This window comes from Malus domestica, chromosome 15, assembly GCF_042453785.1.
Source record: "Malus domestica chromosome 15, GDT2T_hap1".
In the NCBI taxonomy this organism is placed as follows: Eukaryota; Viridiplantae; Streptophyta; class Magnoliopsida; order Rosales; family Rosaceae; genus Malus; species Malus domestica.
The window spans coordinates 27,509,861-27,570,808 of NC_091675.1; the positions used below are offsets into that span (position 1 = coordinate 27,509,861).

General features: G+C 37.4%; 3 protein-coding genes, 1 long non-coding RNA gene and 1 pseudogene across 4 annotated transcripts; 4 read left to right on the top strand and 1 right to left on the bottom strand.

Annotated features, from left to right (window-relative positions):
• The first annotated feature begins 2,415 nt into the window (after positions 1-2,415).
• On the top strand, positions 2,416-5,955 carry LOC103401503 (mitochondrial outer membrane protein porin 2). Its single transcript, XM_008340215.4, has 6 exons — positions 2,416-2,670; positions 2,797-2,864; positions 4,613-4,723; positions 4,804-4,890; positions 4,984-5,192; positions 5,306-5,955. Exons 1-6 carry the CDS (start codon positions 2,622-2,624, stop codon positions 5,610-5,612), a joined length of 831 nt encoding a protein of 276 aa, XP_008338437.3. The 5' UTR covers positions 2,416-2,621; the 3' UTR covers positions 5,613-5,955.
• Positions 5,956-35,857: 29,902 nt separating this feature from the next.
• LOC139192432 (serine/threonine-protein kinase BLUS1-like) lies at positions 35,858-37,209 on the top strand (annotated as a pseudogene).
• Positions 37,210-43,881: 6,672 nt separating this feature from the next.
• On the top strand, positions 43,882-45,673 carry LOC108169583 (uncharacterized). The gene is made up of 3 exons (XR_001785849.3): positions 43,882-44,340; positions 44,442-44,515; positions 44,801-45,673. It is a non-coding gene; the product is annotated as an uncharacterized lncRNA (long non-coding RNA).
• Positions 45,674-48,773: 3,100 nt separating this feature from the next.
• Positions 48,774-51,937, top strand: LOC103401506 (adenylyl-sulfate kinase, chloroplastic-like). Its single transcript, XM_070812919.1, has 6 exons — positions 48,774-48,996; positions 49,654-49,808; positions 49,899-50,012; positions 50,146-50,230; positions 50,363-50,409; positions 51,732-51,937. The coding sequence occupies exons 1-6, from the start codon at positions 48,873-48,875 to the stop codon at positions 51,828-51,830; spliced, it is 624 nt and encodes a 207-aa protein (XP_070669020.1). The 5' UTR covers positions 48,774-48,872; the 3' UTR covers positions 51,831-51,937.
• A 6,869-nt stretch (positions 51,938-58,806) lies between these two features.
• On the bottom strand, positions 58,807-60,430 carry LOC103401505 (uncharacterized). The gene is made up of 4 exons (XM_008340216.4): positions 60,177-60,430; positions 59,843-60,002; positions 59,246-59,313; positions 58,807-59,147 (listed from the first exon to the last, which is right to left on the bottom strand). Exons 1-4 carry the CDS (start codon positions 60,396-60,398, stop codon positions 58,926-58,928), a joined length of 672 nt encoding a protein of 223 aa, XP_008338438.2. The 5' UTR covers positions 60,399-60,430; the 3' UTR covers positions 58,807-58,925.
• Between the last annotated feature and the right edge of the window lie 518 nt (positions 60,431-60,948).

Consider the following 60,948-nt stretch of genomic DNA (forward strand, 5'->3'; position numbering starts at 1 on the left):
GTTCGCTGCAAAAATGTAAAGCAAGTAAAGGCAGAAGAGTAGGTTTGTTTACAAGATTTTTATGGGCTTTTTGAAACTGCAATTAGCAGTTGCAATTGGTTTTATTCCTTTCCCACAAAAACTAAATCATCTTCACTCTCAAGTATGTTACTTTGATAGTTTAATGTTTGATTTATTTTTAATTTCCCTTTTATCATTAACTCCAGATTTGATCAAATATATAGGCTGATTGGTGAATCTCCAGTGATCGATGTGTTTTCAATATATGAGTTGGTGGTTTCATTCTTTTGGGTAACTTTGTTTAATTCTTTTTTCTCCTGTCCATGAATTCATTTTAATTAATTTAGTACAAATATTCATTTTTGGTTTCTGGGAAATTAAAAGTTTGAACCTTTTTTATTTGTGTAATCAGTTTTGAAGTTTGTTTCACTGGGAAAATATGGAAGAAGGAAGAGAAATAATTAACCATACAATGCAAGCCACTCAAACTAAAATCTAAAGACAGAGTCAATCGACAGACTATTTTGTGTTGTTAAAAGAGATTAGCCATCTACAAAGCTAGGGAAAACCCCCATATCCAGTTTGATTTTTCACTCTTCAATTTCTTTGTTCTTTGTAAATTTGTGAATAAGGATTGGGACTACAAAGTATAAGCTCTGAAAATTTCCATTTTGAAATTGGAGATGTTTCGCCAGTGATTCAAGTGGGTATTGATGTCGTCATTTTCCATTTTATCCATCACCAATTCAATTCAAAACCTATGTCATGCTTAACTATTAATTGAAAAATTGCAGGAGATTATAAAGCTAGAATTGAATCAGTGTGTTGTGAAGCAAAAACATTTCCCACAAATAGCTGCTGTCAGCATGAATCATGCCCACTTCCACCTCCTGCATCATCAAATTTTAAATAAGAAAGAAACCCTCTTTCTCTTCGTAAAGTAGTTTACAATTCCATTTTTTTCTCACTCCAAAATCTTTTAACTCTCATACTGGCATCCTAAATCTTTCATTCTAACTCCAGTTCATTCAGCAATACCCATTTTCTTTGTTCTTTGCAGATTTGTAAATAAGGATTAGGACTACAAAGTCGAAGTTCTGAAAAATCCCTTAGTCGAAAACGATGACAGATTATTGAAGATGTTATCCTTTGTGAATCGCAACTGTCATCAGTGATTGAACATGTATTAATGTCTTCATATTTTAGAGTTATATACATGTCTATATTGTGTTACCTGTTCAATAGAGTTTTTGCAAAAAACAAAAAGAAATGAATTTTATTTTATTTTTGAAAAAGAAGAAAAAATACATCATCTCTAGAGAAGAGGAATAATGTAGATAAGGTAACAACCTCTTACATATTACTTTTATCAATTCCTTCCATACTTGATATGTTGAAGTCCTCTGGAAATCTTAAAATTGAAATTTCAATTTGATGATTCTTAATAAAGGTAAAATTGAAGAAAAATATGAAAAACATAACATTGAAATTCAACAATTGAAAATGATTCTTGCATAAATTAGATCACAGTTAAAAGATTCATGAAATTATACACTATCGAATTGACAAAGCACGTAACATTGAGAATTTCAAAAAAGAAAAAAAACAGACTAACACAAACGCATAAAAAAGTGATGCCTTTGACGACATTCAAAGTAAATATTAAACATACTGTGCGATTGTCTACCATCTAACAAAATTAAGAATGGCTAAGGAAATACCTTAGTAATGAAATGAGGGAAATACCTTTGTAATGCAGTAATTCTGTTTGTAATTTCTGTTTGAATGCTCCACTAATTTACTGCACCAAAGCATATTTAACCAAAAAGAAGTGAGGAGAATATAGACAGGGAATTGATATTAATAATGCAAACCACTAAATGAAACACATATATACGCACTACCGATTAATAGTCCAAGTATGTAATCCCTATTTAAGCTTGCCAAAATGAAACTCAAAATGAATTATGGTAAGTATATATATGTGCACGTCTAAGTTGGATGATTGAAGATAATAAGAAATTGTTGTGATGTACACACACCCATAATTTATAAAATATTCACTTAAGAAATATAAAAATATCTAAAACAAAACATCTTTGGGGCACGTAGCGCCCATAATGCAAAAAAACCTCTCGCACGTACGTTAGTGCGTACAGAGAAGCTAGTTTAATATAATTTTTCTATGGAATGACCAAAATGATTGATGGTGGACAATTTCAATAATCACTTTTATTGATTTCAAATCTCATGGATCAAAATGATGAGTTATACAAATCTCATAGACTATTTTGGCTAAAAAAAAACTTATGATTCAAAACGAATTCTCAAATAATTTGACAGTGAATCATCAAATCAAATCATTAATTCTACTTCCTTAACCATAAATAACTATTAATTCCACAAATCAAAAGAAGAGAAATAAGAAAAAGAGAATTTGAGTATTGAAATTGACGGTTGGCAAGCGACGATTCAGCATAAGACCGTGACAGCCGTCGATCACAAACCACAAACTTGCCACCACGAAAATAAACAATCCTCTTCCTCGTTCATTTCGCTTCCTCCGTCTCTCTCTCTCCCTCCCCCAAAATTTTCCCAGACTCTCTCTCTCCGCCGTGAAGATGAGCAAGGGACCTGGACTTTTTACCGACATCGGCAAGAAAGCCAAAGGTAACGAACCGTTGTCTCTCACTTTCTCTCTATCTCGCTCTTCGTCTCTGTGATATTTCTATTGTTTGTCGCTCTCTCGATCGCGTAACTTGCACCTGAAACGGTGCGTTTTGGCTTCTGTTGCAGATCTTCTGACCAAGGACTACAGCTCCGATCAAAAATTCACCATCTCCACCTACAGCGATGCCGGCGTGGTACGCACTCGAAGCTCTTATTTAAAGAAAATATAATTGATTAGTCGAGAAAATATTTTTTCGGATCGGTGTTGTTTTGCTAGTGTGGGTTCTTTGAGCTCGATTATAGTGCCAATTTCATGCTATTTTCCGTGTTGGGTTCGAAATTGATGCTGTTGCATTTGAGAATTGAGTCATTTTTGTAGTTTGTAGCTTTCCTGTGCCCGAAATCAGTTTATACGTTTTTTTTTTTTATAAACTAGATCATATTTTTCGTTTTCGTTTGATAACCATTTCGTTTTTAGTTTTTAGTTTTCAGTTTTTGCGCTAGAGATAGAGTGAAAGCGTCTGTGTTTTATAAACTAGATTATGTATTTCGCGTTTTCGTTTGCTATGTAGTCTTTTATTCAGGACTTGTGTTGATAACCGTTTTTCCATTCCTCCTTGGTTTAGAGATAGAGTGAAAGCGTCTGTGTTTTATAAAAGTTGTTTTAGGTTTTGGTTTTTAGTTTCCATTTTGTGTCACATTTTTTTCATCATCCTTCCGTCGCCTTTTTCCATTCCTCCTTTCTCCCACATACTTTCTTCTCTGTAGCAGAAAAAAAAAATGAAAACCAAAGACAAAATGGTTATCAAACGGGACCCTTAGTTGTTTTGGTGTTCGAATACTAAATTTTTGTTAGAATTCGGTCTCTTAGGCAATAGAAGAGTTAAGTGTTTCCTTGTCTTTGTTTTTCTTGGAAACTGGGAGATTGTGGGGTTGTCTAATTTTCATTATTTTCGTGATTGAAGTGCTTATCTGTTGGGATTTTTGTGGAAAAAAAATATAATTTACTCTCATGACTGTTTCATTTGTTGTTTACCCCATTTCTCAACCTTCCTCCTATTCGTGTGTTCATTTGCAACGTGTTACTTTGCAGATTGTTCATTTTGAAGTTGTTACTCTGTATCTTATTGCTTCCTGTGCAGCTCTTTTCTTTGTGTTATGTTATTATAGATTTGGACATATATGTGCATGCATCTTATAATGACTTAGGAAAATTCGCTTAGTAACACCTTAAATACATATTTTCATAAATAATAAAAGTGAACTCTAACATACATGAAGGGAATGTCTTGACTTATTAAAGGACATTGCTTCTGAAATTCCATCTCTTATGTTTCTTCTTTACTAAGCTGGAGTGAATATTGTATTTTTCTCCTTTGAATTGTGTGTCAATTCCAATCATTATGGTTACAGTTAATATTTGAAATAATATTTAAGTTTACTAAGATTCATCGTGATTCAATTTCAAGTAATATTGTATTGAAGCTTCAAAACTTGAGCTGAGAATGTTGGTGTAGAATTGGAACAGTTGGCTGTGTAGTATTATCAGGTTGATTAATGGATGAAAGTAAAACAATTTTAAGAGTAAGCTTGAGATTTTGCATACTTTTGTTCAAGGAATGGTGTCTTGATATTTTAATTTTTTTTTTTTTGAAAAGCAAAAAGATTGGGGGGGGGGGGGGGCACCTGAAATGTCATCTAGTACCCATCGTTTATAATTATCAGTACTGCAGTTGTTATTTGAATTGATGTTTATAGCTCAGAAGTTCCATTTCCTACTATACTTAAGATCCATGCCATCATAAATTTTGAATTCTTACGATCAACCTTAGGCTATGGTAGTGTTGGTTTATTTGTGAGAAATTGTACGAGTTATTGAGTTTATTCCTTGTCTGATAGATTTTTGTTTTTTTTCCAATAATTCCTTTTTTGGATCCTTTAGGCCCTCACCTCAACAGCAGTGAAGAAAGGAGGACTTTCCATTGGGGACATCTTGACACAATACAAGTACAAGAACACGGTGGTTGATGTCAAAGTTGACACAGAATCAAATGTGGGTTGCGTTGTTTGTTGAATATTACAAACAATTCTCTTGTTCTTCTAAGCATGCCACTTTTCTCTTTGATTTGGCAGATCTTGACGACCTTCACGATCAATGAGATTGTCCCATCCACAAAAACTATAGCTTCATTCAAAGCGCCAGATTTCAACTCTGGCAAGGTATAAAATCTGCGATCTTTAAGCTAGGCGATATTTACATTTGTTTTTGTGATTTAACTATATGATAAGTCATTTTTTCAATTTATTGTGCAGTTGGAGGTTCAGTACTTCCATGACCATGCAGCCATCACTACAGCCGTTGCCTTGAATCAATCCCCAGCTATTGATTTTTCAGCCACCATTGGAACCCCAACCATTGCATTTGGTGCAGAAGGGGGTTATGACACTACGTCTGGAAACTTTACGAAGTATACTGCTGGAATTAGCATCACAAAGCCAGATCAGTCTGCTTCAATAATTCTGTAAGCATTTGTACCATAACCTTTTATCATGTACAATAGTTTAAATTCGGTTGTTCTAGTATTAACGGTTATATATTCTGATATCAGCTCTCTCTCTCTCTCTAATCTCTCAGGGGTGACAAGGGAGACAGTATAAGAGCATCATATGTGCATTATATGGATCTGTTGAAGAGTAGTGCTGCTGTGGGAGAGATCACTAGAAAGTTCTCCACGAACGAGAACACTTTCACAGTGGGGGGGCAATATGCTGTTGATATCTACACTGTAGTGAAAGCTAAGCTCAACAATCACGGAAAGCTAGGAGCCCTCCTGCAGCATGAAATCATACCGAAGTCAGTGCTGACAATATCTGGTGAGGTAGACACCAAGGCCTTGGACAAAAATCCCAGGTTTGGCGTGGCCATTGCCCTCAAGCCTTGATTCTTTGGTGTTAATGAATTCAATACCTGGCTCAATTTTTTGATTGGCTCTTGAGAGGAGCGCTTAATAATTAGTTCCACAGAAACATTTGTCCTAGCCCGTGATGACTGGATGGATCGTTTGGCGCTTGGGCCTCTACTGCGTGGTCGGGGTCTCTTCTTTTCCTCTATATTCTTTTGGTTTATAACCGTAGGTTGATGAGGGGTTGCACGTTCAGGTCTCCTTGTTTGGAGAACCCTAGAATTTTGATTGATAGAAGATTTGCTTGCATATATTGTTGTGGCAAGTGGTATGCGATTGTTAACTCCGATCGAGTTTATAACTGCAACGTTGATATTGCTGACCGATGTGTTGCCGCAGTTATTAGACCTGGCATTCGTGTCGTGTTTTTCGTGTTTGTGTCATTTTCGTGTCATACCCGATATCTTAACGGGTCATGTCGTGTAACAGCTGTTAAAATAAACGGGCAAAATGATCCAACCTGAAATCGACTCAATAATATTGATAGGTAATATGACTCGACCTGTTACCCGTTAAGGAAAATATATTTTAAACCAATAAATAATCAAATGAAAAACATAATACTAAATAAGTATATACAATTTATATTGTCACATCCAAAATATAAAAACGCATTATTTTCACCTACTTAAAGTCTTTAATAGTTTTTAAATTAATGTAGAAGTGTAAAAAAATATAGAAAAAATATATAAATGCTCGTAATGATAAGTTTTACAACTTTCATGAAGAGTTTAACTTCGAAATTCGCCACTATAATTATATAAATCATAAATCAAAATTTAACCGTTGATTGTTGTTTACATTTACGATTCATTGTTCTCATCAAATTTTGTTTTTTTTAGATTTTCTTTTTTGAAAACTTGATCTATTAGAGGATGCATGAAGATAAATGGCTTGGATCGTTGATATTATATTCAGAGTTTTACGGTTAGTAAAAACATTGCTTGATGTTTATAAAGTTTTTACAAACTATATGACATCGACTCATATTTTAGTTAATCGTAAATATCGAAATGTGATATCAAAGATTTGAACCACTCATCTTCTTACATCCACAAGATGATCATGTTTTAAAAAAAGAAAATTTTAAAAATGAAATTAAGTAAGAAGAATAAAGCATAAATGGCAATCGACGGTTAAATATAAATTTAAGGTTTATGAATTATAGTGTTGGATTTCGAAGCTGACCCCTTCATGAAAGTTGCAAAGTTTGTCACTATGAGTGATTGTATATATATATATATATATATATATATATATATATATATATTTTTTTTTTTTGTTTATACATTTTTTACACTTCTACAATAATTATTATTAATTTTATTAATTTTTCCCTCAAACAAAAACATTATTCATGAAGGTTTGGAGGATTTTAAAAATCTAAACGATAATGTAAGTGTAACCATTATCTACTCGTGGAGGAATAATGATGAATCACAAGTGTTTATATATTCTTTCACATTTTTCATACTTGTATGTATGTCTTCTTAGTTCTTGCCTATACAAATACTATATTAGTTTATTTTAATTTTGGACAACAACATGTTAAGTAAAATTTATCCTCGTAATGATAATAAGAAACTCTCATAATAAAAATAAATAATGACTAAAACTTTTTTTTTAACTTATATAGAATAATAATGCAAAACTATATATTTAATATAAAATATATTGTATATATTAATATGACTATTGTATTTTATAATAAATCTTTTAGTAATTAAATTTTAAAATTATCAAAATAATTTTTTTCTTAACGGGTCGAAACGGATTACTCACGTGTTACCCGTGTGTATACCCATTAAGAAACCGTTATTAACGAGTTCTTAACGGGTCACCCCATAATGACCTAATAAGTTATCGTGTTGATCCGAAACCCGTTATTTTCGTGTCGTTTTCGTGTCGTGTCAGAAACTGCCGGGTCTAGTAGTTATGGTCAATTTTTCTCCTTTTAGCATGTCTAAAAAATGACTTTTGTTAATGCACAAAATCAGTAAGGACTTTGGTACAACAGAAAATGTCAAGTTTGTAACCTTCGCTAGATTGTTCCAGTTACTAGTGTGGATAAGTATGTAAATGGATAGAGACAGGGAAGCAAACACAAGATGTACGTGGTTCACCCAGATTGGCTACATCTACGGAGTAAAGGAGTTCTCATTAATTGTGAAGGGTTTACACAAGTACATAGGTTCATGCTCTCCTTTAGTGAGTACTAGTGAATGATTTAGTACAAATGACATTAGGAAATATTTTGAGAGAATGATCTCTATTTATAGAAGAGAGTTTCTAGTTTCATTCTGACATTGACACGTGTCGTGTTGTGATTAGCTTATGATGTTGACACATGTCGCGCTATGATTGGCTTCTTATGTCGACACGTGTCGCGCTGTGATTGGCCTCCTTATTGGAGGGAAACTCTTCTGGGTCCTGGACGGTATAACGTTGACCGGTGCTCAGTAGTTTCGGGATTGGTCAAGTATGGTACAAATAGTGCTCCCCTAAGTTCGCGAGTGAGGTAAGCTCTTCGGTTGGGGACTTGCAAGATCCAAGCTATTGAGTAATCACGAAACTTCTAAGTATCAAAGTGTGGTATTATTTTCACTTGCCTTATATGTCTCATATGTAGATGTGGCATCTTCTTTGGAAGTACTTTTCCTTCATCCAAGGATGGTATCTTTAACCGATGAAGATGCACAAAGTAATGTATCAATTTCACTTGAAGCTTACTTGTAGTTTCAGGCTTGGTCAAGTGCGATACAAACCCTATAGTAGGAGTCTCCCAAATCGCCGAGCTAGGAGATTTGCCAAAGGAGGTAACAGACAAGGTAAACAGTCAGACTTCCAAGTAAGCAACCTGGATCGGAGGTTCGACTTCGGCTTCCGGTTGATTGTTCTCCTTCTCATTGTGTCGTAAACAGCAACAAGGATAATGAGAAGCAAATGGAGAAAAGATGATATGAGATACTTTTGATTTTGAAGAAGTAACTTTCCACAGGCTTATTCTTGAATTGGGCTGGAGGGTTTTCTGGTTTCCTCCAGAGTATAAGGCCGACTCAAGAATTTAAGGATCAAAACAAGTCCATCAAATCTAGAGTACGTTCGTCCTTGATGATATGGGATACTTTTGCTGTTGACAAAGTAGTGGATGTATCAACACGTGTTCTGTTACGCTTATCTCCACATGCTTCCTTGTATCATTCTCACTTGCCCTATCTGTTTCTCAGGCAGATGTGATATCTTCTCTGGAAGTATAAAATGTTGAAGATGAGTACTCGAGAGCAATGCCAAGTAAGTAATCAGGCAAAGGGTTATAGGCAGTCAGTTCCTGACTGGAAACTTGATTCCAAGTGCTGACTGATTACTCTCTTTCTCCTTGCCTTACAGGTAAGAACAAAGCCAAAGGAAAAGACAGGGAAAAAGGATGATATGGGATAATCTTGCTTTTAACCCTGATAATATGAGATACTCTTGCTCTGGTGTGGCTTGTTTGCAGAGGTATTATCGGGAGCAAAAGAAACTGAGTATTTCGAGAGACTCTGCTGAGAGTGCCCTCTAGGATGTGAAGAAAAGTTGAGCATTTTTTTTATTTGCAGGTCTGCCTGGCTGTGGAGGATGGAAGTCGACATATATAGGAGTCTCCCTAACAACAAGTAGTAGTGCTATTCCTTTACCTTTCTTGGTTATAACGATGTAGTGGGAGCTGCAAGCTTTATGTGTTTTAACTTTGTCAGGGCACTTTGAAAAAGTGGTCTGTGGTATCTGGAAAACTGATGTTACGTGTGAAGATTGCAGACAAGCTTTATCCAAGGAAATCTGGCACTCGAAGTTCGGAGAGCGGTGCCTCTTCGATTTTTGAACAAGCAATCATGTCGAGGATCTGGCTCTCGAGATTCAGAGAACGATGCCTCTTCGATTTTTGAGAAAGCAATCATGTTGGGAGTCTGACTCTTGAGATTCGGAGAGCAATGTCTCTTCGATTTTTTAGAAAGTAATCCTGTTGGGAGTCTGACTCTCGAGATTCGGAGGGCGGTGCCTCTTCGATTTTTGAGCATGTAATCCTATTAGGAGTCTGGCTCTCGAGATTCAGAGAGCGGTGCCTGTTCGATTTTTTAGAAAGCAATCATGTTAGGAGTCTGACTCTTGAGATTCCGAGAGCAGTGTCTCTTTGATTTTTGAGAAAGTAATCCTGTTGGGAGTCTGGCTCTCGAGATTCGGAGGGCGGTGCCTTTTCGATTTTTTAGCAAGCAATCTTATTGGGAGTGTTTTCTCGAATGTGAGTAAAGGTTAGGCATTTTTGCCAGTCTGCCTTACCACGGAGCACGGAGGTTGACACATATTGGGACTTTCTAGTTATCAAGCAGTTGTGCTGTTCCTTTACCCTTGTGAGTAATAGTAGGGTAGCTGGACCTTCGTGCTCGATGAGCTGATGTTGCGTGTGGAAAGTAGTGTCTTTTCGGAATCCAGAGAGTGGTGCATCTTCGATTTTTGAACCAATGGCCCTGTTGCCCCTTTCTTTTATAAGGGCACCAATTGTGTGCAACAAATACATTCAGAGAGTTATTGCTTGTAGGAATTTTCCCCTTACTTCATAGATTTATTGCACCTCATTTCTCCTTCATCATTTCTGAGAATGTATGGCCCATTCGACCGTCGTTTTGACTTGAACTTTGGTGAAGAGGCAGCCATGCCTTCTCAAGACAACATATGGCGCTCATCCTTCTTATCCCCTACTAGTCCTCTTACCGTTAGGGACTCTATGATGAAGAATGATATGACTGCTGTGGTGGTGGCCAGGAACCTTCTCACTCCCAAAGATAACAGACTATTTTCCAAACGATTTGATGAGTTGACTGTTAAGGATTCTCTGGCTCTTAATGTTTAATGTGCAGGTTCTGTGTCTAATATGGCCCAACGTCTATTTGCTCGAACCCGCCAAGTTGAATCATTGGCGGCTGAAGTGATAAGTCTCAAACAGGAGATCAGAGGGCTCAAGCATAAGAATAAACGGTTGCACAGGCTTGCACATGACTATGCTACAAACATGAAAATGAAGCTCGACCAGCTACAGGAATCTGATGGTTAGATTTTACTTGATCATCAGAGGTCTGTGGGTTTGTTCCAAAGGAATCTGCAAGATGTTGAGGCACATTGTAGCAAGTGTCGAAGACACAAAGTATGTTGAACCCTTTTGAAGCACAGTTGGCTTATGTATGAATGTGTTGGAATGTATGATGTTTATGTATGAATGTGTTGGAATGTATAATGTTTATGTTGATTGATATGAGTGATGCTTATGAATGTTTTGGTATGCATGAAGGGATCCATGCTTTTGATATGTGAACCATGTGGGTTGTAACACTTAGTACCACATACTTTGTATCAAAGTACGCATGTTGAAGCTCTGAGTTGGAGTATAAGGATAGGTCAGCGTAGACCAAGTGTTCTAATGCTAGGAATGCAAAAGACTCAAAAGAAGTTGTCTGAATTTCCTCTTCTTTAAATATTTGTCGAATGGCTTGTGTGACAAAAGATCTGAAGCAGTTGAGAGTCAAAACATGGTAATGTGTATGCCTTTTTATAATAGCATTTCCTTCAGTACCTAGTCCTCAACTTTGAAAGAGTGAAGCTTGGCCCCATAATCATAATAGTCGACGGTACGTTCACCCGTGGTTGTCTTGATGCAAACTTTTATCCCTATTGTTGTAATAGGCTTGCTAAGAGTAAAAATCTTACTTTTACAAAGAGACAGATACGTTTGGTGACTTAGCGAGTAACTAAATGAGGTAGGAGATGATGCAATGGGTGTCTGAATGACCAATATCTTCTCACTTGGTAGAACTTGACTTCCACTTCCCATTTGTTGATAGGGGTTAACCATATGGGGGTTCCCTTGGTATGTCTTGCTTCAGCGGAGGCGTGGTTGTAAGCATGTGCCATCACCTCAGAGTAAGTCTTCCAAGTGTTGGCATTGATCATATACTTGAAGAAACAATCACGTAGACCTGCCGTGAAAGCCTTGAAGGCGGTCTTGTCATTTGCCTCAGCGCAGCGAGAATACTCATAGCTGAAACGACCGGCATACTCTCTTAGTGACTCGTTCGACTTCTGGCGAATATTGTACAAGTCATCTATAGAATGCAAGTGATCGGTCTGGAAGATGTGTTGAGAGACAAACAGTTTCCTCAATTCCTCAAATGAGTCTACTGTCTCAAGTGGAAGACGGCAATACTAGTTTAGAGCTCCGCCAGAGATGGTGGAGGGGAAGAGAAGACATCGTTCTTCGTCGGTGTGCATCTGATATGCCATGGTGGACTCAAAGAGGTTAAGGTGTTCAATTAGGTCCTCCCTTCCAGTATAGAGTTGTAAACCAAGTTTTTGTTTTGTCTTCGCTTGAAGGAGGGTGTCGATGATCCTTCTTGTGAGAGGGCCAGGCCTAGGTTAGTTACAGTCAGGTCTCTTGGCCTAACGTTTGGCCTTCAACTTGTTTACTTCCTCAAGGAGTTGTAGGACAAGAGGGTCCTGAGTGGAGTCATTTACCACTGGAATTTTCTTTTGTAAGTCTCCATCGCCTCTTGGAAGTAAGAAAGTTTGAGCAAGGGTGGGTGGTTTTTTCTTGGACTCGCCGTACTGACTTCTAGGGTGAGTCTGTTGGAATACCTCAAAGTCCTCCGTAACTTCATGTTCCTCTGGGACCTATCGTTCCTTCCCTAGATTAGCAGCTGGCCTGGGTCGTGAAAGGGGACTGAGTCTTTCAGAAACTCTTGGGTCATTGATCTTCGAGCATATGTGGAGGGGATTCTCTCGACGTTGCTTTAGGAAGTCTCGGCAGTCACAATAAACGGCTTTCGATCCTTCTAACCTTTCTGCAAGGAGGTGTCTTCCTCCACTTCTTCTACTTCGGGTCGAAGCATCTAGGTTGAGAGAAGTCTCATGTTGATCAATTTTTTGATGATTAGCTCGCTGCTCATCAGGGATACCATGTCGAAGGGAGGCGACCCTCCGTGTTGGGGGGCACCCAGATGATGGTTGATGTCCACAAGGGCAACGAGCTCGCGTGTTTGAGTACACTTAGTTTCGTGGAGCGTCTCAAAGAGCTTCTCATACTGCTCCTGTAGTACCTCATTTTTCATTGCTATCTTGTTGTTTTAAGCTTCTAGCTCATCGACTTTAGTTTGAAGAGCAACCCTCTTTCCTTCCTTCTTTTGTTGCTTCGCATTAGGTGCAAGAGCGGTGTCATTCTGTGTGTTGTGGCTTCCTTCGCTCCCAATGTTGGAGAGGGATGCTTGGTCAAAAGAGAGTGTACGAACGGTGGAAACCAGTTTGGCAAAGCTGAAGAGAGTGGGAATAAGTGTCGTTCCCACAGACGGTGCCATATGTTGATGCACAAAATCAATGAGGACTTTGGTACAACAGAAAATGTCAAGTTTTTTACCTTCGATAGATTGCTCCGGTCACTAGTGTGGATAAGTATGTAAATGGATAGAGACAGGGAAGCAAACACAAGATGTACGTGGTTCACCCAGATTGGCTACGTCCACGGAGTAGGGGAGTTCTCATCAAATTGTGAAGGGTTTACACAAGTACATAGGTTTAAGGTCTCCTTTAGTGAGTACTAGTGAATGATTTAGTACAAATGACATTAGGAAATATTGTGAGAGAATGATCTCTATTTATAGAAGAGAGTTTCTTGTTTGATTCTGACATTGACACGTGTCGTGTTGTGATTGGCTTCTGATGTTGACACGTGTCGCGCTATGATTGGCTTCTGATGTCGACACATGTCGTGTTGTGATTGGCCTCCTGGTTGGAGGGAAACTCTTCTGTGTCCTTGACGGTATAACGTTGACCGGTGCTCAATAGTTTTGGAATTGGTCAAGTATGGTAAAAACAACTTTAACCTTCAATTTTAGTGGGTATTAGCGTTGTGCTTGTTTGGGTCGGCGTAGTGATTGAATTTCAACTAATTCTATGTATCGGTTTCGTATTTTTTGTTCGGTTCCTTTGTATTTTAATTATAAAAAAGTTGGCAAATCAAACCAATAGGGAACACAAAGTTCGAATCATAACCTCTTTCTCAATTCCTCCCTTTCATTTCTTTCAAAAATTAGATTGATATTCTAAAGAACCAGTTAGAATTTAGAGTTAAAATTAGATTGATATTGACGAAGCAGATTTTGGGGGGTTGTGTGTTGGAGGAGGAGAAAGATCAGATGGTGCAAATACATAGATTCGCAGCTTTTGCCATCATCACGGCGTGATACAGCTAGCTAGCTAGCTAGCTAGGGTTTTGACTTTTGAATGGCAAAGCAAATATGCTGCTTAATATGGTTATCTTGCATAGTTGTAGACAGAAGAGGGAAAGATGGGATATAAGGAAAGAAGAATAGGATAGGCTAGGCTAGGCCTTGTCAAGGAATACGACTTTTAGACTTCTAACACTCAAGTTGCGCTTATGTATGCTTATGTTGTGTTCACGCTCAATTTTGAGAGGTTAACAAAGATCAGTGTGGTCGGCCCTTAATAGGTTCGGGATTACACGGTTTTGGTATTTTATGGTGAATGTTTCAGTTTTTTTCAGTTTTCTGAACCCAACTTACTGAATGTATTTTGCCATTGGGTCGTGGCATTGATAATCTATATATTTATATGTTCTTTTGTTGAAGATCGTTAGAAATTCAATTAGTGGAGTCATGGACCTTTTGGTCTTCAAATCTTATTTTTAGGAAGGATTTGTTTATAATTGCATGAAGGCCAAACAGATAAAAAGGAAAGTGGTCATGATACTTTACTGTAGCTAATCCACCCATTGAAAAATTCATGACGGTATCTTTGGGCCAAATGCGGTTTGATTCCGTTTGGCTTTAATTTTTTGGCACTTGGCTAAAGGCAGATTTTGTCAATTTTAAGACGAGATGTAACATACGAGATGGCCTCAATGCATTTCACAGCTAATATCAGACCGAACTTCCTTTTTGATCCAAAATGTGTCTTCTCTCTCCCTACAAAGTTCTCCATGTCCAACCGTCCTCTGTCAAAAGCCCAACCTCGATCAAATCTCCACCTAACATCTTTCAAATAGATTTTTCAGTGTCTTCGAAACATAGATACATACATCATATGCTATATATATGTGCACAAACACTTAAAAGAAGAATTTCCATCTACTTGAATAATAATATATGACGTATCACCTAACGTTAAGAGCGCATTGAAAAATCTCTCCATCTCTTAAATTATAAATAAGTGTGTTAGAAATAAAATGTAGAGAAAGACAATGAACAAGAGACAAGAGCGAATGTGGAGGAGAAATCAAATGTGTCTTTCCTTCTTATTAAAGTGCCTATTTATAAGCTTATGATTTACATAAAAAATGTCTCAACTATTTACATACTGCATATTGACTCAGAATGTGAACAACCATATAATAAATCTTATTTATAACAATCCCCCTTGGATATTCACCAATCAATGGTCATTGCCTCGATAAAACCTTGCTTGGAAAACCCAGTAGGAAAAAACCTAAGTGAAGGAGAAAAATTGGGCACCACGATTATGAAATATTGATACGGTGTTAGATGAGCATAACGTTGCCTCGCTAAAACATTGACTTAAAAAACCAAGTGGAATAAAAACCTAGTCGAAAGGAAAGAGCACAATGCGGTTGTATGTCCATTATAGCTTGTTGTCAAAGACCCCCCCCCCCAATGAATAACTCCGAATAATTGACTCCCCCAGATGATTGTAAGCCTTGATTCAACTAGTCATCACTGTTAAGTTTGAAGTAATGTGCTTTAGTATTAGCTTGAGTAGGGCTTGACTTGGGGAAGTGCGGAAGTTCATCGATGGTTGACAACAACCGTTTGTGTTTCTACAAAGAACAAATATAAAATAAAATATAGGATAAAATAAACTAAGAGTAGTATAAAAACTCCATCGTAAATATAAGACATGTATACAAATAGCCTTGTACGCTCTTCAAGAGTCATACTAAAAACTCTTAACTCTTTTAAGAGTATGTTGCAACAATATAACTTAGTTCGAACTAATAAAAAGTACTTGTTGAGGCAATTTATACTAAATTTATTTAGAATAGGTATTGAGTACATATTTTGGGTTATACTCCTCATTTGAAATCTTTGATAAAGAATTTCATGCATTCAATATTTATTATAAAATAGCTTCAATGGAGAGACCAAATCTCCACATGCTATGAGTCTCACGTTAAATAACATCGTACTTATAGAAATGTGGTTGCATATATGATGACAAAAAAAACACTCATGTCTCTACTATGAAGCACCATGTCATATAGTGAGTTTATTTCATTATAAAAAACGTTTGGGGTATAAATTATAGGTTCCCTTATTTCACGTTGTTCAATGGCTCTCAAAGTGGAATTTGCCTCTTTCCAATTTGGCCAACCCTTTTACAATTTGTCGACATTTAATGAAAAAACGTGACTTGCTAGTCCTTGATGATCATCAATTTGTGATCCAACAATTCTCATTCGCATGTGCATACTTAAATTTATAAGTATTTCATTGCTTGGCTACAATGCCTCTTTCGGGCTTCTATTGTCATATCTAGAACAAACATCTTAAGATGAATTATTTAGAGACTTGGATCATAACCTCCTACGTGGAGTTATTTTCAATTAGGGCTTGAACTTTATTAATCTCCACTTGCGGAGAGTTCAAAGCTTAGAACCTACATATATATATGTATCATGCTTTAGGCATACAACATATTAATCTAAGTCACTTATGACTTGTATATAGTTTGGATGAGAGGAAAGCGGATGAATCAACGCTAGTTCTCAACGATTCTTTGAAAACCGTCATTTCTCCCCCTAACGTCAGGACCAAAGTGACAACTGGCAAAACTACGGTAACTATGAGCACAACTTAAAACAAATTGATTTTAATCCTAATGTTAATGGATTAAAAACGTCATTGTGTACACAATTACTTAGTGGTTAGAAAATATACCTCAACCAAACTGATCATGATGATGCATGTGATCAAGATGCATCTCCCAAGCAAAAATTTGCAATGCATAAAATGCTTAAACCTTGTGGTATGCCATGAAAATGATTGTGTGCTCAAAAGTAATCCCAAGTGGCATGAAATAGCCTACAAAATTTGAGAAATTGCGCTTGTAAAAACAAGCAAATAATATTACGACCATCTTGTAGATACATCTAGGTCAAATAGTCCACAATTACATGTTGATTAAGCTCACAATATGCTTTTAAATTCTCGAGAACAAAATGGGGATCCAAGGTCAATGGTGACTTAGATGGTCTGAGGACTAATTTTCCATGTGAGCAATCCTTGTAAAGACGGGCACAATGCACTACGTTGAGGCCTCAAAAATGTCTATACGGATTTATAATAATTCGTCACATCATTGGGATCAGGAATGGTCATGATAAGCTTTGCATCGAATTAAACCACATGCTCCACCGCTTGTGTGGGCCTCCGTCAATTCCTTTGAGTTTCATTCTGGCGAACGTACTCCCCAGGCAGGATACCTAACGCGTTAGCTACAATACTGCATGGGTCGATACGCATTCCTTGCTCAAATCATTTGTACTATACATGTATCATATATATCACACACAAATTTTGTGATAGGAAAAAAATTTTCTGCTTAGATCCATTTGTGAAAGAAAATAGTAGAATGACATACGTAATTATCTTGAATATATTAACTATTTCTGATCTCTAGTGGACCTCTCAGTAGGATTCGAACCCAAATGCAGTTCTGACCATCTATCAGAGAAAAAAGAACGAATGGATCTTGTAGGATTCCCAAGAAATTATTTGACTTCTTCCGGAAGCATATGCTTATTCATTTGCTTCTCACATTATGTGAATAGTCGAGACATTGAGGAATATCTAGAAAGGCATTTAGGGAATCGGTCTGATTCTATCTTTATTCGTTCCATTTGAAGAAAAGAAGGATCCCAAATAATCGATCTTTCTTTTAGTTGTTGAATCTTTCTTTGATTGATCAATGTGTGATATTCTGAATCCTCATTACTAATGGAATCGAAATGATCTCTGGATTGATCAGAGGATCCTTTCAATTGGCTAGAATCCGTTACTTGAACGAAACTAGATCATATGGAATCATATTGAATATTGACGATGCATTCCATAGAAGTAGAAGTTTCTGTCCAAAAGTGGAATGAATGGAATTAAATACTATTTAATATAAAAGTAAATTCAATTAACGATTTCATAATAACATAAGAAAATTGAAATAAACAGAACTGAAATGAATATAATAAAATTAAATTAAAAGTCAAGCTATTGGGGGATATCTCTACCGTTAATTGCTTAGGCTCAATGTAGGAGATAAAACTCAACCACTAATAATGGAATAAAATGATTTTTCCATGTGTATGGAGAGCAAGTCTTATATCTCAGAGTTGGTTATATCCACAGAGGTCAAATTCATTGCAGAATCATAAAGTTGTCTCAACCATTTTTCCTTTGTTTTGAATCAAGACTTGGCAAAAATACACCAAATATTGTGGCATATAGCAGAGTCACGGTCGATGCCTAATTTCAATAGCATAAGTACCACCAAAATAATTTGTTGAATGTGGTTATGCAATTAAAGTTGAGGAACTTTAGGCCCTCAATTGTGTTGAATCAACGAACGCTAGGTTCTGATTCAATTGAATAACTTTGTCACTAGGATGTGATATTTCACTCCTAGGTGAAAAATAAAAAATAAAAAATAATAATATTTCACCAATTTCGAGAAAAAAAATTCAAGGTAACCATACATCGAGTCGAACATAGTCATATCCCGTTTGGTTATGTGTGCAATGAGCTATAGACTTCCAATTGCTTGAATACGAACGTTAAATTCATATTATATGGGTTTGTAAGCTTCCCACGAATCGTTGGATGAGAATAAAAACAACGGATTGGAGTTTGGTTCTTCTTATAGTATGAGAGTTTGAGGGACTGCAAGTTCTGATCTCTTACATGAAACTCATCATAACAGAAGTAAACCAACGAACTTTTAGTTCTGGTATGTTGATTAATTAAAAGTAATACTAGGGAGACCAAAATTTTAAACTAAATGTGTAAATCAAATTATGTGTCACCAGTATAAAATAAGCACATTAATCAACGCTTAAGTAATAATCCAATTATCAACAACTACCTCATTTGGTTTAAAAATTTTGATCTTTCTAACACTACCCATTAATTAAATTGATGGACATGAAACGTCACTCATCAAGTGCTCATAATTATAATGGTGCAATGACATTTATATTTACTATATGCAATCAATTTAGTATATTATAGAGAGAGAGATGTGTTGGAAATGTGCCCTAAAACCAATCATATGATGATACTTTACGGACATTTCACATGTTAAACTAATCTAGTTTAACTATAAAGGGCAAACATTATTGTTTGAGCCATCTCATATAAATGTTATATGCTTAAACGATAAGTCCAAGGAATATGTGATTGGGAGAATGCGATCTAAAGAAGTTAGATTCATGAGACAATTCTTTCGTAGACACATCCTAAACGTTCCTGATCATAGGATTGCCAATTGGGCATTGACAGTCCGTTAAGATCAGTACGTCCTGTGTCTTCTCTCAGGGAGAATGACTAGTCTCGAGTCATTGGTGTGTGTGACATCAAGACAAGTACGTAGGTGCTCAATAGAGAATGACTTCACTGAAAACGATCAACGAAGAGTTCTCATATTCATGTCACATGAGAACTCATGGTTGGGATAATGCAAAGTAGTCCTTTGACTTGAGGCATCACAGTTGTCTTGTGGTTAAGTCCTTGATCTTTGATTATGTCAAAGTCACCCCACCGGGGTGTCCACGGCATCATTGGGGTTAAGCCACTTAGTCATGGAGACAAGTGAATGTGCAACAAGGGATCTCTAACCTTCAAACTGTTTGAGGGAGAATACTCTATGATATGATTTAGAACTTCTGGCCAGAGTATGAATGAGATTTAGGAAAGCATTCCAAATCACATTCAAGGTAATCATATAAGCACACGAATCACATTGGATAGTAGACATGAATAAATAAACTATCAAACCAAACAATGTGGTCAAGAGTATTGTATTAGAGAAAGACCGTATTGCATTTGTAATCCTAAACTGAATAGGTTCTCCACCTCTTCTGATTAGCTTGGGTAACCATGATATGCTGCTAGGTGTCACTCATAGTTTGTGGAAGCCCTAAACGTGTGTAAACACTAAAGGGAGAATTGAAAGTAAGTTTCAATTTACAATCGATGTAAAATGGTTTTAATCGCCCACTGCCTCGCTAAAAGGAACCTAATGGATCGTACACCGTGTAAGGTGGAGATTGAAGAAACAATGGAGATGAGTAAGAATAATTAAATGGTTTAATTATTTATGGCAAGGATTAATTAATATGTTAATTAATCAAACAAATAAAGTTCGTTAAAGACCTCGGGATAGTTTTGGACCTCAAGGCCCAATGGGCTTTGAACGTCAAGTCCATTGACTTAAGTTGTATGACAACTTAATGAATAATGATTCACAAATGCCCAATTAGGCCAATAATATCCCATGGCCGGCCATTTGGTTTTGGAGTGGGTTTTGGACTTATTTACAAGTTTGCCACTCCAATGAATTAAGGTATAAATATGACTTTATAGCCAAAAATTCATTTAGGGTTTATTTTGGAGAAAATTGGAGAGAACATGTCTCTCCATTTCTCTCTAAAGAGGCCGGCCCCTTGGAGGGTGTTTCTAGCCATACTACTACTCCAAGGTCACTCATTTTCTTCTCCAATCTCTCCTTGGTGTGAAGACTTAGAGGTTCTCAATTTTGGGAACTTGGAGAAACCTTTTCATCCATCCAAATCCATAGATTTTAGATGCAAGGAATGAAGGCCCTCTCTTTGGGTGATTAGCCTTTGCTTATGCAAAGAGGAATCTACAAAGGTACAATTTCAACTCACTTTGTTTTGAGTTGAGTTTTGGTTCACCAATGTACTAGGCTTTGAATTTCATGGGTAATGTTTTGTTTTTTAGTGCATGCAAGCATGATTCCGCCTTTAATTGTTTATTGCATGCTATATGATGTTGCTCAAATGAACATGTTTTCACAAAATCATCCTTCAAGTGGTATCAGAGCCTAGGTCTAGTAGTTGGTAAATCCTTTTGGGTTTTGTAGTTCATAGTTTGTGATTTAAAAGTTGTAATTGTTACAAGCTTTATTCTTGCTTCTTTGAATGTAAATTTTGTTTGAAAATTTGCCATCTCAAATGTTGTAGATGTAGTTCTTATGAGCATGAATATTGGAGCTAAAATTTGGTGCCATGATTTTGGGGATTTTCGGCCAAATACATAGGGTGAAATTTTGGGTTCTTGTTTGACTTGTTAAAAGTGTTTTCAAGTAACTTTTGGAACCCCTATGTACCCTAGTTTGGTTATATGTTATTTCCCTAAAGTTTAAATGGTTTTGGGATGTTTTTTGGATGAAAAATGTTCATGGAGCTCTTATGGGTTTTCATGGATGTTCTTCATTGTTCTTGACATTTTAGCCAAGAACAAAAAGGTTTGATGTTTTGATTCAAAGTTTTGGTTAATTTCATAAAGTCTTTGTTTTGTGTTGGTTGATGTGAATTTTCTATCACCAAAACATTTATTTTGAAAGGTGATAGAAATTGTGATGGGTGTGTAAGACTTACACACCTTACACACCTTACACACCACATGCATGGTTTTATGATTCACAACAACCAAATTCCACTTGCAAGGCTTTATGACTTAGTTGAAAAAATTTCCAAATTTTGTGGCTTCAATTTTTCCCTCCCTCTCTCCTAAAACCGGCCCTCCCTCAAGTGGGAGTACTTTTGGGGCTTTTATGCAATTACATAAAGTTTTGATACTTTTGTGTATTTGCACTTTGGCCCAAAAATTTACGTTTTTACGTTTAGGTCCAAAAACGCTAAAGGACAAATTGTTTTGCTCCTTTAATGAAGTTTTTGCATTATTAAAATTTTGGGTTCTAGTGTAATTTCATAAAGTAGTGGACTTTTGTGATTTTACAAAGTCACCCCAAAAGTTTTTATTTTTGCAATATAGCCCAAAAGTTGAGGTTAATTGCAAGATTGCCCAAAGGTTGTGGTAATTGCATTTTGGTTCAAATTAGGTTGAGAACAAAATTGTTTTGTCTCTTTAAATGAGAATTGGATTTTCATTTCATTTAGCTCCATTTAAATCAATTTTATGGATACAAAAACCAAATGAAAATGTTGCATTCAAATTAATTAGTTAAAGTGTTAATTAATTAAAGGGTGACTATGAACCTAAGCCTACGATAATTGAGCTATGTGATAGGCAGTTTCAAATTTGTTTGAACCATGGGAATGTGTAGATTAGATTTTGGTTGTAATTTGATTTGATCAAATGTTGTAAAAGAGCATAAGCTCTTCTTTACTTTAAAGTAATTTGATTTATGCAAATGTTGTAATGAGCATAAGCTCACCTTTACTTTGAAGTACTTCTTTCTTGCTTTATTTGATATGCATGAAAATGAAGTAGTTGGGTCCAACGCCCCTAAGACAACACGCCTTAATGTGATTAAACGCGTAACTAAAATCAATCACCATCCCTAGACCGAGATTCAACACAAGGCTCGTGTTGAATCTAAACAAAGGTTCATAGTCATCCTAAGGCCCTAAGGCAACTATATAGTCCATCAAATGAATGCAAAGGTTATGTTAGTAGTATCATATACTCTTGCTTTTAAAACGTTTTATAAGCATAATGGGAGTATTATATACAACTAAAAACAATCATATGGACCAATAGTTGTAATAGGACCAAAATTGTTTTAATAGAGATTAAAATGTATGTTTATATGTGATGAGACCTAAAACCCTCAATCAAACCATTATTAAGTTGATAAGCGTGAGAGTGCTTTGAACACTCTTTCGTGGCCTTCCACCGTGGTGGGCTTCAATCGTTTGTGACTCATACACCGTATTCGTCCAGTTCTGGGGTTGCAAAGTATGTGCTTACATTCAGGAGAAGCCTATACACATATGATGAAGTGAAAGGTAGGCAACGAGTGTGGTCAATATGATATTCTTCTGAGGCATCATTCTCTAGAGGCCAAACTAGATGGGTACTTGCAAGAGATGCAAATGAGTAAGCGTACTCTCTCATTATTATTAACGCTAGCCAATATGATTTTCTTCTGAGGTGGGCTTGGTAATAGTGAGCCTCCCATACCCTACTAAGAGTTTCATCCAAAACTCTCGAATTCCAATGAGGGATATGGAATTTGCCAAAAATAGTGGGTGGTGCTATTTTGATTTAAAGACCCGAATCAAATGGCTTAAAATCAATCAATTTATATTCGTTATGTATTTGTTTACCAATATATTTGCAAACGCTATCCAACACTTGACAAATAAAAGCCGAAAGCTTTAGTTTCCGGACTTGGTACTACAAAACCATAGATTGTCTTTAATGGCTTGTAAATGTACCTAAGTAGTCTCATCCTCACAATCTTCCTATTGATAAAGTATCATTAGAAGAATATGTTAGATAAAGTCTATCATAAAGAGGACAACACTTTTAATGTCATAATTCTTCAATTACAAAATGTTGTATAAAGAAATAAGAGTTGTTTTGAACAACCCTTAATCAATGCAAACATTAGTGCTTGTTTCTTTGTTACATGAACAAGGAACTTTAGAAGAAAGCACAAAGGCATGGACACTTTATGTGCCATGATTCTTCACTTACAAATTGTTGTATGAAGAAATGAGAGTTGCCTTGAACAACTCTTGAAAGTTTGTAATTATGTTTAGAACATAATGGTTGGTTGACAAAAATAGTCCATTACCATGGACTTATGATGATTTGAATCATTGAGTGTTGAAGTGATAAACCACTTAACGAGACGGAAACTATGCAAGGACTTCACCTATATGTCCCTATCCTAATGGTTCACTAAGTTTATTGTAAACTATGTAGTGAACAATAACCACATGCTCTCCAAAATGTTTGATGTGTATAACACAATTGAAATAAGTTTCAAGAGAGATAGTGGGAGTTTAGGGACCATGACTAATGTAGTCAAAGGTGAAAGTCAAATGAAGAAGATAAGAATTAACTCCAAGGGAACAAACTTTCTTTATGAAAGGATGGACATTGGAAGGGGTATTTGCAAGAAATGTCTTGCAAGTGTCAAGAACACACCTTTCGAAGGTGTTGTAAATTGTTCTTGAAAAGTTCAAAACAGTTGGTTCTTCTACTTGAATGCTTGATTCCGTATTAGTAACTATGTTTTACAATCGTTGTAAAAGTGTGACTAATAAGAAGTAGAAGAAATATGAGAGAAGAAAAGGTGCTTCACATTCGGAACGTGAATAAAATATAGATCTTTGCGAAAGCAGATAGTACTTGCTTCCTCATATGAACTACCAAAGAAATTGGAAAAACCAAAGATTGTCTTTACATTCCAATTTTAAGGAATTTAATTCCGTCACTATAGTAGAGATGGATGAATGTTTTGTTTGACAAAACATTGTTCTTTATTAATCAATGATTGGATTATGGTAATCTAATTGATTGTCTCTATAGTAGAGATGATATGGTAGTGTTAACTGTTTAGAATATAATGATGCTTAAAACCCAAAAGGTTGCAAGGTAGTGACTAATCTCAACTAAGTTGTGATACCTCTAAGACATAAGTTACGAGTTGGTGAAAGATGGATGCTTTGGATCGATAGATCTGGATCCAATACCTTCTTGTTAAAATTATATAGAGGCGAAATGTTCGAATCTTTATTCTTTTGGAAAGAAGAAAGAATCACAAAGTTGTTGAGGTTAATTCACTTAGATGTTAATGGCACTTGTCCACAACATAATACTACTCATGTTGTATGACATTCACCGAAGATCACTCTCGGTTGGACTATAGTTTATTTTGAATAAACACAAGTCCGAATACTTTGCAAAATGTTTCAAAGAATTCAAGAAATGTAAGTTGATGAGTAAGACATCTAAAGTATTTACCTCCTTAGATTTGATCCAAGGAAAAGTAACACTTTAGATGAGTTTCCTTGAAAGATATCAAGGAAAATAGCATCATAAGATAATGTATTTCTCCATTAGGAGAAGAACGAACACGAATAAGATTTAGTTCGTTAGATGTTATCTATTACCCATATATAGGATATATACTTCTAAAACAATATGATTGTTAATTAGAAGATCTTCCAAAATTTTCATAACTCCATAAGATGTAGTTGGAAAGAAAGACAAATCTTAAGCATGTTAAGATTTGGGGTTGTGTGCTTATAAGCAATATTTGTTTGATAACAATCTTGTGGAATATCCTTAAATTAACTTTTGGATATCGCTTCTATAAACCAACTAACAAATGTTGTTTTGTTGGGTAGTTCATTGTAATCCTACAATGTGATTTGCCTAAGAGCAAATGAACGAGAGATAGAACTCAAAGAATGGGTTCTTTGAGAGACAAGATAATAATCAACAAATATAACAACCTAGTTCCTATACCAAAAGCTCCAAGGTAGTCAAGAAGGATTTATAAACCGTCTCAGTTAAATGGTTTGAACTTTATGACTATGTCATAGAGTTGCACCTCTTAATTCGAAAGAAATAAGAATGAAAATCCTTATGACTACATTGAATGTATATATGATATATACTCAAGGAAATGGTAAAGTACCATTTGACCCGAAATAATGAAACCTTTATAAGCTAATTGGTAGCTTAAGGTGACTACAATCAAAGAGAATGGTTGACTTTGAAGAAACCATCTTTGAGATAGTCTTGGTTTCAATTAATTCGAAGATTGCTAGCTACAACTAAATGTTGATTCAATGTTTGGACATAATATGGGTTTTCGAAACCATTATTAAGATAGTCTTGATAATATATGTCTAAAAACTATGAATCACAAAACATGTAAGTTGGAGAGATCCATCCATCATGGATCTTAGCAAGCTAGTGGGAGCTATAAGCGTCTTATGAGAGAAAGGTCAAATCGTTTGATTTCTCATAAAGATGTAAATGAATCTTTTGTTTACTAGGTTTACAAAAGATTAGTGGGAGTTAATCATATTCCTAAATTTGTATATATATATATATATATATATATATATATATATATGTGATATATATGAATATATATATATGATATATTAATTTTGGAAATGAAAAGAATATTTCTTCGTTAAAGTTATGACTTTAAGCATTCTATAACGATAGAATGTATATGGGAGACATAGTCTATATACATGGGATGGAAATCTATATTGATAGATTTCAAGATATAATTTGATTATATCAATCCCTAATAATAGACAAAAGATGCTAGGAAGTTTCTCATATGATGATAAACTTCAATTAGAAGGACAAGTCTAGTGAGACTAGCAAGTTGCTCTTCTCAAAGGGAACGTACCCTTTAACTCCCAAAGAAATAATGCGTAAATAGAATCCTTTATGCATACGCACAAAGGTGATTTATGTATTTCATATTGTATGAAAAACATTGATATGAGTTGTACCTAGAACGGTACAAGACGATATCAGTGCAAGCCCAGGATCAGAACCATGGCAACTGTCAAGTGAGTCCTTAAGTATTTAAGAAATACTAAAGGATAGATTCCTCAAAGATTGAGGAAGAATTAGAGTAACGTAATGGAAGCGTAAATGTATTAGATTATGAATCTAATCCATCATTGGATGTTTCTTCATTATGAATGAAGAGATAAACGGATATCTCTTTATTATGACTAAAGAGATATTTGGATGGAAACATTAAAGTAATGACTTTAGTGTGTTCCATTATGAATGCAAAATATATTGCCGTATAGAAGTTTACAACAATGTTGTTTGGATGGGAAAGTTCATTTATGAACTCTCTATTCGGTTCCAACCAGAAAGTGTATCTAGTGTACTGACACTATGACACTAATGGGGCGATAGCTCAAGCCAGGGAATCAAGGTCTCATCAAGGTCCGAACTCATATGAGAGACTGAACCACATGATTGAGAATCATGTATAATGGTGACGTCGTTATTCTCAAGGTTGCTTCTATGGATAACATATAGATATCCATTATCTAGGCCTACTATTCAGCCATTTATGAAATGACTACAGAAGAGGTATCATCAAAGATGACCAAGCTGATTGGATCTAGTGCAAGTGGGAGATTGTTGGAAATGTGCCCTAAAACCAATCATATGATGATACTTTATGGACATTTCACATGTTAAACTAATCTAGTTTAACTATAAAGGGCAAACATTATTGTTTGAGCCGTCTCATATAAATGTTATATGCTTAAACGATAAGTCCAAGGAATATGTGATTGGGAGAATGCGATCTAAAGAAGTTAGATTCATGAGACCATTCTTTCGTAGACACATCCTAAACGTTCCTGATATAGGAATGCCAATTGGGCATTGACAGTCCGTTAAGATCAGTACGTCATGTGTCCTCTCTCAGGGAGAGTGACTAGTCTCGAGTCATTGGTGTGTGTGACATCAAGACAAGTACGTAGGTGCTCAATAGAGAATGAGTTCACTGAACACGATCAACAAAGAGTTCTCATATTCATGTCACATAAGAACTCATGGTTGGGATAATGCAAAGTAGTCCTTTGACCTGAGGCATCACAGTTGTCTTGTGGTTAAGTCCTTGATCTTTAATTATGTCAAAGTCACCCCACCGGGGTGTCCACGGCATCATTGGGGTTAAGCCACTTAGTCATGGAGACAAGTGAATGCGCAACAAGGGATCTCTAACCTTCAAACCGTTTGAGGGAGAATACTCTATGATATGATTTAGAACCTCTGGCCAGAGTATGAATGAGATTTAGGAAAGCGTTCCAAATCACATTCAAGGTAATCATATAAGCACACGAATCACATTGGATAGTAGACATAAATAAATAAACTATCAAACCAAACAATGTGGTCAAGAGTATTGTATTAGAGAAAGACCGTATTGCATTTGTAATCCTAAACTGAATAGGTTCTCCACCTCTTCTGATTAGCTTGGGTAACCATGATATGCTGCTATGTGTCACTCATGGTTTGTGGAAGCCCTAAACGTGTGTGAACACTAAAGGGAGAATTGAAAGTAAGTTTCAATTTACAATCGATGTAAAATGGTTTTAATCGCCCACTGCCTCGCTAAAAGGAACCTAATGGATCGTACACCGTGTAAGGTGGAGATTGAAGAAACAATGGAGATGAGTAAGAATAATTAAATGGTTTAATTATTTATGGCAAGGATTAATTAATATGTTAATTAATCAAACGAATAAAGTTCGTTAAAGACCTCGGGATAGTTTTGGACCTCAAGGCCCAATGGGCTTCGAACGTCAAGTCCATTGACTTAAGTTGTATGACAACTTAATGAATAATGATTCACAAAGGCCCAATTAGGCCAATAATATCCCATGGCCGGCCATTTGGTTTTGGAGTGGGTTTTGGACTTATTTACAAGTTTGCCACTCCAATGAATTAAGGTATAAATATGACTTTATAGCCAAAAATTCATTTAGGGTTTGTTTTGGAGAAAATTGGAGAGAACATGTCTCTCCATTTCTCTCTAAAGAGGCCAGCCCCTTGGAGGGTGTATCTAGCCATACTACTACTCCAAGGTCACTCATTTTCTTCTCCAATCTCTCCTTGGTGTGGAGACTTAGAGATTCTCAATTTTGGGAACTTGGAGAAACCTTTTCATCCATCCAAATTCATAGATTTTATATGCAAGGAATGAAGGCCCTCTCTTTGGGTGATTAGCCTTTGCTTATGCAAAGAGGAATCTACAAAGGTACAATTTCAACTCACTTTGTTTTGAGTTGAGTTTTGGTTCACCAATCTACTAGGCTTTGAATTTCATGGGTAATGTTTTGTTTTTGAGTGCATGCAAGCATGATTCCGCCTTTAATTGTTTATTGCATGCTATATGATGTTGCTCAAATGAACATGTTTTCACAAAATCATCCTTCAAGATGTGCATGTTCATGTGGCTAGCTTCTTCAATCCAAACTCGAGCAAGTTATCGCCAAATAGAGAGGGGGAGGAAGAGAGAGACTAGGGTTTGCAGATGAGAGATTGTAGCAAAATGGCCTAAACTTCTTGGGTTTATTAAAAGACACATATTTTTATCTGTTTTTTTTTCTAAATATTATTATTAAGAGGAGGAGGAGAATTCGAAACTATTACAATATTTTGGGGAGGGGAAGTTTTGAACCTAGGACACATTGATAGAGACCCAACACATTATTCAATAGGATATGGACCACATGCACTCTTGTTTTTATATTAAACATGCTTTGTGTTTTTTTTTCTTCATAAAAAATGGGGATAACGGGTGGCAACTATGGTTATCCACTCTTCTTGGGCCCAAAGAGGCTATGAGAAATTTCACCTTGTCTGTGGCCACAACATGCATTGTGTTTGATTTAGGATTATTTTAAATTTAGTAGGATGTCCAAAGAAAGTTACAAAATTTAGAAGGGTGTCTAAAGAAATGGATGTCCATAGACGACAATCAGGTATAAACAAAATTTTCCTTCAAGAGATTCTAAGTGAAAAGCCCAAACAAGAAATTAAAAAAAAAAAAAAAAGGTTCTTTAGATATAATTCCTTGACAAAAACTCATCTCGTTTTAAACATCCAAATAAAACCCAAATTTGAATTAGACTGCCATGTAAACAAATAGGGTAAATTACATAGTAGCCCTTCAGGTTTGAGGTCTATTGCAATCTTATACAACATCTTTAAAACATTTCACTTTCATACCTCAAGTACTATTTTATTTCAATTTCATACAACCGTTAGATTTTCCATCCATGGATCTATTAAATGCTGACGTGGCTGCCACATATATGACACATGACTGCCAAATGTCTGCCACGTGGCAAATAAAATAATTTTTTAATTTTTTTTTAAAAAACCTGAAATTGGAAGAAGAAAAAAAAATAAAAAAAAAAGGACCGAACCCAGAAGAAGGAGGAAGAAGAAGAAAGAGGAGGAGGAGGAGGAAGAAGAAGAAGAAAAAAAAAAAAAAGGGGTCCGAACCCAGAAGAAAGAGGAAGAAGAAGAAAGAGGAGGAGGAGGAGGAGGAGGAGGAAGAAGAAGAAGAAGAAGAAAAAAAAAAGGATCGAACCCAGAAAAAGGAGGAAGAAGAAAAAGAGAAGAAGAAAGAGGAGGGAGGAGAAAGAAGAAGAAGAAGAAGAAGAAAAAAAAGAAAGGGGTCCAAACCCAGAAGAAGGAGGAAGAAGAAGAAAGAGGAGGAGGAGGAGGAGGAAGAAGAAGAAGAAGAAGAAGAAGAAAAAAAAAAAAGGGACCGAACCCAGAAAAAGAAGGAGGAAGAAGAAGAAGAGAAGAAGAAAGAGGAGGAGGATGAGGAAGAAGAAGAAGAAGAAGAAGAAGAAAAAAAGAAAAAAAAAGAAAAAAGAAAGGGACCGAACCCAAAAGAAGGAGGAAGAAGAAGAAGAGAAGAAGAAAGAGGAGGAGGAGGAAGAAGAAGAAGAAGAAGAAGAAGAAGAAGAAGAAGAAGAAGAAGAAGAAAAAAAAAAAGGGTCCGAACCCAGAAGAAGAAGAAAGAGAAAGAGAAGAAGAAGAAGAAAGAGAAAGAGAAGAAGAAGAAAGAGAAAGAGAAAAAAAAAAGGGACGGAACCCAGAAGAAGAAGGAGGAAGAAGAAGAAGAGAAGAAGAAAGAGGAGGAAGAGGAGGAAGAAGAAGAGAAGAAGAAAGAAGAGGAGGAGGAGGAAGAAGAAGAAGGAAAAAAAAAAAGGGTCCGAACCCAGAAGAAGAAGAAAGAGAAAGAGAAGAAGAAGAAGAAGAAAGAGAAAGAGAAGAAGAAGAAGAAGAAGAAAGAGAAACAGAAGAAGAAGAAAGAGAGAAAAAAAAAAGTGGCAGATATGTTTTTTTTTTTTAAATTAAAAATTATTTTATTTGCCACGTGGCAGACATTTGGCAGCCACGTGGCAGACATTTGGCAGCCACGTGTCATATATGTGGCAGCCATGTCAGCATTTAACAGATCCATGGATGGAAAATCTAACGGTTGTATGAAATTAAAATAAAATAGTACTTGAGGTATGAAAGTGAAATGTTTTAAAGATGTTGTATAAGATTGCAATAGACCTCAAACCTGAGGAGCTACTATGTAATTTACCCAAACAAATAAATACCTATTATTTTCAAACTATTTACAATTGTGCCACAACACTCTAATTATGTTAATGACTTTAATTATCCACCATAATTGTGGGAAATAAGGGCCTTATTATTATAAAATTATGTACCTTATACTTCTCTTAACATCATATGTTTCATTTCTTTTGTTTGTTTGACAATCATTGTAGGTAAATTATTTTGCATGTATGTATTAGGCACATTTTGTTAAAATTATATATATGCGTGCAAATAATTTATCTATATTTTTATGTAAAATAATATGTAATTAATTATTTTTGAATCAATTGGCTAAAAACATTTATTTTTTTGTAGGTAAATTATTTTTCATGTGATATTACATATATACTAGCCACATTTTGTTATTATTATATAGAGTGTGCAATCAATCGACATTCTTTTATTTTGTAGGTAAATTATTTTGAATGTAGGTAAATTGTTATATATATTGCAAAATATTGGTATTTAATTAATTTTGAATAAAAAATATTTATTTATTTTGTAGGTAAACTATTTTGCATGTATCATTACATAACTTACTAGGAACTTATATTGTTATTATATATATGTTGTGCAAAATAATTTACCTGTTATATTTAACATATTGATAATTTTGAATAAAATACCTTTTTATATTTGTAGGACATACTAATTTACCTGTTAGTGTGCCGACGCGCATTTTTTTCTTGCACGTGCACGCATAGTGATGGGCCTGTGTTTTGAGCTAAATATGCTCAAATTTTAAGTTTGATCCTAAAACTTGTTTTTAGCCCAATGATTCATTGGAGATGGTTTGTGTGGGTTTAAAACCTAAATTTTAGTTTGACTCGACCATTGAAGTTGGTCAAAAAGTTTCACTATTTAGTTTATCTAAACTACATATTAATAAAACCATTGTCAACCATAACTCCATAAAATTATTATTTTAAGGCTTGTTTTATTAACACCTTTGTAGACATCGAAATTTCGGTAAATAAATGTTGACCGATAAATCAAAGTGTCAACGCTCATGTATTACATAAATTTTACACGTAGCGTGTGACTTAACGAAAATTGAAATGAGTTGGAAAAGTCATCAAATATGACACGTGTCAACACCTGGCAGAAACGACTTATTTCATCTGGGATATTATATTCAAAATTAGGCCTTGGAAAATTCTATAAATACAAGCCTATTTCATTCATTTAAGGAACCAATTCAGATTACACCTTGAAGCTCCGAAGCTCTGAAACTCCGAAGCTCTCAAGCAAATCCCGAAGGATCAAGAAAGCCCCTTTTCATTTCTTCATCAAATCCTCCTTCAAGATCAAGCCCCGACGGCCCTTGAAGAAAGTGTTCTTCGTTCATCCGTTCATCCAAGATCAAGCCCCAACGGCCCTTTTGATCAACAATCATCCACCAATTCAAGATCAAGCCCCGACGGCCCTTCAAGAAAGTGTTCTTCGTTCTTCGTTCATCGCTCTTTCAAGATCAAGCCCCGACGGCCCTTGAAGAAAGCACTATCGTTCATCATCCGTTCATCCAAGATCAAGCCCCCACGGCCCTTTGGATCAACAACGTCGACAAATCCACACACATCCAACCGTTCTTCAAGATTAAGCCCAAAAGCCCTTGAAGATCTGTTCATCACTGTTTCTTTAAGATCAAGCCCAAAAGCCCTTGAAGATCCGCTCAAATCCACTCTCAAAGATCAAGCCCACGACCCTTAAAGAACGTTCATCCAAGATCAAGCCTCGACGGCCCTTGGATCAATCGCACATCCACAAATACACACCTTACGGAGATAGAATCAGAGGATCAAATTAGAGAGAGATTGTAACCCAAAATCATCAAACACAAATATTTGTTTGTGCACGTTGTTCTTGTCTCTTTCGTTTCAGGAATTTTCCGTGTTCACAAATTGGCACGCCTAGTGGGACAATCTCTACCTCTCATCTCTTTCTCCGTTCAAGAAATTCAAGCACACTTCTAAAATTAATGGCATCAAGGAAGGCTCAAACTGTTCCCGCAACTGGCGCAAAGAACAAGAGCGTCCTCGTCGCAAGTGGTGTCACTTTAGGCATCACGACTCGAAGCAAGGCAAGAGCTACTTCTGCCGCCTCTTTCACCTCTGCATCAACTCTGTCAAGGGAACAAGAGCACCCAAGGCACGAGCCTTTGATCACCTTAGCCTCACCAAGGGCACCAAGGGGCGAAAGTCCAAGGAAATACTCTGAATCCATGCTCTCCGATGCCGATTCGAGCGACGGTTCAGCCATGCAAGTCATGACCATTGGAGCAACTTCAATCGATGAGCAGCTGGCTCAAATGAATGAAGCAATCGCAAGGCTAACCCGAACTGTGGAAGAAAAAGACTTGCAAATTGCAGCACTAGTTAACCGACTGGAGGCGCAGGACGGCGATAAACCCGACCCAGAGGATGATCCACTAAAGGGAGGAGCTGGCGGAGACGAAGAACCCCCGGTGAAGAAAATCGATGGGAAGCCGGAGCCAGACCAAGCAGCGGCACTCATGGGATCTCTTTCTATCCAGCAGTTGCAGGAGATGATCACCAATACCATCAAGGCACAGTACGAAGGGAGCTCAAATACCTCCGGGTTGTACTCAAAGCCGTATTCAAAGAAGATCGACGCCTTAAGGATGCCGAGGGGTTATCAACCACCAAAGTTCATGCAATTTGATGGAAAAGGAAACCCGAAACAGCACGTTGCCCACTTTGTTGAAACTTGCAACAACACAGGGACCGAAAGGGACTACCTTGCCAAGCAGTTTGTGCGCTCGCTGAAAGGAAACGCCTTTGAGTGGTACACGGACCTAGAGCCTGAGTCCATCAACAGCTGGGAGCAATTAGAGCGGGAATTCCTCAACCGCTTCTATAGTACCCGCCGCACTGTGAGCATGCTAGAGCTAACGAGCACAAAGCAGTGGAAAGACGAGCCAGTCATTGACTACATCAACAGATGGCGCACTCTAAGCCTCGACTGTAAAGACAGGCTCTCGGAAACCTCTTCAATCGAGATGTGCATCCAAGGCATGCAATGAGGTTTGCAATACATCATTCAAGGCATTAAACCAAGGACCTTTGAGGAATTGGCCACCCGCGCCCATGACATGGAGTTGAGCATCGCCCATCATTGGAAGAAGGAACCAATCGCCAACTACAAGAATGACAAAGTTCTTGAGACAAAGGTGGAAAAGGTTGCATGGAAACCCACCAAGGAAGCAATGACGGTCAACACAGCTCCCGTCAAAATCTCCACACGAGGCAAGGCGATTCAAACCGAAGCTTTTCGTGATCAAGAGATGCGTAGACGCACTTTGAATGAGCTTGAGGAGAAGACTTATCCATTCCCCGACACTGATGTGGTTGCCATGCTGGATGACCTGTTGGACAAGAAGGTGATCGGTTTACCTGAGTGCAGACGGCCGGAAGAGATGAATCGTACCGACAATCCAAGATACTGTAAATTCCACCGCTTCATCAGTCATCCGATAGAAAAATGCTTCGTGCTGAAAGATCTCATCATGAAACTGGCTCAAAAAGGAATCATCGAGCTAGATCTTGACGATGTGGTGAAGTCAAACTATACCACCATCACTTCTGGCTCTTCCGACTTAAGGTTTTTACCTCAACCACTGGGGGCATCATCCAAGACAAGCAAAGTTGAAGGATGGACTCAAATCACTCCTAAGAAATTGCACAAGAAGCGTACGTCTCCTCCACAAGTCCGCCAATCGGAAAGGGGGCAAAGCAGCTCTTGTCAACCTTCAAAGCAACGTGAAAATGTTGAGGATAATGAAATTACGACACAAAGATCGTCTGTTGCCATCACAATGCGCGATTTCTTTCCCGAAGACTTCTTCAATCACGCGGTCAAAGCTCCTTGCTATGAAGATTGTGAGGAACGCCTTTCCCGGATTGCTTAACAAAATTCACAAATTCTCCTCGCCCGCACGAGTCTAAACTGCATGGCACAAAGCTCCTGGTCTGCACGAGCATAAAAGGCAACATCAACGCTCCTGGTCTGCACGAGCATAAAAGGCAACACCAAAGCTCCTTGTTCGCATGAGCCTAAACTGCACGAACCAAGGCTCCTCGCCTGCATGAGCCTAAACTGCATGGCACAATGCTCCTGGTCTGCACGAGCATAAAAGGCAACACCAATGCTCCTTATTCGCATGAGCCTAAACTGCACGAACCAAAGCTCCTTGTCCGCACGAGCCTAAACTGTAGGACACAAGGCTCATCGCCTGCACGAGCCTAAACTGCATGGCACAACGCTTCTGATCCGCACGAGCATAAAAGGCGACATCAACACTCCTGATCCGCACAAGCATAAAAGGTAACACCAAATGCTCCTTGTCTGCACGAGTTGAAACTGCAAACGACACCAAACGCTCATTGCCTGCACGAGCTGAAACTGCAACACGACACCAAAAGCTCCTTGTCTGCACGAGTTGAAACTGCAAATGACACCAACACTCTTTGCCTGCACGAGCCTAAACTGCAAACGGCACAAAAAGAAAGTACCAAAAAAAAAATGTATTTGAACTACGTTACGACTTGATCTCTTCTTTGGAGGGGTACGTAGGCAGCTCGAATGTTCAATTTTTCGAGTTCAGTCACATCAAAATCAAAAGAATAAATGTTTTATTAAAGAAGGTCAATTTCATTACAAATTTATTTTGTTAAGAAAATTTGCAATTTTCTTTGTACAAAATTAAACTACAGTTTCTTCAAAAAAAAAAAAATTGAATACATATGTTATTACGTATTTAGAAAAAAAAAAGATTTCTTTTACATACATATACATACAAATATATATATATATATGTATATCCATCAGCAGCAAGCCTCTCAAAAGGAGGCCATCCAGGCCCAAGTGCCAGCCTCCAAGCCCAATCCGTCATCTCCCTTGCCCATGGCTTCACCATACCTCTTCAACCAAACCCAGATCTCTCCAAAGCAACACTAAGCCCAAACTGGCACACAACCCAAACGCAGAGCCCGTAGCCTCAAAACGACATATCTGAAGCACAAGTCCTCGAGCAGATGGGGAGGATGGGTAGCAATTCGAGGCTTCACTCGGCGAATCCGAACGACTACAAGCTTCTGGAAGAGGTCGGATATGGCTTCACTCGGCGATCTATCTCCCTTTCAATGAAGTCGTCGCCGTCAAGTGCTTGGATCTCGATCGGTGCAATAGCAATTTCGAGGATATCCGGAGGGAAGCGCAGACGATGAGATTAATAGATCATCCCAATGTCGTGAGGGCGTTTTGTTCATTTGTCGTTGAAAGAAACCTTTGGGTGATCATGCCATTTATGGCAGAGGGTTCTTGTTTGCACCTCATGAAAATCGCATATCCGGATGGGTTTGAGGAGTCGGTGATTGGTTCTATTCTTAAGGAAACCCTCAAGGCTTTGGTTTACCTTCATAAACAAGGTCATATTCACAGAGATGTGAAGGCTGGAAATATATTACTTGATAGTAATGGGGCGGTGAAGCTTGCCGATTTTGGTGTTTCAGCTTGCATGTTTGAGGCAGCTGATGGACAACGGTCAAGAAACACTTTTGTAGGAACGCCGTGCTGGATGGCACCAGAGGTATTGCAACCAGGAAGTGGATACAATTCCAAGGCTGACATTTGGTCATTTGGTATAACGGCGTTGGAGTTAGCCCATGGTCATGCACCATTTTCAAAATACCCTCCAATGAAGGTTCTTCTCATGACCATATAGAATGCCCCTCCAGGACTTGATTATGACCGTGATAAAAAGTTCTCTAAGTCTTTTAAAGAAATGGTTGCAATGTGCTTGGTAAAAGATCAAACAAAGAGACCAACAGCAGAGAAATTATTAAAACACTCATTTTTCAAGCATGCAAAACCTCCTCAATCTCCTCCTCCAAAACCAAAACCCTTCTCTCTCTAACCAAACAGCAGCTTTCTCTCTACAACCGAAACAGTCTAAAAGCCATGGACCTCAACAAAGCACCTGAACCGTTGAAAATCCTTTGTAGCTATGGTGGTAAAATCCTCCCCCGCCACTCCGACGGCACGCTCCGATACGACGGCGGCCACAACCGCGTCCTCGCCGTCGATTCCTCCATTACATGTACAGAGCTAATGGAGAAGCTTAAGGAGTTCAGTGGCTACTCTGTGGGAATTGAAGTGTTCATTGCTGAACGGAGATTTAGAGACCTTGATTGCCGTAAAGTTCGACGAGGATTTGGCGAATATCATCGAAGAGTACGGTCGAGCTTTTTCTCCGCCTCGTCCTCTGAAGATCAGAGCCATTCTCGCGCCGCCGAAATCCCTGAAGCAAATCTCGCCGCCGAGCAGCGGCGACTCGTCCCGTTTGAAATCGTCCTCCTCCACATTTTCATGTCTCACCAAAATTGCCGCCGTCCCAAGATTTGCAGTATGAAATCTATCCTTCCGCAGATCAATCGATCCACCCATCGATCAGATCACATCCCAAACGCCAATTTCGTACAATCCCGTACCACCAATGGCTCCTCCAAGTCTCATCGGTCCTCTGGAGCTCAGGACCCCGACCCCACCACCCCTAACCCAAAAGATTTCCATTTGCTTGTATCAATGGCTCCAGTTGTAGCAGAAGCATGTTCCGATTCAATCAAGCCGAGAGATGTTTACATTGTTGGTGTTGCAAGAACACCAATTGGTGGTTTTCTGGGTGCACTTTCATCTGTACCTGCCACCAAGCTTGGGTCTATAGCTATTGGGGCTGCTCTCAAGAGGGCAAATGTTGATCCAGCACTTGTAGAAGAAGTTTTCTTCGGCAATGTTCTCAGTGCAAACTTGGGGCAGGCCCTTGCTAGACAAGCTGCACTAGGTGCAGGACTCCCAAAGTCTGCGCATCAGGGTTGAAAGCTACTATGCTCGCAACACAGAGCATTCAGTTGGGTATCCATGATGTTGTTGTGGCTGGTGGCATGGAAAGCATGTCTAATGTGCCCAAGTATTTTGCCAAAGCAAGGAAGGGTTCTCGACTTGGACATGATTCTCTTGTTGATGGAATACTCAAGGACCTATTTGATCAGGACGACTTGACCCAAATTCAGACCTTCCAGCTCGTCCGCCCCGGCTCGTAGGCAGAGCATCACCATAACCAACAACAGCAAGAGATGAACAGATTCCAGAGAATGGTGGCTTGGGACAGCGGTGGTAACGGCGGACCATCGTCGGCAAGCGGGTTTATATTCAATTCGCTGCTACCAACACAGCAGGGTAGTACTAGTCCTTTGCAACAGCAGCAGCCGCCGTTGTTCGGCCAAAGTCAGTTCTTTTCATCGAGACCACCATCTCCACAACGCTGCGAGTCAACAGCACGAGATCCTCCGGTACAACGAATTGCCGAGCTCACTCGTTTAAGCGCAACCCCAATGTCAGCACCGCCGACGCTGACACTGGTAGCTCGCACAGCAATAACGGAAGTGGCAGCGGCAATGGCGTGTTCGGGGGCGCCGGCGAGTACGAGATTGACCTCCAGCTAAAACTCGCCCAGATCTGAGATCGGCGGGAACTCGATTCTGGGTGATGGGTTTGACTCGGTTTTGGAAAGGAATCAGACCCCCATCTCCAGCTGCTACCGCTCGTCAGATCTATAGGTGACCATCACCGTCAGATCCAACCAACGAAGATCCATCTTCCCTCCGTCACTCCTCCCACACCTCCGAGCGTGCCTGCGTCCAAACCTGCAAATCCCTGAGCTTCACGCCTGTTCTCCCGGATTTTCTGACCGCAGCGGATCCCGTCATCCTCCACCAACTCCTCGACTTCGTCCTCCCCTGCAAGTTCTTCCTCCCATCGCCAGAATTTATATAAAAAATATATATATTAAAAGAATGAAAATGGCAGGCACCACTAAAAAAAAAAAAAAAAAAAAGGGAAAGTAGTGGTGATCACCACCGAAAGCAAAAAAAAATAAAAATAAAAAAATAAAAAAAAATAAAAATAAAATAAATAAAATAATATATATATATATATATATAATGGATTGTAGATCTTCATCATTGAAAAAAAAAAGCATTGAGAGAAATAGAAGTCCATTTTATTTATTTTTCTGGAAATTTTACATAAATTTGCATTATACATACTTAAAAAAAAAAATCAAATCAAATTTACAAGAGGGGATCTTCAAGGACGATCAGGTGCCGCCTCACCACTCGGCAGAGCTCCAGAAATAAGAGGCGCCGGAGGTTGACTGTTTGAAGTCACACCACTCGACGGAACTCCAGGAAGAAGAGGAGCCAAATGTTGATCATTTGGAGCTTCATTACGCAGTACAGCCCCAGAAGAAGAAGGCAAATGCTGCTGGAACAAACCCACAAACCTCTGATGATCAAGTAAAATCTGACCATCAGATTCCTGCATCTGGTCAATCTTCCTCTTCATGTTTGTCGCATAGTTATGTGCGAGCTTATGCAATTGTTTATTCTCCTGCTTGAGCCCTCTAATCTCCTGTTTGAGACTCATCACTTCAGCCGCCAATGATTCAACTTGACGGGTTCGAGCAAATAGGCGTTGGGCCATATTAGACACAGAACCTGCACACTGCACACTGAGAGCCAGAGAATCCTTAACAGCCAACTCATCAGACCGTTTGGAAAGTAGTCTGTTATCTCTGGGAGTGACAAGGTTTCGGGCCACCACCGCAGCGGTCATATCATTCTTCACCACCGAATCCCCAACGGTAAGAGGACCAGTAGGGGATATGAAGGATGGGCGCCATATGTTGTCTGGAGAAGGCGGGACTGCCTCTTCACCAAGGTTCAAATCAAAACGACGGTCAGAGGGTCCAGACATTTTCAAAGTGTTGAAGAAAGAAGAGACCGGACAAATCAAGATCTTAGAAGTGCAAGAAGGGAGTTTTCACAAGCAAAAATTCAAGTGTGCTTTGAAACGAACAACGTGCCTCTATAAAAAATCAGCACTCGACGGGATTTCAGAGATCGAAGAGGCGAGCTCAAAATTCAAAGGGGCCAATTCAAAAATTGAAGAGGTGCTAGCTTTCTCAAAAGCTGGGCTTGCTAAAAAACCACGGGCGATCTTCCTTTCCAGACTTGTCCGCACTTGTCACATGCAACCTCTACACTCGACGAAGCTCAGAAATCGGAGAGGCATCTTGCTTTTCCAGACGCGTCAGCACCCATTACACGCAAACTCAGCTTTGCAGAAATCACGGGTAATTTGTCGAAGTGCCAATCCCAGATATCGAAGAAGCGCCAGTCTTTTTCAGCCGCGTCATCACCTGTCATATGCACACTCAACTTTGCGCAAATCACGGGCAATTTGTCGAAGATTTTCGGTGAATGAGAAAGCACGTGAAGTTTACTGTTCAATCACGCGTTAGTTGCCGACACGAGTGAAAGAATAGTACCTCTACAGGTATTAAGGGACCTCCTATAACTGTCCACCTTCACCTTCCATAGCAAGGCAAACATACAAAGCCTTTCTTCATCTCCAAAAATGCGTTCCCAACGAAACCTCTCGAGTCATTCAGTGTTCCTTATTCCTTGGGGTACCTCTGCAAACCAATGACTCCAAAGCAAAAGTATCTCATATCACCAGGGTAGAAAGCAAGAGTATCTCATATCACGCACTCTCCCTGTCCTTTCCTTTGTCCTTGTTCTTACCTGCAAAGACAAGGATAAAGAAAGCAATATGCCGGAACCTCCACTCAAACTCGGGTAAGGAACCGACTGCTTGGAACCCTTCCCTGATTGCCTACCTAGCACTGCTCTCGAGTACTCGTCTCCCACTGTTGCTGTACTTCCAAAGAAGTTGTCACATCTACCTGGAGAACAGATAAGGCAAGTGAAAATGATACCTTGCAGCATGTGGAGACAACGTGCAGAAGGAACAAGCAGAGAAGAATGCGGTCTGCACAGTCAACTCAGCAGAAGGAGTCCGAGTTGAAGAACTCGAGAAGCTGCCACATCTGCCTGAAGAAACAAGCAGAGAAGAATGCAGCATGCACAGTCAACTCAGCAGAAAGAGTCTGAGATGAAGAACTCTAGAAGATGCCACATCTGCCTGAGGAACAGATAAAGCAAAGGAAAATAATACATTGAAGCATGTGGAGACAAGCACAACAAAGCACGTGCCGATTCATCCGCTACTTCTTCAAAATCAAAAGTATCTCATATCATCAGGGTTGCAATCACTTTGGACGGTGAACTCGTTTTGACCCTCAAATTCTTGGGCCGACTTACTAGGCGTTGTGGGCTCCACGTGCCGATTCACCACCCTTGAATCGAATCCTTAAAGATCAAGTCACCAACTGGAAGAAAAGCCCATCAATCTTGAAGATCATACCGTTGACCAAACTGCTCAGGTGTGAATTAGAAAGATTGAACAAAGAAACAGGTTGTCACCTTTACCTCGTGCCTGCTTGCCATGTGTTCGAGTCAACCTTCAAGAATCAAGCCTCAACGGCCCTTGAAGAAGCTTCCAACCAAATTCAAGATCAAGCCTCGACGGCCCTTGAGGAAATCACAAGTCCGATTCAAGATTAAGTGTCTACCACCCTTGAATCAAAACCTAGTTCAAGAATAAGCTGTGGAAAATCAACAATTGGAGGAATCCAGAAAATCCTCCAACCCAGTTCAAGATCAAAGCTGTGGAAAGTCAACAAGCGCAACAAAATACGTGCCGATTCATCCACTACCAAAGCCAAAGATCATCTACCACATGAAGCTCCTTGTGGCCCAATTTCAACCTTCAAGATCAAGCCTCGACGGCCCTTGAAGAAATTTCAAACAAAAAAATTCAAGAACAAGCCTCAACGGCCCTTGAAGAAATCTCAAGCCCAATTCAAGATCAAGCCTCAACGGCCCTTGAAGAAATCTCCAGCCGAATTCAAGATCAAGCCTCGACGGCCCTTGGATCGACATCTACAGTAAGGGACTTCAAAACGCATCTCCTACACGTGACAAACACATGTATACGATGTGCCTTGAAGTGGGGGCATTTGTAGACATCGAAATTTCGGTAAATAAATGTTGACCGATAAATCAAAGTGTCAACGCTCATGTATTACATAAATTTTACACGTAGCGTGTGACTTAACGAAAATTGAAATGAGTTGGAAAAGTCATCAAATAGGACACGTGTCAACACCTGGCAGAAACGACTTATTTCATCTGGGATATTATATTCAAAATTAGGCCTTGGAAAATTCTATAAATACAAGCCTATTTCATTCATTTAAGGAACCAATTCAGATTACACCTTGAAGCTCCGAAGCTCTGAAACTCCGAAGCTCTCAAGCAAATCCCGAAGGATCAAGAAAGCCCCTTTTCATTTCTTCATCAAATCCTCCTTCAAGATCAAGACCTGACGGCCCTTGAAGAAAGTGTTCTTCATTCATCCGTTCATCCAAGATCAAGCCCCAACGGCCCTTTTGATCAACAATCATCCACCAATTCAAGATCAAGCCCCGACGGCCCTTGAAGAAAGTGTTCTTCGTTCTTCGTTCATCGCTCTTTCAAGATCAAGCCCCGACGGCCCTTGAGGAAAGCACTATCGTTCATCATCCGTTCATCCAAGATCAAGCCCCCACGGCCCTTTGGATCAACAACGTCGACAAATCCACACACATCCAACCGTTCTTCAAGATTAAGCCCAAAAGCCCTTGAAGATCTGTTCATCACTGTTTCTTTAAGATCAAGCCCAAAAGCCCTTGAAGATCCGCTCAAATCCACTCTCAAAGATCAAGCCCACGACCCTTAAAGAACGTTCATCCAAGATCAAGCCTCGACGGCCCTTGGATCAATCGCACATCCACAAATACACACCTTACGGAGATCGAATCAGAGGATCAAATTAGAGAGAGATTGTAACCCAAAATCATCAAACACAAATATTTGTTTGTGCACGTTGTTCTTGTCTCTTTCGTTTCAGGAATTTTCCGTGTTCACAACCTTACATTTTGTTGACTACACCCCCACATACTTAATACACCCCATATTTACTTTTTAAATTAAAAATTTTCTTAACACATCCCACGTATTTTCCAATACTACCCTCACACCTCACATCTCACATCTCATACACCCCACACCTCACATCTCACACACCCCACAATCTTCATCTCTTTCAAACAAAAGAATAACCACATTTTAAAGACAAGAAAGATGCATTAAATTGTTGTATAAAATCTCCATCTTGACGTTTGATTTATAAACATCTGTCAAATTTTCTTGAACAATCACGTTGGATTCTAAGAAGCCTGATGGACAAATGGTAGGAATTGTTCTTATAAGGTCATGTCTGTTCCAAGTTCCAACCAACCAAAAAACATTGAATTTCTTCATTATCAAACAGCCACAAGAATATTACATTTAATTACATCTTAAAATTTTACAACATTTTTCAGTTTTCTTCCTATTTCTTGGATTCCAATTAGAGTTGGGCTTTGCAAAAAGTCAAATTTTTATTCCATTATTTAAATAATTTGTTGAATGTGAAAACCAATGAATGAACGAGGAGCATAACTCGATTTTTTGTTCCGTTCATCAAAACATATTATTTCATCAACTTATTTGTGCTTTTAGGGTTTTGTTCTACAATAGAGAGTAAGAGTAGCTATGAGGGCTTGAGTTGTGACGACCCATCCCTTATTTTCTATGTAATTTCTCCCCGAGTATGTGAATTAACATTTAGGCCCTTGTTGGCAAGTGACTTGGACATAATTGTTCACTCTTAAACTATTATTCTCGCAATTGTAATTAAATTATACTCGTTGTTACAAGTGTCAGTTAATTTCATCAATGTTAGAAACACTATTTTGGATAGATTTTTCTGAATTGCTTTTACTATAGGAAATCTGAAAATCCTTTTTTTTTTCTTCTTTTAAAATTAGATATGTGTCTCCCCAGTCAACAACACACTCATTTCTTTTCCACCAATCACTCTCCTCCATTCTTTTTCCTGGTTTCTCTCCTCACCACCTAAATAAATATTTTTCCCTCTTCAAAAGCCACCAATCAGGTTACTCACTCACACCAGTCACCAATCAAAAATTCAAAAAGCAATTTTCTCTCTCTCTCTTCTTTCTCTCTCCGAAGGCACTCTCTCATTCTCTCACTCTGCAACTCTATCAAACAAACACTAAACTTCACCGATGTGACCTGAAACTACACCATTGTGTTCCTCTCACCTCCACAAACACAACCATACCACTGGATCATGTGTTCACCGAGTTTTGGACGTTGAACTCAGAAGGTCCGAACTCAATGAGCTTGAGTTCAACAAGTTTCAGGCCGATTCAAGGAGTTCTAAAGGTCGGGGAAGTTTCCTTTCAACTTCCCAAGGCTCCTAGGACAAGTTTGAGGAAGTTTTGATGTGAAACCACCCAGTTTCAAGAAGTCCCAGTTTTAGCCGTACCTTTCAAGCCATTTTCAGGCCACCTCCGTCCACTTTTTGGACTCCAAAAGGTATAATGTGATTCTACACTTCATAAGCTTTATTTCCATATAAATTTTGTGAAAAAATGGTTGAGAAATGAAGAAGATATGAAGGTTTAAAAAATTTCCAGTTTTTGGCGAGTTCAGATTGCGGCAACCGGCGAGGATGACCGGAGAAGACGACGGAATATTCTAACGACGTCAAGTAATGTCGTTAACTTCTATTAAGGTTTTAACGGAATATTCTTAACGGCTATTAGACCTCTGTCAGTCTTTACCTGCGCATGGTGGCACATGTGGCCGTGCCTTGGCCCGCGCATGAGGGCTCGTCTGATGTCCAAAAATTATTCTGAAAATTTGTATAGGTCTGTGACGTCGAGTAGATTGATTTCATGTATTTAAACCCTAGGTTTGAGCAAACTATGAGGGTTTTATTCAAGTTTCCGTATATGTGTTTTAATTAATTTAAATATAGTTATTTCACATATAGGGAAAACATATCCCGAGGACTTAAGGGGTCAAGCACGGCTCGGGGGCTATGATCCGACGACGTACTTGTGAGTAGGCAGTTTGTTTTTATACCTATACATAATTATAGTTTCCATAAATGCGTATTTACTTCACTTTTACGCTTATATTGCCAAGTATGGTTATTGTGATATAATTGTGATAAATGCTGCTATATGATTGGGATATTACTGTCATGACATTCATACATACTTGTACATGCTCATCTTGTTACTCCCGATGTTAATACTCACCCCAAGGCCAGGGTCAGTCATTCACGTGTATGTTCATATATGCACCGTTTGCTCACCTTGGATCCAAGTTACGTGCCAGTCCTATTGTATAGTTTGCATTAGGCAATTGCGACTTGTATGTGACCGTGCTCTGCACTAGCCTTCATGTGATTGTAGTACTAGAGCATCTTGATTACACCCAGTCTTGTTCATGTTAGAAATTATCTGTACGAACTTGTGTGTCAGCTTAGATGGATGAGCACTTAGTTATATTTGATTATCACATGATTATATTACTGTGGCATTTGATACATCATGACTTGGCATATTTCTGGTTACAAGTGTTGTTTTACTGACCCACTCAACTTTGTTTTTCGCCCCTCCAAGACCTAGATAGTTGTACTCTTTGTGGTATTCGAGGAACCTTTGGCAGTTCTGACATTATCTTTGATTTAGAAGTATGAACTTATCCATTGATGTGTAATAAGTGTACTTTAACTACTTTGACTACTTCACTGTAGTCTTACTATCTATTATGCTTTGAATAATTGTAGTGGGTTCTTCCCACACTGCGCACTCTTTCATTGTTTAATTTAAATTAGTTCTAGTTTGGTTTTAATTTATTCACTTTTTCACATCACTTACCTTTATGGTTACGTCACCTCACGGTAACGGCCATCATGCTTCGACCTCCTAAGGTCGGGGTGTGTCATGAATAATCATTTTATATTAGAGTTACAAGTTGTTTAATATTATATTTTTAAGTGAGATATATTCAACAACATATGAGGTGTTAATAAAAAAACCCTTATTTTAACCATCTAATCAAAACTAAATAGAAATAAATGAATATAGGTAATTAAGTAATTACATGAACACAAATTTTATTGTTGTTTATGTGAACCTCACAACCATATATTAGAGCAGCCATATTCAAAAATAAAAAGCTAAATGACCCTTCATCTCCCTTCTCTCGCCACATTCCTCTCTCATTATCTCCCATTCTTTTTCCGTTGCTGATGTCACAAATTCGGGACGGGCGTGGTGGGGATGGGTTTAGAAGGACGAGGCGTGTAATAAAAGCATTTTCGCACTCGCATGTGGGTTTCACAACAACTATGGATGACGCCCAGGACCCAGATTGCAGGACTAAGGCTAAGCTCCTTCTTCAACTTCTGTGCGGTACAAATTTGCACCCCTGGATGATATACTTTTATTTGAGGCAATTGAAGACGGGGCTTGCTTTTTACCTTTGGCTACTTCAATTTTATGATTCAATACCTTGTAGTTGTAGATGACTGGTTATGTTATCCAATTACTACCGACACCATTTTTGATGAGTGGAATTCGTGGATTTCTGGAATGGAGAGACTGTTACAATTTACAAGTGACATTTCCACTAACCAGGTGATTTGTAGAAAGGCACACTTACTGAGTACACCGCTCACAATATTAACTTAAAGCATCCGTCAATCTCTTCCCCATTTGACACCTCCACCAAATCTTGTGGGTGTATTTTTCTTACCACCCTCAAGTGATGGTGATGCTCACTTCTTTATTTATCAACGTTGAACGAGTTCAAATTTCAAAATCTGTGTAGGATGTTAAGTATATCCATGGTTCATGTTGGATGAATAGGAACAGAGGATAGGTTTAGGATAATCACAATCACAAGTGTCCATTAACAAACGAAAGTCACCAATTAGTGCCTTGTATGTCGATTACCACCACAACTCTCAATTGGTTCCACCACGCAATCACCATCCACTTACACATTTTGTGCCACTTACGATAGCTACATGTTTGGTCCACGCATCATTCATGCCAAAATTGGATTATGAAAATTGAAAAGTAAAACAACAATGCGTCAAGTGAGTTGTCAAGTGACATGGCCTTGTTCGATTTGCCAAATTCGATAGGATGAGGCTAATTGACTTGGATTGGAATTTTGTTTGTTGTTCGGTGGAGTTTTGTGTATCACGGATCGGATGTGAATTTTGGATTCATATTCAAAGTAATTAAGATTTTTGAAGCACAACCTTAGCCAAATTTCCAAGTCATGCCACCAAACATGCTATAGGTGTGCTAGGAGTTTGAGAAGAATTCCTCAAATTTTAGAGTTTTTCTATTTGAACACTCGAATTCTACATATTTAGAATTTTGAAACTGCTCTCATCATGTGAGAGCAGTTCCACCGGAGGTGGAATAGCCCAGCATCCAGTCAAAAAACCAGGCTAGGACCTTGTCAATCCACTCCAGCCCGTGGAATAGATTGGCACCCAGCCCAAGCCAGTCCACAGGCCGGCCTAAAATCGACAGAGGAAGGAGACGGCTCATCTAACGCCATGCTAACGTCATGGCCACATCTCTCTCATCTGGAACCCCATTCGACGCCTAGAACCCCATCCCGATCCTTGGAACCCATCCCGATGGAGCGAGCGGGCTTGGAGGCAAGGGGGGAGGTTGAGGTTGTTGAGCTTGATCTTGCAGAAGCATGGGGAGAAGGAAGGGTGAACGACGGAGCGAGCGGGCTTGGAGGCGACGGGGATCTTGAGAGCGAGATTGCCCACTGTGACCCGCACAAATGGGCATGGATCCATTTTTCACCAGCAAAATAAAATCAAAGGGGGAAATGCTAATGCGCCTATGCCTCTCTCCCTCTCTCCCTCTCTCAGTTGAGTGTTGGGGCAAATGGTGTTGTTGCTGCCATTGATTTCTAGCAAGTGGGAAGAAGAAGAACGAGAAGAAGACGACATGAGTCAGAGAAAAAGGAGTCGGAGAGAAAAGTCAGAAATTAAAAAACCAAATTATTATTTTATAGTAAAAATTAATAATATTTTAATAAAATTGACTAGGCTATTTTTTGTTAGGGGTAGAGATGTTTTGGTCTATTACTGTTTACTGTGGTCTATTACTGTTCATTTGAGTGGATAAATGTGCTGGGTGCTGGCGCAAAGTCTTTATGGGTGGAATTGCTCTGATATGCATGTATATTTTTGAATGAAAATAATAATAAAATAGGGGCAAAAAGTAAATTACAGAGTTGAGTTCCCATATAATTTTTTTCTCCTTCCCGCGGAAAAATGGAGTTATGAAAAGGGCACCTAAATGAGGAAGGCCATGGGTCTGATTTCCAATTAGTTCTCTCCTTCCTGTCAGTTCTTTAGATGCTGGACTTGTGTCTTCTTAACTAATAGAGAGTAATCACTTAGTAGTACGGTCTAATAGTATTCCTCTTTGTTTATAAGCAAGATGTGTTTTGTTCAATTTTTGCCAAATGCGAATTTGAATCATATTATTACTACTTGTGAGGCTAAACACACTCTTTCAGCTTTTAATGTAGACAATATCGCTTGTTAAAAAAAAAAAAAAAAAAAAAAAAACAGAGGGTAAACAGGGGTAAAATAATTTTATATAGGAAAAGAAAAACTGGAGTACATGACAGGCACCCAAACTTCCCACTAACTCAACCACAACAATCCATCCTAGTAGCACGCTCCTTCTCTGTCTACCGTTTCTCCGACCTCATCACCGGAAAAAGAACAGGTATGGTTCCATTGGATTAGTCTGATTTGTATAAAAAAATTTCACTTGTGTTAAATATAACTGATTAATGATCCATGCTTTAAATTATGGAGGATGTTAGCATAATTTAAAGGTTTTATTTGGCAATTTGGCATTAAGGTGAAGAAAAATTCTCAGTCCATGAGCATGAGTAGTGTTACTGTTATAGAATGTTGTAAGGTTATCTATTGGTTTCTATGGATGGATTTGGGGTTCTAATTTAGTCCAACCATCTAACTAGGTAGAAATTTGTACCAGATGTCAACCATGGAGAACCCGGAAAACATTTTGTGGCATAAGTGCTCGGTGGAGAAACTTGATAGGCAACAATTACTTAAGCAGAAAGGCTGTGTCATATGGATTACTGGTTTAAGTGGTTCAGGTTTGTTTCTATTCTCTTTTGCTATACGAAATGTTAATTGGCGTCGCAGAAGCAATCTTTGTTATCTGCACATGCCCACAATGTTTCAGCTCTTTTCTTATATAGGTATTCTTTTGCAAAATTTGTTATGTTGTTTTTTTTTTTCACAGTTCTGAAGTTTGTAAGTTTTGGCTGTTTTCTGTTGTGCATATTTTAATATGGGAATTTGTGGTTTGTAGTTAAACTTGCGTAGAAGTAATCATGCTGATACGGCATATAACCCTTCTGGCATTATGCATCTCAATAACCAGAAGGCAAGGTGATGATACCTGCATGAAAGGTGGTGCCATCATTTGACCTCATCTTTCCCTTTCAAAGAAATATGTCCAAAGAGGATAAAGAAAAAGAAATTGACTAGTATGAGTGCATTACTTATCTCACTGTCTCTCACACACAAACACGCGCATTGGAATGGAAAGAACTATAAAGGAAGAACTATGAGAGAAGAAATTTAACACATTAACTTTCTCCCCAATTGGAAGAATTTTAAGATACAGACATTTTGAGATTGCTTGGTACAACTTTATATACTGCTGAAATTCTTTCTATTCAATTTGTTACTGCTTAGTTTACGCAATCTCATAACCAACATTATCATATCTTGGTCTTTGAATTTAGGAAAAAGCACTGTGGCATGTGCTTTGAGTCAAGGCTTGCACATGAGAGGAAGGCTAACCTACATACTTGATGGTGACAACGTTCGTCATGGTCTAAACCGTGATCTTAGTTTCAAAGCAGAAGATCGTGCAGAAAACATACGATCTAATGATTTTGTAGTTAAATTATTGGCTTTTCCCTCTTCTTTTTTTTTTTTTTTTTCTTGTATCCTTTTACTGATTTAATTCTAAAAAAAAAAAGCCGAGGTAGCTAAGCTCTTTGCGGATGCTGGCGTCATTTGTATTGCTAGCTTAATATCTCCCTACGGAAAGGACCGAGATGCTTGCCGTGCATTATTTCCTGAAGGAGATTTTATTGAGGTATGTGGTGTCTTTAACATGAGGAATGAATTCAATCCAAAAATATAACGGATTGAATTTGGTTTGAACAAAAGACAAGAGGCTCTATCTTGCCAGTGATGACTTATAAGCTGACAAAACTCACAATTCTCAGGTGTACATGGACGTGCCGCTGCACGTGTGTGAGAATAGGGACCCAAAGGGACTCTACAAGCTTGCACGAGCTGGAAAAATCAAAGGTATTTTCTAGAAGTTTGTATTTAATGCCTATCCAGTGCCAAATTATCGTGTGGCATTATTTATTTCCCCTCCCCAGGGAAATTAGTCTTACCAAATAATAAGCGGTGAACAATTTCTTTGGCATTCTGCAGGCTTTACAGGGGTTGATGATCCATATGAGCCACCATTAAAGTGTGAGGTACGTAAAATCATGCTTCTGTGTCGAGTGGCATTCCTTTGCATTTTTTTGAATAAAGTAATTACTCATCAGACAGAGAAGAGTAAAATAAATTAAAAAGAAGGAAAAATTAGTATCCGGTTCCTAGTTCTTATTGTTCATTGACTAAGACCTTATTAGTTCTCAAATTTTGATTCAAGTCCCTAACATTAATGTGATAATGAATTTACATGCTTATTATATAAATTTTTAATATAAAAATAGTAATTAATTTAGGGTTTAATACTCACACCCCTATTAAACTTCTAATTAATTTTCAATTCAAACATTTCCAAAATAATAAAAAATTAAATTAAATTAAGTTTGTACCTATTAGTTTTTTTTTTTATATATATAAAAAGATTCTTAATTTTTTAATCTTAAATGTACCCATTCATATAATTTTTCAATTTTTTTAATCTTAAATGAACCCATTCTCAAATATATCAATTTGTTATATGTAAAATGTACCCTTTTTTAATATAAAATCCATTCAAATTTTTTAATCCATGTTTAAACTTATATGGGTACATTCTTTTTCGTTGATTTAAGAATGTATCCATGTTTTGGTACAATAACTTTTTTTGTTAATTTTGGTTAATGTACCCATACATATATGTGTACACACACACACAATACAATAGAGAGTATAATTTATATTTTATTATTTTTAATCCCATAAATTATGGATTTTATTTAAAATCTCATTAATATAAACAATTACAAATTTTAATTTTTAATTTTTAATTTAAAAAAATATAGTAACTTATATTATTACATTAGTGTTAGGGACGTCAATCAAAAACTAAAAACTAACAAGGTTTCAATCAAAGAATATTGATAGTTAGGGACCGCATCTAAAGTGTCCCTAAAAAGAAAGATCATACTAGTGTGATTGGCTTTGGTGGTGTCGAGATATACGTATGCAGTTCTAAAGATCTGCCTTGTAGTCTGAAACGAAATTATATCCACATCCATCTTAGTGGTAGTAACATGTAAGGAATTTTATGTTTGAGCCATCCCGTGGAATACTAATTTTCTATGTAGATTCAGAATGGTTGAACGATCCAAATGAAAATGGGTTGAGGGGTAAAAGTGTGACTGGCACCATTTCACTAGGCACCATCTCACTGAACTTTTATTAGAGTTTATACTGGACCATGAAACAATGAAATCAAGCTTGTAATTTTCCCTATGTCATTCATGTCCTGTATTTCCTTGTTTTAAGTTTACTGTTTTCTTAGTATGCTTTCATCGTTCGGATGTTAATCTCTTACGCTGGAGTCCAACTTATTGATTTGCAGATAGTATTGCAGCAGAAGGGTACGGATTGTGTCACCCCAGGCGAGATGGCTGAAACCGTGATATCATATTTGGAGGAGAAAGGGTATCTGCAGGCGTGATAGAAGAAAAGGTCTTTAAAGTTGGTTGGTTGGTACCAGTTGCGGCCTTTCCTGCAACGTAACATCCTACAAAGAACATAGTTTTACCAGGGAAGAAGTAAAACGAAGATGGAAGTGTAAGACTCATGTTGAGTTGTCAATTATTATGAATCGAATTACTTGAAAGACAAATAACTTGATCTTCAAGATATTTGACTTTTAATGTGATTCAATATTGGTTGGCAAGAATCATGGAACCAAGATATATTTAGTTGACTAATTGAAACCCTAATTAAGTAGGACATATTGTACATGCCTTGGTGGGACAACATTAAGAATAAATGGTGATTTGGTATATTCCTCTAATTACTATAATAGGCGGAATTAGGGGAACCCTAATCACTATATTAAGGGTGTCCCTGCTTTCACAAAACACACGTTCCATTCTGAGCAAACCCTATTATTGCTGGAACACTTCCGCTTGTTGAAAGTAGAAGACTCATTTGTCATCCGCAAGAGTCATGTCTTCCATATTCCAAAGATAAGTAAATTGTAATTGATTTATTGTAATTTTGGTTTATCAAATCTGTGATCCTAATCTCTTGTTGTTCTTATGATTTCAGAAATATCTTACATGTGGTATCAGAGCCACACAACAAGCTTAGGGTCCGATATAAAGGAATAAGCAAAATAATTTGTTTATTGAAGATGATTCACATACTAAAGAAAATTTGCTTATCGTTTTGATTGGATGCCTCCTACTGTTCCATCTCATGAAAAATTTGTTTTGATGCTTCCGCAATTTTGTGTTGGTATGCAATTATTTTCGTGGTTAATAATATATGGATTGGTCTGGGGGTGACTATGCATACTGCTGCCTTTAAGTAGTTTTCATGAAATTTAATTATTTATTTTTCTTGTTGGCTCTCATTTAATTATTAAGAGTGGGTTTGTTTTGGTTCGATTAATCGCGCTCTTGTAATATGATTCTGGGAGTTTTCTTGCTTCCACGTTTTTTCTTCTTGTATGGATATGATAACCTTGTACTGCCGAGAAGATTGTGTCATCTATGTTGTGTTTTCTGCAAATTTTTTCTTGCAATTTTTTTTTTTATCACGTTTACCTGGGCTTCAAGATAAACTGAAATTAGGTATACAACTCCAATTAGGTTTGTTGTATGCGACTTTATTGACTCCTATTTGATAATTATGAATTGATAATTCATAAATATATATATATATATATGCAAGGTCACTATTGTTTTCGGTGAACGATGACCTAATCTTATCTTGGTTAATATTTTGATTTATTATATATTTTTTCTGATTATTAATTTAGTTGATAAATATTACCGTTTCCTATTTGATTAAAAAAAAAAGGAGAAAGGGTTAAAACATGAAAACAGTAAATGATTTCTCCCCCGTGTGAGGGTTTCTGTTCATCAATGCCCAGCTTACACCAACCTCCTTCAATCACTGTAATGCTCGAATGAAGCTTGAAATTTCGGGGAATTCCTGCGAAGGTATGAAACTGCTTTTCATAAATTATTGCAATTTGGTTGGATTGAAATTAAGCTTTTGGTTCCAACTGAATTGATTTTGTGATATTATAATTGAGAAGTTGAAAACTATCTTGTTGTTTCTGAGCAAATATAGTGTTTTCATTTGGGATTAATTCAATTTGCAGTTTTCGACTCTCATCCTTATAGTGCATATGCAAATGAATAAGTTTTGGTTCTTGGTTATTTCTCTATGAAGTGATGGTTGCTTCTATTATTGCAATGAATATTACTTTTAGTATTCTTTGAAATCGAATGTCCGTTTCAATTATGACATAGAAAAGAATAAACGTTACTTAAGTGTTTTTATGTGACTGATGTAATTTTGATATGAAAATCATTCATATCAATAATTTCCGTTTGATAAGACTTCCCTAACTTCAATAACATATAAAATTTTGTCATGTCGTAATACTAAATGGATTTTAGATGCTGGTATTTTTTCACGTTTTTTGGACCAGAAATGGATTTATGGTAAATTTTTAAGTGTGATACCATATTGCTGGAATTCTGCAGACTTCCGCAGAATAGTCTGCTTGTGATATTATTTTGATATACCAACGCAACTCCTAAATTCATAAAATTTTAGTATGATATACATTGAGATATTTATTTCAAATCTGGAAATTTTGACGAGCATTGGTTTGAAAATGAATTATTGGTGAATTTTTAATCTCGGGACTGTCCTGCAGAATTTATGCGGTTTCTGCAGACAATTCCATTTCGATTTTATTTTTAGCCCACTTTTAAAATAGGAAAAAATCATGGAATTTTGGGTAATAATAAATCTACATGTCTACTTTATTTCTGAAAATTTTCATATGCATTGGAGGAATATAGAAGTTTTGGTGAATTATTTAGTCTCGGGTATGTTTTGCAGAATTTCTGTTGTTTCAGCAGCACAACTTATTTCAAATTTTTTTTTAGTACACTTGTAAAATCTTAAAAATTATGAAATTTTGGGAAATAACAGATTTTTATGTTTACTTTATATCTGTAAATTCTGATGCATATCAGATAAACAATGAATATTTGGTGAATTTGTAATCTCAGGTATGTACTGAACATTTTCTGCTGTTTCTGCAGCAACTCTCTTTTCGAATTCATTTGTGGCTCACTTATAAGATTTTAAAAATCATGAAATTTTGCGAAATAGTAGTCATATATGTCTAGTTCATACTTAAAAATTTTCATGACAATCTAAAGAGAATTGAGTTTTTAGTGAATTTGCAAACTAAAGTAGTACTGCTGAATTTTGGTACTTCAAAACTAGTTTTGTTATGTGATATTGTTTCACTCATTTGTGCACATTTATTGGTACCGATTATTATACAAGGTTATGGTTCCAATATGTCCTTATTATATGCAAATTCTTAATACTAATGAATTTTATATAGACAACACTGATTAAATTTTGATTTAAAGATGTATTGGTTTGTTTTGATTAAATCAATGTTTTTTTTGGTCATCAATTCTGATTATGATGATTGTCTTTTGAGAGAAAATTGGAAAGTGGCATCAGTTTACTAATTGATCATTTTGGTTCCTATCGAATAACTGAATAACCATGTTTCCTCTTTCGAGAACTCTATTGTTCAATGTCCATAATGACATACTTTTGTGTCTGATTGAATCTTTTGAGAATCATTGAATATCCAACAAAACGGCTGTTCTAAAGGATTATTTTGAAAAATCAGAATTCTAATTTATATGGTGAATACTTTTGTCCCAATGGGAATTTCAGGAAAACACTCACCAATTATAAATTAGTATTATAGCAAATCATAAAGTACTTCTAACATATTTTCATCTGGCCAAAGCTGTTGAAGCTATATGTATTTTGTGTATTTTATGTTTTGGCTAGCTATGCAGGTAATTTCTTTGCATGATTAGTTTCTGCCCAAAGGTGTAACAATCATGCAATTTGAAGTTGGTTCGATCCACCACAACTCGACTACTTCCATGATGAATCTTGCAGAATCAAGAATGAGTAGGTAAATTCGTCAATCTTTTGCCTTACTTTTCTCTGAGTTCTAAATTGGATTAAAATTGATGTTATTGAGATATCTAAGTGTTTATTTTAATCGACTTTGTTTTAGAATTAAAACATAAATTTTGAGTTTGGATTTTCTGATTAGGTTTCATTTTAATTTATGACCTAATCTCTAACAAATATGTGAGTATTCTCTCATACACTAAAATAAAATAAAATTTGTATTCATTGCATAATTTTTTATGGAACTTTTTTAATTCTAACCTACTTTAAAAAAAAAAGGAAAAAAAAAACATTATGTATTTGATCTTTATTGATTCAACTAGCCTGTATTTTGTTATAGGAAAACCACTTTTCTCTAGTGTTTAATCTTGCAATTTTGAGTGTTTGCCCAAGTAGGAGAAATAATGTATTATGGGCTTCACACTCATCATTTTTTGCATGCTTTTAATGGTCATAGTTTTGGTAGATAAAACGTACATTATCATACTTGTTTATATTTTATTTGTTATATATGCAATTAATCTTGTAGGAAATTTAAGAAGGGTTAATTAGTATATTCTGCTCAAAAGTGTTTTGCTTGTTAATTCTTGTATGTTGTTCAAGAAATTGGACTTGTGATTTATATGTTATTGATGGATAATTAATCTGCTCAAAAGTGTTTTCTTATTCAGTACAACTATAAATCAATGTATAGTGAAGCATGGAATTGACAAGATGGTATATACTTCATCTGCTCAAAAGTGTTGAAGCTATATACGTTTACCCTTGTATTTTATGTTTTAGCTATGCAAACCTAATATAATTAGTTTCTGTCCAAAGATGATTCTAGAATTATATGCTTTTGATGCATTAGAAAACATTTAGTTAAAGTTTTCTATTTCTGTCAGATGTTAGATGAACAAAACTGACCAAATGATTTTGTATAGTTTTTCAGTCACAAGAGTCACCTCCCTACAGATATCTAGAATAAAGATGTTGAGCTCACAAATTTTATGTTTTAGATCTCATGACTAATGTTTTGCTAATGGGAGTATTTGAAAGGTATATGTTTCATTTTGTAAACATTGACAAAGTTTTTGTTTTTTACTCTCTTAATCAGTGGGAGTAATAATAATTTATATAATTTTGTCTCTTTTAATCAGTGGGAGTAAGTGATTACCTTTTGTGTTAAAATTTTGAAGTGTTAGTGGCTGATACTTTAAGAGTAATTTTGTTTAAATTTTTGTTCATAAATTTTAATGAGAAATCCTAATCTCGTTATTATATCAGATTGTTTAAATTGACAGAAATTCGTGCAAAGAACTCAATCTAGAGTTCATTTTGTTTAGTGAAATTGATATTTGGTTCATCGGTTTCAAACATCATGGCATAGTCTGCAGCTGTATGCTTTGATTGAATGTGCATGTGATTATAGAGCACAAATGCAGAAAGATATGCATTTGGATTTCTATAGTTCTACATTCAGTTTAAGTAATAGTTGTCTTTTGAGGGATAATTGTTGTATCTTTGGTTCAGTGATCACTGTGATTCTTGTTGCAATCAAACTATTGGTATTGACACTCAAAGTGGGAGAATGTAAGACTCATGTTGAGTTGTCATTATTATGAATCGAATTACTTGAAAGACAAATAACTTGATCTTCAAGATATTTGACTTTTAATGTGATTCAATATTGGTTGGCAAGAATCATGGAACCAAGATATATTTAGTTGACTAATTGAAACCCTAATTAAGTAGGACATATTGTACATGCCTTGGTGGGACAACATTAAGAATAAATGGTGATTTGGTATATTCCTCTAATTACTATAATAGGCGGAATTAGGGGAACCCTAATCACTATATTAAGGGTGTCCCTGCTTTCACAAAACACACGTTCCATTCCGAGCAAACCCTATTATTGCTGGAACACTTCCGCTTGTTGAAAGTAGAAGACTCCTTTGTCATCCGCAAAAGCCATGTCTTCCATATTCCAAAGATAAGTAAATTGTAATTGATTTATTGAAATTTTGGTTTATCAAATCTGTGATCCTAATCTCTTGTTGTTGTTCTTATGATTTCAGAAATATCTTACAGGAAGTTATTTTCTCGTTCCCTGCAGCTAGGAAATTGTTCGTTTCCTGCATAATCCAGTTCCTTCCATCGAGTTAATTAATCGATTTATTTTGTTTGAAAGCTGCCTTGCGCAATGTGGCTTTCGAACATTCAACTAGCAATAAAGTAGTGGAAGGGAAGTTAGGGGAGGAATTTCATGTTTTCAGTTTCATTGTGGAAGGGAAGTTAGGGGAGGAATTTCATCTTAGTGGTAGTAACATGTAAGGAATTTTATGTTTGAGCCATCCCGTGGAATACTAATTTTCAATGTAGATTCAGAATGGTTGAACGATCCAAATGAAAATGGGTTGAGGGGTAAATGTGTGACTGGCACCATTTCACTAGGCACCATCTCACTGAACTTTTATTAGAGTTTATACTGGACCATGAAACAATGAAATCAAGCTTGTAATTTTCCCTATGTCATTCATGTCCTGTATTTCCTTGTTTTAAGTTTACTGTTTTCTTAGTATGCTTTCATCGTTCGGATGTTAATCTCTTACGCTGGAGTCCAACTTATTGATTTGCAGATAGTATTGCAGCAGAAGGGTACGGATTGTGTCACCCCAGGCGAGATGGCTGAAACCGTGATATCATATTTGGAGGAGAAAGGGTATCTGCAGGCGTGATAGAAGAAAAGGTCTTTAAAGTTGGTTGGTTGGTTGGTACCAGTTGCGGCCTTTCCTGCAACGTAACATCCTACAAAGAACATAGTTTTACCAGGGAAGAAGTAAAACGAAGATGGAAGTTATTTTCTCGTTCCCTGCAGCTAGGAAATTGTTCGTTTCCTGCGTAATCCAGTTCCTTCCATCGAGTTAATTAATCGATTTATTTTGTTTGAAAGCTGCCTTGCGCAGTGTGGCTTTCGAACATTCAACTAGCAATAAAGTAGTGGAAGGGAAGTTAGGGGAGGAATTTCATGTTTTCAGTGTCATTGTGTAATGAAGTTGGACGTCTAGATAGTTGTCGTGGATGCTCGTGCTTGATTGGATATACAAAAAGTTTATGCTGAGGTGGCTGGGGGGATCAAAACAGCGTCGTCTTGATCCTTTTATTATTGTCCTTTTTACGGCCTTAACCCTCACAAAACCTAAAAGCCAATTTTCCTTGCACAATTCTTTATCTTTCTTCCTTCTTAATTTACGGGAAATCTCTCCAGAGACAGAAAATGCTTCCTTCTCAAGCTCAATCGACAGACTGATCTGCCCGCTCAACTGCCCTGCACTATTAACTTGATGCATGATCTCAGCTATGTGGATAAATTAATGAAACATAACAATGTACTGGTAAGTGAAACTAATTGCGGTAAGACAGACAAACAGATAAAAAGGGTGTAAAAACAGAAAAGCTGCCGGCTCAAACTCGCCAAATCGATCTCATGAATTATCAGGTAACAAAACGTCATGTCTATTTGCCCGTCTAGGATTTCTATGTGACAAATCAAGGTGAGTGCAACGATTAAGGCATTTCAACGATTGGATTTCAACTTCATTTCTTTGGCAATACAAGGTAGCCATTTCTCGCCCCTGATTTTCTTCAGTTGTGCAACTCTTTCCTCTTCTCTTTTTGCCGCTGCTTTCGCCGCTGCATCTTTCGCTTCTAGCCTAGACATTGATGTCTGGCATTTGTCTCTTGCGGCAGCCAATATATCTTTCCCATCAACAGCAACAGATTGGAGTTGTCGTTTAAACTGCCAACAATTAGGCAATACAATAAACGGATAAGTAGCTATTGTGTAAACAATAAATCTCCTAATGCAATTGAGAACCCGGGATAACAAATCAAGACCTTCTTCGATTTCTCATTAATTACTTTTCCAGGTAGAATTCTTGGTCTCCTTCTCAGCGGCTGTGGATCTGGCAGCATTCACATAACTTTCAGTTCAAGCTCACAGTTTAGCAATGGGCATGAAATACATCAGTGGGTTGGCACCAGAGAACGGCCAACTTGCCAGTGCAAAGATTATGAAAGGCATGTTGAAATTCACTAGTCATCTCATGGTGGAAGAACTTGACAGAAAATTAGTAGTAACTACCACAACGCCAATTGCATTGAAGTCACAGCCTACATGTGCCTAAACCCTAGACCATGAGGCCTCATTTGGTGTCTACGATTGTCTTAGATTGGATAACTCGCTAGAATCAATGAATGTTGAATGAAAAATGGACGCCCCACTTGCATATTTTGTCCAAGCAAAGGTAGAAGATCGCGAGGGATAAGTTTTCCTTCGTGACTAATCCATCTTCTACCCTCAACTGCAAGTTGGTATCCAATTCTTCATCAGCACTGAATCTCAGAAGTTATCCAAATTCAAACCAATCCTACACACCAAACTGGGCCTAAACCCGTTGTTTACAAACAAAGAGTTTGATGGGAATCACTCACCTACATGATCGAACACAATCCCAGGGGGAGCATTTTTGAACAAGCGAATACAACCTTCCTCTTCATTATGCCCCATAGGCTCATCATCTGGGAAATGAATCAGGGGATCACTAACAATCTCCAAATTCTTTCCTATTATTTCATCCAAAATCTTTTGTGCCTGCCAACAAAGCTTCTTACCTTCAGTTTCTACACAATTAAATTCTCATCTTTTATCCCACAAAATGCTTATTTCACAATCAAATTAGTAAAAATAAAAATAAACCATTAAAAAGGAAACCGATTGAAAAAAGTGAAAATAAAATATGGGGATTGATTGATTGAGCTGGGTGACCTTGATTTGGTAGTGCTTGGGAAGCTGCTGCTGCCGCTGGGTTTTACTCTGCTTGTTATCTCCGCTACCGCCGCCGCCATTATTTTCGGTAGCAGAAACTCCGTTGACGAGGGAAGACATAAAAGAGGACGCCCCCGCAGCGGCTGAGCTGATGGCTGCTTTCCACTCCAAGTCTCCATCTTCCTCGCTACTGCTGCTGCCGCTGCTGTTGCACTCACCCATTTCTCTGTTGAAACCAGTTTCGGGTTTTAGAGTACAGCCGAGTCTCGACCTTATAAGCTTTAGGCCCATTCGCTGTTACTGGACTGAGCCCATTTGTGAGCTTGGACTACCATTAGGGTCATTTTGTATTTGTTTGGATGAATTGATTATTATTATTATTTTTTTTTTAACAAACCATATTATATACGCCAGAAGGAGAGTGGGCTAATTTCGTGTACCGTACTGTACTAATTTCGTGTTAATTGATAATTATACCAAATTGAAGATATTTAGTTTGATACTGATATTCAAAACTACTATTACCATATTGTACTGAAAATATATATAGAGCCTTTAAACAAAGAGATTCCCATTTTGAAAAAAACTTGGAGATTAGTTGTGGGTTCACACCACATCAAACTTCAACGATTAACTCATTTATTTTTCAAGTAGTACTTTATAGATCATTTTTACAAAATATTAGCTAACTCGAAAATTTGAGGCATCTAATTGAGTCTGACTATACCAAATGCCTTCATTGATTTAGCGAACTTGCCAAACCATGCTCTTG

Bases quoted from the DNA above. Each gene is read 5' to 3' on its own strand.
- LOC103401503 (XM_008340215.4), top strand. From the start codon at position 2,622: ATGAGCAAGGGACCTGGACTTTTTACCGACATCGGCAAGAAAGCCAAA. The intron at 2,865-4,612 runs GTACGCACTCGA...TGGATCCTTTAG, and splicing joins CCTACAGCGATGCCGGCGTG to GCCCTCACCTCAACAGCAGT. The intron at 5,193-5,305 runs GTAAGCATTTGT...CTAATCTCTCAG, and splicing joins CAGTCTGCTTCAATAATTCT to GGGTGACAAGGGAGACAGTA.
- LOC103401506 (XM_070812919.1), top strand. From the start codon at position 48,873: ATGTCAACCATGGAGAACCCGGAAAACATTTTGTGGCATAAGTGCTCG. The intron at 49,809-49,898 runs GTAGTTAAATTA...AAAAAAGCCGAG, and splicing joins ACATACGATCTAATGATTTT to GTAGCTAAGCTCTTTGCGGA. The intron at 50,410-51,731 runs GTACGTAAAATC...ATTGATTTGCAG, and splicing joins AGCCACCATTAAAGTGTGAG to ATAGTATTGCAGCAGAAGGG.
- LOC103401505 (XM_008340216.4), bottom strand. From the start codon at position 60,398: ATGGGTGAGTGCAACAGCAGCGGCAGCAGCAGTAGCGAGGAAGATGGA. The intron at 60,003-60,176 runs GTCACCCAGCTC...CTTTGTTGGCAG, and splicing joins CCAAGCACTACCAAATCAAG to GCACAAAAGATTTTGGATGA. The intron at 59,314-59,842 runs GTGAGTGATTCC...GAATGCTGCCAG, and splicing joins GATTGTGTTCGATCATGTAG to ATCCACAGCCGCTGAGAAGG.